This window comes from Lissotriton vulgaris, chromosome 2_1 (assembly GCF_964263255.1).
Source record: "Lissotriton vulgaris chromosome 2_1, aLisVul1.2, whole genome shotgun sequence".
Taxonomy (NCBI): domain Eukaryota; kingdom Metazoa; phylum Chordata; class Amphibia; order Caudata; family Salamandridae; genus Lissotriton; species Lissotriton vulgaris.
Window position 1 is genome coordinate 325,219,637 of NC_141687.1, and position 72,089 is coordinate 325,291,725.

The following is a 72,089-nucleotide window of genomic DNA, read 5'->3' on the forward strand; positions in this document are numbered from 1 at the left end:
CTTCATGGACAGCTGAATGTCTGTCTTTACTCCAAGATTAAGCACTATGGGTTTGGGAGGTGGACTGATGCCACCAATCATTCGACCAGAATTTGTATGCCTTGCCAAAGAGGATGACCTCGGTCTTACTGGCATTGAGTGGAAGATGGATTTTAGTAACATATACAATTCTGTATTTCTTATTTTTTATATATTTATTTGCATTTCAACATATATTGTCATCCATTTTTGATATAATTGTCATGTCAATACATTTTTATCAATATGAACATTTTTAAACATATATTTCATTCTTGTTGTTTTAATACTTTTTTAACACATGATGAACATTTTTATTTTTTTGCATACATATATTTTTCACATAATTTTTTCACACATATAATTTTTTTCATACACATAATTTATTCCATACATTGTATATTCAGACATATGTTAATATATTAAAATGTACCATAAGTTATTTTTAATGTTTTTATAGTTCTTTGTATTATATGTTTACATTTTTGGAACATTTACATTTTTTTAGTTTTTTTTAAAGTTGGTATTTGTGCTATTTATTTATTTCAGTGTTTTTTTACAATTCAATCTTATTGATTATTGTTACGCTTATTTGTATTGAAGATTGAATAGTAAAAGTATTAAAATAATATTAATTAAAAATATTTTTTTTTAGGGATGTTGTTTTTTTGTTGGAATTGTTTAGTTTAGAGTAAGGTTCTTGAGATGGAGTTGCTATGGTAGGCCTTGATGTTTGGTAAAGAGCTGTACTTTGCTTTACAACATGTGCATTTCTTTGGTTTGTTTTGCAACTTTAGGTTTTAGTTGGGTTAGTGATTGTATCATTCTTAGTTCTTGGTTGTTATTAATTTTTTTTAATTGCCAAAAATTGGTATGGTGTAAGGTTACTTCATTCTACAGTTCCTTGGAAAGAAGTGTGCAACCTTTCTACTGTACTGTTGTTTTTTGCATGTTGTGCAAGGTACTATTGTAAACATTCCACTATAGCACAATACTTGAGTTGGTGTGTGTCCAGAACAGAACAGTCTGCCAACTAAAGTAGCTTCAAAGTAGTCCATTAAAGGGGTAAATTGTATTCATGCCTTTGGTAGTGAGGTGATCTATTAGTAGATAGTAATATTTTGCTACTGCAGTTACAGGTTTTCATGGGCAAATTTGGGGTTTTTAGCATATTCTACACAAAAAGGCCACCCTGGCGGTTACATCCTGTATATGTAACATTGCGGCGGGTGCTGCTTGAAGCAGCACCCGCCGCAAGGTTCAATATGCATGCTTTCCATTTACATGCACAAAACGGCAGGCACCGCGCGGTGCCTGCCGCCTTGTACATGCAAATGCTGGGTGCACCCCCCACCCCCGACATCCACATGCTTTTCCACGGCGGTTAAGCATGTTTATACACACATTGTAATTTGGCTGGCGGTGTCATGCAGACACCGCCACAAAATTGCGGCCAACACCCCGCGGATCAGCGGCGGACGGATCTGCTTCCGCCGCTGATCCCACTGCCATCCTAATCTGGTGGTGGGTGTTTTGAAGGGCCGCAGCGGTGATTCCGCATCCTCCGGGCCGGCGGTGGCTTCCGCCGGCCCGGAGGATGCGGAATCACCGCAATCCTAATCGGCCCCTTTGTTGGGGGTTATTTAAGATTTATACTCAGGGACCTGGGTTAGGTTAAAATTGGGAGTGGGTCTGCGGTATCCGAAAGAATTTTCACAATTCAAGGTCTACTCAGCCCCTTTACTTTGCAAATCAAAGTGCATCTCTGTCCAAAGGTAAGATCACATTCGCTCCACAGGTGGGTTCAGCGTATATTTAGTTAATTTATTATGACATGATGATTACAGATCATACCAGTATCATATTTCAAAGAACACTGATAGAAATAAAAAGTTATACCTCTGCAAATAAGCTATTTGTAAAAGTGAGCAAAACTAAAATGTTGATCTTTGGAAGAGGTTGCAAGATTATTGACGTGATATGTCGAATAAAAAAGTGACTTGTGCATAAACCTATATTCTTTTAGGAATTTGGCTGAGTGACACATGCAGCCCAAAGTAACACCTAGCCACTTGGAAAAGTAAGGCTGTCTTTTTAATAATTGCATTGGGGTGATTGGTAGACTGGGGAGCCCTGCTGCACTCTCTATAGTAAAAGTGTCAAAATCAAAGCTAATACTGCCCCTGCCATGTGGATGTTTAATTAGCTGAATTTGGATCGGTGTGCAATATATATATATATATGTGAACAAGGCGGCAACGCCGAAACGCGTCTAAGCAGACACTGATCTAAGGAATAAAGTTTGGATTCAGATTCACGGAGTCAGCGCCCTCTTCAATCGTATGAGCATGGTATGAAAGAATATATATATATGTGATCAAGGGATCAAGGTCCCGAAACGCGTCATGGCGGCGTGTGTGTCTGCACAAGGATAAGAGAATAAAGATTTGCAAATTTCCTAATGGGTCCGGTTTCGATGTTTTTCTAAGCGTTGCCTTGGAATTCAGCGGAGTTCTTTACATATATATATATATATATACATATTTTGTCTGCCCAAAGCATGTAGTCTGGTGCCGCTCAGTTTGGAATTTGGCCTGCAGTTACCTGATATTGCCATACCTGCACTCACAGTGAACTGGCCCTCAGGATTACTATAGGCAAAGCAGGTTTGCTCAAGAGTTTTTCTGTGATACGATCAAAAGTGATGGACATCCTATCCAGAACCCCTCGGCCAAATGCTACATAAAGCATTTTCAGCTATTGACCAGTGGAGGTATGCGAAATTCCCCCTCAAACACCCACTTTAAAGAAATAGTATGCATGCATTTAACTGCTAAATCCTTTAAAAACACAGGAAAACACCTCCATTTGAATTAGTGTCATACCATCTAGGGAGTACCGGAAGCTGTCTGTCAGCCTTGCTGAAGCATCTCAATAAACATAGTACCTCATTACGAGTGGCCTTCTGATAAGTGCGGAATTATGAGTTCTGTGTCAATTTATACTTAGATGTTTTAGTGATGTCTGGAAGCCTGAGTTTTCTCCACAGCTGTTTCTTTTGAATTGTTGGGAGAAAATAGTAGTATTCGTTTTCTTTGGTAAATAATTAATTTTATTTTGTTTTTTAATTACTGTTTATTTTTCGGTTAGAAGAGAATGTTGTTAGTTAATTATGTGTTATATTTTAACATTTTACTTACTTTCTGTCATGGTATTGTTTGATTTTCCAATATGTCTTTTTTTTCAGTGATTTTTTCTTTTTGATTTGAATGTGTTTTGTCTCTATTTAGGAAAAATTAAAAATGAAATATGTATTACTTTAAAATAAGCACATTTCGTTTTTATTTATTTAATTTAGCTTACGTTTATTTTAGTCAGCTTTCCTGCTGATTTTTGTTTTCATAGGAAAAACAAAAAACAATAACATTGACTAAAAGAATATTGCCATCAAAAATATCTAAAATACTCAAATATTATACATTTAGCAACACTAAATAGCTGCCAAGCAATAAAACATGCTGAACATTACTAACATATCAATAACTAAAATATTGACAAAAAAAGAATTGTTATTGTAACAATAAAAATGAAAACTAAGCAACTGTAAATATATAAAATTATCACAAATTCCAATACATATACATACACATGCATACACACACACATATATATATAATATAACAAAAGAATATGCATAGTAATATACATTTTTATTTTAATAAATTACTCTCAAAAGAAATCAGACCAACCATCAAAAATGTAATAAAACAATAATTAAATATAACTATAAAACAATATGTAATAAATATTTATAAAGTAAAATATATACCATTGATACATGTATAACCTTGTAATAAAACGCTGATAGAACATGACCAAACACTAATTAGTGGTCACAAAATAAGGTGAAAAAATTAAATGTCCAAGAATCCAGCTAATTTCATTAAACTTTAAAACAGTTAACCATTTACAATGCTTTAGTGATTAAAACCCAAATTAAAAACACCACGCAAATGTTCAAGAACTTGGGTCACTAACCACTGTGCTTCAAGAAGCCGAAATGCTGCCGGATTGTTGAAATACACTAAAAGAAAAAGACAACTCCGAAGTAATTAATGACTTGCAGATCGCTGCATATCTCGGAGGCCGCTTTTTACTCAGTGAGTGATCCTGCTGGTTCCGGCAACTATGACAGTAGCTGCATAGGGAAGTAAGAAGGCGCAGTAGCAAATTATAAGGACCTCATTCTAAGAGCCTCTGAGCTTGGCCCGTAACTTCTGCCACCCTCCCTCCCTTAGTAATGGATACAGGTGGCATCAGCAACTCCAATGTGCAGCGAAGTTACCCGGTATTATGCACTAGACTCTGACAATCCCATTAGAGGTAAAAAAAATACCAATGGTTATGGTAATTCCAGACAACATTCCCCTGGTAGTTTCTCATTTCTCTGGTATTTCATCAAGACACCTCATCTGCCTTTAGCAGGTCGAGTCTCTTGGTGATAGACAACAAATATGCTGAGTTATGCTAAATCTCATATTTCAGAAGAGGCTTGTAACTCCCACTTCCGTCCCAATCAGAATTAGGAGGATACTCATAAAGAGGGCCTAACTTTGGCACACATGCCATGGCTCGGGAGCAGAGGTGGTGCCTCCACTGCCCCCACCTAACTAAAAATGAGGCCTATCATGTTTTAGGTTGGAAACTGTGATTGACAGACAGGTGGCAAGAACTGTTTGACTTTTTAAAAAAATCAAAAAAATTTGGAGAATGTTATAGGATTTACTAATGAAATTAAACTAAAGAAATATGACATTCATGTAAAACACAAAGGGCAAGATTCACAGAACTAATTTAAGACAAAATCCTAAACTTACTAACATTTTGGTATTCACATAAGGGAATTGCTCATTTTGGTATTCACCGAAGGCACTTACTCATTTTGGTATTCACAGAAGGCACTTACTCCTCAATGAGTAAGTGCCTTCTGTGAATACCAAAATGTGTAAGTTACTCAAAATGAGTAAGCTGTTCATTTTGGTATTCACAGAAGGCATTTACTCATCAATAAGTAAGTGCCTTCTGTCAATACCAAAATGAGTAAGTGCCTTCTGTGAATACTAAAATAAGTAAGTGCCTTCCGTGAATACCAAAATGGTAGTAAGTTTAGGATTTTGTCTTAAGTTAGTTCTGTGAATCGGGTCCAAAGTGAGGAATGTACGACTGACCATAAGATAGGTTCTTTCATGTCTCCTAAAACAATTGTGTGGGGATAAATAGCTGAAACAATAAATAAATCGTATTTTGTTTCTCCATTTATTAAATTGAGCGATTTAAGATCATGCACAGAATGTTACTCTCTTGACAAGAAGATTTTAGTAGATTGTGACTGGTTACTGAAGATTCAAGATTTATTTGCAGCGCCTGGAGATGAAACATGCTTCGCTGTCCCATTGCGCTGTCTTTCTATAGCTCTACTTTGAGCCTTAGAAAGGCACTGCTGCAGCACACACCGCCCGCCAGACATAAGCTCGTAATCCTGCTGGTAGTCTGACTTCAAGTTTAGCGGTTTTCCTGCGTGGTGCTCGTGTGGCGGCCCGCAGGAAGACCGCCAACTCAAAATCAGGCCCTAAGTCCGAAGGCAAAATGTTTGCCCTGGACGAACCTGGTTGGTGTATCCTCCACTGCTGTCAGCCTCAAATCACGACTAGGTCCCAGACTACCACAAACATAGACTATCATTCGCGCCTCGCGCTTTGTGGTGCTAGTTCTACCTAAAACTTTAAAAATGTATATCCAGAGTACCACTTATTGGATTTTTGTCATGTTGGTGCCATTTTGTCTATTAAATTATACCCTAGTTTTTCGAATTTGTTTTGGGATTTTTATTGTTTTTATTGTTTTGCATTTTGACTTTATTATTGTTTTGGTACTGCATAAATACTTTTTTCTTGTTTGAATCTGTTTTATTGAGTTTTTAGTTAACAAAACAGACATACACAATATATATCATTTTTTTGTATCAGTCATTTGGTTGGTTCAGTAAATGATAGTGAATAGTAGTACAGTTGCAATCAGGAAGTGGCCATGTCTCTAGCGGTAACACGTATGTACTTCTGCCAAGTGTATGTGTGCAGCACACATCGATCATTAATATCATTGGTACTGCATAAATACTTTACACATTGCCCTAAGTGAAGCATCTTTGCTCTGTGCCATAGCTACCACGAAGCTGAGCGCAGGTTAACTTAGTGACTTTAAGCGATCATCCAGACTAAAGTTGTAATTATTATTTAAACTGGCCCGTCACCCACCCCAAATAATAATCTAGTTTCTTACAATGACATTCTTATTTTTTGCATGGACATTGGAAAAAAATAATGTGATTTTGAAGTAGGTTTTAGCTGATTTATATTTGGTTTGCCTTAGGATTTTCTATGTTAACAGAACCATTTAGGGTGATGCTCAAGAAGGGAGTCACGTTTGAGTGGAAGAAGCATCAGGAGGTATTTAATGGTATCAAAAGGCTATTATTAAATTCCCTGCACTCGAACCTTTCTCTGGTGAAGCAAAATGTGTTCTATTGGTACAGAGCTGTTCTTTCCTAGTGTGTGAAAGAAATAGAAAACCCTATTTCTTAAGCCTATCTAGTCTTTCAAACGATATTACCTACTGAAGACGGAAGCCCTAACTTGCTCGTGGGCAGTAATTTTTTTTTACGACATCTCCTTGAACAAGACCGTTTGAGATTTGAACCAGAATATAAACCATTCGTTTTTTTGTTGCAAAGTAGTCACACAGGTAAAACATCAGCCTGCTTACTGAGAATGCTGACAAGTTGTGTATAGATAATTTTGGGGTAAAATATGTTCTGAGGTAAGAATGGCTGAACTGTTTATCAAGGTTACCCCATCTGGTGTAACTTCTGCAAGATGATAAGAATAAGTCTGCTGCAGCTTTGGTCACTGATACCTTGGAGACGGTGCGCCATGCCTGGATTATGGCTATGCTTAATAATGTGATAGGGTATTCTACAATTTGTTGTGAATGGCTGGCATAGGAAGAAAATTCTAGAACACACAAGTCATTTGAATATGACTGGGAGTTATACACTTTTTTGTGAGTGGGCGGCATAAAAGGAAACGTCTATAACATGCATTACAAATCATTTGGAAGCTTTTATGAGAATGTTTGTAGGAAGAGGACTAGCTCTTGGCGGCCATAAATGTGTTCCACTTGTGAGTTTATGAGTAAAAATATAGTGATGAGGTACACTCCTTTATGTCGGATTTATAAATACGTCATATCAACCTGGCTAATCCTAGACTCCAAACTGCTGTACAAAAGACTTCTTTATTCCAAACTTGAAAGATGTCCACATAGGGAAATCAAGGCTTCAGCTTTTCGTTCTTCATGACTGAAATTAAACAAATAAAAAAATGTAAGAGATGTTTCATACACTTTAAAGACTAAACTATGAAAATCTTGTATTACAAGACCATGAAATACACAATGTTCAAATCCACAAAAAACGATACTGTCCAACCGTGTGTCACATATAAACAAGGATGTGATCCAAAAATATAGTGAAGGTATAATGACAAATAATCATTACTTTGGGGAAAAATATGTACTCAGGTAAGAATGGCTGAACTGTTACATTGATCAACATGATAGACACATATAATTGACTTTAATCATATGTGTTTTAATTTACATTTTCCTCAACTCTAATATCTATTATGGACTTATTATAAATTCTGAGAAATATGCCATTTCTTGCTCTTCGCTTAGTCAAATGATTTGCCATTTGTTCTGTATATAAAATTAAATGCATTGGCTGAATCATTGATTTTATCAATGTCAACAAAGAACGTTTTTTAAGTTTGGAATAAAGAGGTCTTTTATTCAACAGCTTGGAGTTAACCACAACTCTGATGTGAAGTACTAATGAATAAAATTGAACAGAGTGCACTCCAATCCTAAATTTATGACTGAAAATGTTATTGGGTTGAGTAATAAGGGAAGTTGTTGCTGAGGTTCAGTGTGTTTTTGCTCTGTGGCAAATTTATAGACTTAGGAAAAGATGTCAAGTGTGTGATGACCTATGTCATGTTTCGTGATTAAAGATCATGTAAGAAGTACACCATTGTTATGTAGGTACCAATGCTGCTAAATCCATCATTGCAATCTGCTAATGCTGGCAGAAACATGAGTTTTCACCTGCTTCGGACTTTAAAATTCTTGTTTAAAGTGTAATGTTTTTCTTCCCAAGCACACTGTTGCTAGGAAAACCAAGAAACAAGTTAAAACGAGAAGAATAGGAGCTAGTATGCCGGCAATCTGAGGGAACCAGTGTGCAAGCTCCGATTCGTAATGGCATTCACCATTTATGAGTCCAAAATCGGTAATGGTCAGGTAATCCTACATCCTGGAAATGGCTATCCCTGCATTCTTGTTACTGCTATGTGTAGGATTAGTGTTGCACTTCCTCTGCACCTTTCTTACAAAGAGAGTTCAAAGAGGAGGTAAAAACAATATTTTGGTGGCTAAGCAAGGATGACAAAACTAAAGAATTTCTGAGGCCTTGCTGAGAATGAGTTCTGTCAGATAAACAGTGTTGATGCAAGACGGTTCTAATGATGCTGTTTACTTTATATGTTAGATGTTGGGAACCTCTGACCATGGACTTTTCAGACCCATTTAATATTTTGAGAGAGGGCAAACAATATGATATGTTCTGTTACACTGCTTTTCGAATTGTGTGGAATACAAATATTCTTCTTCAAAAACTACTGAATGTGTATTGGATTTTTCAGCAAAATGTGTTTTTAACGAAAGGGTTGCCTACCTTAACAAATAATGGTTAATTTCATTCCTATAACATGAATATGATGCAGTTTCTTGAATGGAGAAAACAGCAGATAAAAAAAGACCTTTATACTGTCCTCGAACCAGTAGTATGATTAAAAGAATTAACCAATTTGTGAAGGAGTGGAAATTACAATGTCCTGTGGTTTTGTGGATGAAGAATATTTGAGAGAAAATAATATGGGTGTTGCATATTACCCTGCCTTGCACCTTTTGGTTTGCACATTTGGAGATGATCAGGAAAAAATTGGTGTATCTGGATTCGGTGCAGAATGGTCTAGTCTAAAAGAGATAGGTTCTCAAATATGTTCTTCAGTACTTAGGGGCCTATTACGATTGCGTTTTTTCCGCATCCTCCGGGCCGGCGGAAGCCACCGCCGGCCCGGAGGATGCAGAAAAACCGCAGCGGACCCACCAAAGACCCACCGCCACATTAGGATGGCTGGTGGGTCCTGGTTTCCGTCCGCAGCTTTTCCGCCGCGGTTGGCTTACAACCGCGGCGGAAAAGCTCTGATATGGTGACGGTGTCTCTCAGACACCGTCAGCCATATTAGGATGGGCTGTTTCAAATGCTTTTCCGCGGCGGGTTTTCTGCCGTGGAAAAGCATGTGTAACTTCACTGCGGGGGCCCGTTGCGGGCCCCCTGTGTGAAGGGAGGGTGGGGGGTGCACGTGGGGGGTACCTATGGTACCCCCCTGCATTTGTATGCAGAAATCGGCAGGCACCACACGATGCCTGCCGCTTTCTGCATACAAATGCAATGTATGCATTTTTACCATTGCGGCAGATGCAGCTTGAAGCCGCATCCGCCGCAATGGTAAAAATAGAGGATGTGACCGCCAGGGTGGCGGTCACATCCTAATTGCACAGGAGGGAACTCCGCAGGCCATGCGGAGGTTCCCTCCTACTCTATGGTGGCGGACGGACTCAGGTACGTCCTCCATCATAATCGGCCCCTTAATATGTTAAAAAGGTCTATCAATGTTGGCTCTTTAAAGAATTTGTTTTCACTTTTACCACATGTGCTATTCTTTAGAATTATCCCATCCTTCTCATTGCGGGTCCCCTTCCATAGAGTGGAGAAACTGATCAACAGATGTGAAAAGTACTTGTATTGCTTGATAAGTAAAGAAGATCAGCAGCGAACAGCTCCTCACACCTGCTAACCCACAGCTCTCGAATGAGGGGAAGGACATACGTTTAAGAGGAAGATCTCGTTAAAGTAAATAGAGAACAGTGTTGCGAACTTGCAGGGGGGGGGGTGTATACTGAAAAGAGGGTGACACATGCCAAATGGCTGAGTTTACAGCGTTGCTGCCCGTTCCACCATCTAACCATTTAACGAACGAACACCCAGGCATCATATAACCCCCAATCACCCCATGTTCTCGCCACATTGTGTCCCGCATTGTTATAATCTATACAAGATTCCACAAAGTAAATATTGGACGATAAGTTGCAACAAACGCTTTTTTTTCAGAAGTGGGAGATGTCTTGTGGATCTGGGAGTGAATCGGAATAAACGGGTTTTCTGGAACAAACGTCTAATGACAGGTGAAAGCCTTCTCTCTTCTTTCGTGTGGGACAAAGGGCTCAGGCAGGATGCATTAGTGGGGAGAGCGTCGGTGATCGTCTGAACCCTGTGCTTATGACACCGCTACATTAAGTACCCGCCCCTGCGCAGCCCATTTTACTCCGTAGAGTCATAGGGTCGTTTTCTACCAGGATCCTCTCGACATTTTCAATTGAGAAGAAATGGTGGAGTGGAGTTAATGCAAGAACATACACCCTACCGCCCACAAATCACACGCACATTGCCCCTTTGCCCTCAATTGACGCGTTAGGGCATAATGCAGTCTCGCACATAAGTAAACAAACGTGCCATATATGTAGTACCGTGTGCTGGTACCAGTCTTTAAACAAAGCTTTTGTGACATCGACCTAAAAAAACACAAGATGGATGCTGCGGTCCCGCACTGGGAGATGGCGGAACCTTGAGCAGTGTACCGCGGAAGGGATGCAACTGGGGAAAAACTCGTCGGGAGTGACCCTGTTCTAGTTTCCACGCAGTTTGATGTGGTGCACAAACAGGGAGTGTTTGTAATCGTTTGAAAAAATGGGCGTTAAATATTGTTTGTAGTTGTAATGCGTCCTCTTTATAGGGATAGGCGGGAAGCGACTCGAGGGCGCCCCCTGGTGCAGCCGCGGCCGCGGAGGGGAGGCAGGAGGGAGGGAGGGGTATAACATATCACACTTCGGGCAGGTGATGGAGAGGCAGTAACTGCTGGTGGTCGGGAGGGGGTCGCCATTTTCAACTGCGAGGGAAGAAAGAAAAGCTAGAGACAAAGCGCCGACTAGCGAGCAGAGCGGGACCCAGGCGCGCTGACATCCCCAGGCAGAGCGAGGAGGCGGCGGCGGGCACAGCATGGCGAAGGCGAAGAAGGTGGCGCGGAGCGGAAAGAGCGGGGGCGCGGTCCCAGGCATTGCCGCGCAGAGGGGTCGGCGCGGGGTTGTGGCGGTGGCGCCCAAGAGCCCCCTGGTCAGCCCAGGCAAGGGCTTCAAGACGACCCCGCTCAAGACCCCGACCCCGTCCCGTAAGGTGGCAGCGTCTCCTGCAGCCAAGAGCCGTCCTCCCCCCAAAGTGCGGACACTGCCAGCCTCCAAAGCCCAGAAGTCCCCGGCTAAGCCCCAGGCGACCCCTGCCAAGATCAAGTCCCCTCCGCCGAAGTCAGAGGCGACTCCGGCGAAGGTGAAACCCCCTCCGGTGAAGCCCCAGAGCACCCCAGTGAAGCCCCAGAGCACCCCAGTGAAGCCCCAGAGCACCCCAGTGAAGCCCCAAAGCACCCCTGTGAAGCCCAAGAGCACTCCGGTGAAGCCCAAGTCGCCTGCAGCGGCCAAGTCCCGACTGCCGTTGGCGAAGTCTCGGCCACCCCCCAAGGTCCGCACACCGCCTCCTACCAAGACCCCCTCGCCGGCGACGTCCCGGTCACCACCGCCCGCGAAGCCCCAGTCCCCACCTCCTGCCAAGTCCAAGCCTCCTGCCCCCGTGAAACCTCAGTCCCCCACCCCGAGCAAAAATCGCCCTCCACCTCGGGTCAGGTCGCCCTCACCTACAAAGCCTCAGTCTCCGGCACCCCCGCCACAGAAAAAGTCGCAGCCCCCGCCACAGAAAAAGTCCCAGCCTCCGGCACCCCCACAAAAAAAGTCCCAGCCTCCGGCACCCCCACAGAAAAAGTCCCAAACACCCCCACCGCCCCGGACACCTCCTCCCCGATCTCCGCTGCAGGCACGCACCCCTCCTCAACCCCGGGCCCCGGCAGCCCGCTCCCGGTCCCCGTTGAAGACCCCCGCGGCCCGGTCCCGCTCTCCCCCGCAGCCCCGCAAACCCCCCGCGGCTCGCTCCCGGAGCCCGCCGAAGGCTCGGGCCCGCTCCCCGGTGAAGAATCGGAAGTCTGTGAGCGCTCGGTCCCGGTCCCCTCTGAAGCCGGCAGCCGCTCGCTCGCAGTCCCCGCCGAAGGCTCCTGCTGCAGCAGCACCCAAGTCCCCGCAGCCGGCCCGCAAGGCCCCCGCCCAGAACCCCGCAGCCGCTTCTCCCGCCCAGCCACGCAGAGCACCGGCCGCCCGCTCTCTGTCCCCACCGCAGGCCCGGAAGGCGCCTGCCGCCCGCTCGCAGTCTCCCCCGGCGCGGAAGGCTCCCGCCGCCCGCTCCCAGTCTCCCCCTCAGGCCCGGAAGCCCCCTGCCGCCCGCTCCCCGTCTCCCCCGCCGCCGAAGAAGGCCCCCGCCACCCCTCAGCCTGCCAAGAGCGCTTCACTTCTGGACCTGGGCACGCAACGGGAGCGCTGGCACAACTTCCAGAAGCTGCAGAAACTGAGTCCCGAAGCAGCCGCCAAACTCCTGTTGGACTCCTAGTGAGTATGGGATGGGATGGGGGCAGAATTGCGCACCTGCGGACAGCCCACGCTTAACAAGTGCACGAGATGACATGTGCCAGATCCACGCCACGCAATTGGGCCGTGCACATCTACCTCAATATGACTTACGCCAATCCCGCGCTCTGCAATGTGACCAGTGGCACCCATTTACCCCTAGGTGACCTATGCTAACCTCACGCTATCTGCGATCAGTATCCATCTACCTCCACCCCCCCCCCCCCCCCCCCCCCCCTATGGCCACTGCCCACCTACATTTAGGTCCCTAGAGCTAACCTTATTCCATGCGATCATTATCCGTCTACCTCATTATGACTTGTGCTAAACCCACGCTATGCAATGTGACCAGTGCCCCTTTATCTCTAGCCGACTTGTGACTGTTAACCCCACTATGTTCTGCTTTGCTGAACATAGTAATCTGAGTGAACTGGGCCCGGCTACGGTGCCCTGCTGCACCCTGTAGACCGACCTGCTTGCCCTTACTCTGCCGACAAGGTGCCATGCCACATGCTCTTCCTTGTAGACCCATGCCCATTCTACCGCACGCTGACCCTTGACACCTGCTAACATGCTCTGCTAAATTCACATAAGTTACCCTGTGCTCTCACCTCCTGATGAACTCTGCAACTGACACCTGCTGACCTATGGCCCTCATAGCCCCGACAAGAGGTGACGTGTGCTCTCATGGTCTGGCTTATTGTACTCTTTCTCTTGCTGAGCACACTCACCTGCCTTGCCTTCTCCCGCACCCACACGCCACCCTCTGCTAGGCATGAAGTGACCCACCTCCGAACGGGCAGAGTTTGACCTGATTGTCAACATCAATCTTAGCATTTCCACCTGCCCTGCTGGTCTCGCAGTGCGCCCATCACCTGACTGCTTCCATTAAATTCCCTACATCTCACGGATCTTCTTCCTTTTCCTTCCATCATTCCGTTACAATTCTCATCTTTGAGTCCACTGAATGTGGGGGGGGGGGGGGGGGGGGGGGGAGGAAATGCCACGTGCTCACATTGATGTACCCCTGTACTGTTTGCTCGCTGCTTTTGTGTGCCATCAAGTCTGCCTGCTCGGTGGCATTGTTCGCCTCCTGTGCTTGATTGCGCTGTTTATTTATGAAATGCAATAGTCTTAACAACAGTCCCAGAGGCATCGTGGCGCTTTGATTAAACTGTCCAGGCCTGGTACTATGTGAGGGGGGTGCTGCCTGGGTGGCGTACAGTATCTGCATGGTCCACCAGATTTAGGGCTGTCACCTTCCAACCTCTCTCGCCTTCCACCATTCCCGTATTTCCCGCTGACCTATTGCGCCGTTCTCCGATCTGTTTCTTGGCATTAGTATCCCGCCTGATCCGAGTTCCTGTCTCTCCTACTCCTTGCCACAGTTTCTCTGTCATGTCTATCGATTTTTCTTCAGTTGGTGCAAAAATTGGCATTTTATGGTGCGGGACGGGGGGAGGGGTGGCAGCGTATGTCAGTCAAGTGGCCCTGTTTCCTGGAAGCTCGACGCCTGATATGGTTTAAAATATGCGTTAATCATTTGCCGAAAGTGGCTCGTTGCACCTGCCGAGTTCACGGCATTAGCCTAAAGGAAGGCTGCAGCGTGCAGACCGGGAGGGCCTTTTGTTAGATGTTGTCTCTTGAATAGGGGGGTCTTCGCAACTTTCACACTATCGTGTATTGATGCGGGTTTATATAGCGCGGACCGAGGTGAACAAAGGTTAGGCCCTGGTGTTGCCTAAGAAGGCTCTGAATTTTCCACTCATTAGAACCCCTCCATAGGTAACGCAGTGTCGATCTGCTGCCTACCCAAGTCCATATAGCTGCTTCTGGTTTTTACAGTGATTTTAAAACTTATTTGTCGCTGCAAAGCAGGACGGTGTCTTACTCCTTTTTGTGTTTTATTAATATTTTTTGCATTTCCTAATGGTTAGGCTGTCCTAGCATGAACCCACCTGCTGCCTCTTGGCTCAGTCACGGTTGTCTTTTCCGAGGGAAATTCGATACGTGTGTCTTTCTGCTGACACGGTAGTAGTACTCGCGCCTGTCCAGTAACTTTTATTTAATGGATGCGCGCCCTTGTGGAATTGTGTTTTGAATTTCAGTGGGCGTTGTTAGAGTGCCTTTGTTGGGCATGTCGTGCTTTTGTTGCCGCCTGAGCGTTTGTATATGGCGGGCTCTTTAACGCCTGTAGAGGAAGGGATGTGCTTCAAAATGGCTCACCCACTCCCAAGCCTTTGAAAAAGGCCCAGTGATGCCAAGAAGGGAATTTGTATAGCAACGGCGGGACTTGAACGCCGAGAGCCAATGGAATTGCGTGTCTTCGTCCCGTGTAATTACCATATGTGGCTTCACTATGGTTACCGAGCACAATGAACCCTCTCGTTGCCTGACTCGCGTAGATGCTAATTATCAAGTCCTTGTAGGCGTCATCCCCAAAATGTATATATTAAAATGCGCCTGGACGCGCACATAAAGAAACGGGCGCAGAGGCAAACTGTCGCTCTTTGTCTGCCTTCCAAGTCTGTTTGGCAGCAGAAACAGGATACGTGGAAGCGGAATATTTGAAATATGATCTTTCTGCCTACAGAGAAGCCTCCGAACCATTCCACCCTCCATTGTCAACACTGAGGGCCTCCGTCGGCCGGGTAGAGAAGGGGATGGGGCCACTGACAGCGGGGCGCTCATTTGAAAACAAAAAAAAATCTGGTTGTTTTCATTTAAGAGTGTAGGCGGAAAGGTGTGTTTTTGTTGTTGTTGTCTGCATTCAAACCAGAGGAGGGAAACGCGCCATTACATGAGGGACACAGCTGCAAGGAATGATTTCGCGCCATTGTGACCCAACGTCTGAAGGACCCCTGTCCGTGCTTGTCGAAGGATGGGCACACAGGACGTGTTGGGGTTTGAGGAATGGGCGCGTACAGAGTAGATCTCAGTAGATGTACAGTTAAATAAACAATGTTACAAACACAACAAAAGAGAGCGAGTTTCCATGAAATATATCTTGTATCCACTAATTACCTAGACGTGTCTGAAGGCTACATTTTTCGTGTCTTCCTTTGAGCAGACCTTACAACGGTGCACCGTTGTCCTACAGAAAGAGCACGGTACAGGAGCGCCGTACCTAGCGCCTTCGATGCAAGCATCAGCAATTTGAAGGCTCAGCAGCTGTTGGGGTGCGACATAAAGATGGCGGACCCCCGCCCGGGCGCCCTTCTTTCCTTACCGAACAAAGGGAAACAAAAAAACCTCTTCACCCCAACAGAGCCTTCCTCCGTTTTAGCGTGAAACAGGGGAACTCGAGCATTACGGACTAAAAAAATGCGAAAAAACAAAAGTGCCCTATTTATAAGCTTAGGTGCATACCTCGAGCCTGGGCTGTTGATCTGAAGCAAAAATCTCCTTTTATTTTCTTATATTTATTATGTAGCGCTGCACAAAGCGCTCGTGTTGTCGTTGCGCCGTACAGCGTTTTACAGACGCACACCCAGATGGACGCATGCCTGCAGCGCCATCATTCACCCGGATAACTGCGCAGCCCAGTGCATCTTTCAAACATTGTTTACATTTCAACATCGAACATTTTCTAGGCTGAACGGTATCCAGAGTCAAACTGCCGGACTCCTGGACAATCCAGACACATTCGTTCAAACATACATTCATATTTATTATTTTCAAGAAGATATAGCGTCGAATAAAAGCTTGAGATTCGTACTGTGCTTAAATGGCTGTAGCATCCGCCAGACTGTGTTTTTCGCAGCTAACTGTAAGTAGTAGGGGCATTCTTGATGAAGATTACGTACTGATTAGGAAACAATCAACCTATTCGGCTAATCAGTTTTAAACCAATTAAATGCACACATGGCCGTTTGAAATGGAGCCCCAGTGTGTTTGACAGCCCAAGTGGAAAATCCGCCTGCTTCAGTGTCAGACTGGTGGCAGTGTGTAAACACGGGCATGCGAAGCCGCTGTGCCACTCGGGCAGAATAACTCTCACGAAATCAGTGGTGGCAGCTGAACATGTGCTCACACACGCACAATTATTTGCAAACGACTGGGAAAGATAGCGTGAACAGTTTGGAGAAAATACGGTCTAAGATTAGGGAAAAAGAAACAGGGCTAAAGGGCACAGGATAAAAAGGAAGTCTGTAAAACGGTGCTATGGGTTAGTAGGTAATCTAGGATTATGGTTATTTGAAGGGTTTGGAAAGGGGTAACACTTTGGGTTAGATCTTAGGTTTTGCGATTTATAGAAAAAATACTATGAGTATTAACACCTGTAGCGAAAAAGAACACTAAAAGGTTTTCTTACTTTTCCATTTCCCATTTAAATAAATGTATTCTCATTAAACGTTTCTCGATTTGGACTTACTACTTAAAATCTTCCCCATTTTTTCACTTCGAACCTGGAGTACTTGCAGCGAGGCTTGCATTGTGGTGCTCTGAACAGCACTCTTTTATAAATGGGCTTGGCAGGTGAGGCCTATGATTTCTTCACTTATTTTACTTCTGTTAGTGCACGAGCGTCAGTAAATGTCCACCTGAGATGACAACAGAAGAGAAAAGTAGGCGAAGTCTGTTAGCTGAGGCCAGTCCCTTGCCAGGCAGTAGTTCCCTTTGGTTGCCCACTTAAGCAGCACAGGGAAGGTGGGATAGCAAGCAGGCTGCCCCTTCAAGCAACCCTCATCCTTGGTGAGAGGTAAGCTGCAGCAATCCTCTGGTATGCTCTGTGACAGAACAAACAATGCAGGAGTAAGCACACTTATACATTTGAAATGGAACCAACCTCTGTGGCTGGAATCAGTCCACAGTTAGAAACACAGCAACATGTAGCACGGGGGCCATACATCCTTGGACCTACGTTCCTGTATATTAACTTGGCTAAAGAGCGGCAAGTGATGCAAAATGATCACAGTAAGGAGTATTAGTGAATATATCCTAGGCATTTCCATGGCAAAAGTAGGTTCTCCACTCTACCAATACTGATAGGCAGAGGGGCTCTGCATTGCGTGAAAATCAAATTTAAAGTTTCCTCTGACTTAAAAGATGTAAAAGAGATGTTAAGGATATACCTTCTTATGAATAACAAAGAAGAGGTTAAATACATTTTCGTGGGGACGGGAGGGAGCCAGTATAATAATCTGAATGTTTTCCCTGATAATGAAGAAATTATTGTTGAAATGGTAACTCATATCATTCTTCAGATATTGAGAAACAATTTACTATAGCATGCAGTTGACTATGACCTTGTGGTTAGCATCAGAAATTCTCACAATATTATAAAAAAAAACCATTTGATCCACTGGCTTTCCCTCATTCCATGGCTATCCTCTATGCACTTCACTCAATCTATTATTTTTTTAATCATAATCCCAATGAGGTTTGGAATTTTCTTTATACTCTCGTTTTTCTGTCAGTTGTGTTAGTAATTCTGCAGGGAGTTGCCAGATGTGTTTTGAAGAGTTGCATATTAATCTGTGTATCATTTTAAGTCTGGAAGGAATGGGCGTCTCCAGGTGCCAGCTGACTTGGATCAGGGCTTTGGAAGAAAGGAATGAAGTCCACATTGACCATCAACTACACCTCATGGTGAACACTGACAAACATGTCACCATTATCTGAGCATGAAGACAAATGAAACTCCCCTTGCACCTAATGTCCTCTGTGACAGAGTGGCCCAATGAAGACTAGACACTTACTTGTTGAAGTTGCCTGAGGTTACAAGACAGAAAAGCCACATTGAAATCATTCATTCAGTGCTCTAAAAGTTTTTTTTTGGGGGGGGGGGGGGGAGGGGGTGCATTCTAGGAACAAGACTATATACAAAGTTAAAGAAGAGTTTAAGATGGGGACGGAAAGTATGGTTTCCCAGAGGCAGGTTTAACCCAGCCTTATAGTCTATAAGGCTGGGTTAAACAGGGCTCTGGGAAACCTTATTTATTTATTGGGCTTTTAAAGCGCGACGGCTACCCAAAAAGGGTTTTCCGGCGCTAGGAGATACTAAACCTCATGGGCAGATCGAATAACTCAGGGGAGAGGCAGGAGCAGGTTACTGGTTAAAAAGCCAGGTCTTAATGGCTTTACGGAAGTGGGTGTAGTGAGTTTCCAAGCGTAGGTGCTGAGGGAGTGAGTTCCAGAGCTTGGGGCCCAGAAGGGAGAAGGATCTTCCCCCCAACCATAGACATTCTGTCCCCATCTTAGGTTCTTCTTTAACTTTGTATTGGTACCTGGGGTTGTCTTACACTAGCACGTTTTGACCTTTTTTCCAATCTCCCTTGTATCGACGCTGTCTAGTGGTCCTTACAGGTTGTATCAGCTTACAAGAACAACCTTTATTATTGAAAAATGCATCTGAGGGCAGATTACCATTCTCCTAAGACTTCGCCGGTAGTAAATAATGCTGATGGTAAGCAGTGTCGGTTCTAAACCGACAACCCGCAGCTGCAATCACGCCTGTCATCTAAAACAAACAGTGCCAGAATCAGACTGTCTGAAGTTGAAAAAATGGCACCAGCCATAAATGTGTAAATTGCCGGTTCAGTGACTGAGACCATGCAACAAAAAAGGGTAAGGTGACCCCCAATAACTCGACCCTTAAGGGAACAGTCACTGGCGGTGGGTTTCATAACATTGGTAACAGGCCTAATTTACAAATCTCCTATTTTTTTTATGTTGAAGGTTTTATATAGCGCGAAACAGACTCTTGCGAGTATCAGAGCGCTTTACATGACAAGTAATTTTCATGTGCAGAAAAAACACGCGTGACGCCTGGTTCTCTAAAGCCCTCGGGCCTGGTTCACGCTATAAAACAAATGCAAAAAAAGAAACGTTCCTGTAATGGGAATTGCCCACAGTAATGCGTTTACAGCCAGGTTTAAAGTTATTGCTGTTAGGGTACTCGAGAGTTACTTTTACGACGGGGCAAAATATTTTTCCCTAAAAAAAACTTTAAAAAAAACTCGCGAACGCCATTATTGTGATTCCTAGCGCTCTTTGCATACGGGGGCTTTATTCTGTTAGTGCGCTAGGGTATGTGGCCCTCTGTTTTCCAGGTTGGCCACTATCTCCATTCTAACTCGTCCATCAAATGTGGCGATCCAACCTTCACTTTCTTTGTTTACTTTCACTTAAGTGCATGTACCACATGCGCTGCTTTTAACCATATGTCAGACAGCAGGCGGCAGCTTGTCAGGCACCCCTCTCCCCCGCACAGCGCCCCCCTCCAGTAACCCGCCGAGCTATTGAAGGTCAGTGGAGTGACGCTGACCGCCCCTCGTTACCACATTGTAAAGTTGTATCCGGCCTCGTTGAAGCCGGGGCTTCAGTATAGTGTGAAAACCAATCTACTGACCGACACGAGACAAAGGATGTTAGGTGAGACGTCGGGATCACCGCAGATGGGGGTTTCTCCTCCAACCCACAGGGTCAGCGGACAGAAGGGAACAAAGGACATTGGCACTGCACCGGGCTAAATATGGTGCAGATAAAACAAAGAGGGAAAGCGTGACGGGTTGAGATGCTTAAGTTATTAACCTGATCAGGGTACGTAGCTTGGTCAGTAAGATTGAGGGGGTGTGAGCTTCAGGTTCTCCAACAATGGCACAGGCATATCATTTTAAAATACATTCTAGGCCAAGTAGGACACATGAGAGGGGCTTAAGGGGTAGTGAAAAGGGAGAAGAATACAGATTGGTAGGGGTACTGAGTAAGGGGAAACACCGTGCCTTATTTATGAGGCCTTGCGACAGTTTTGCGCTTCCGTTGCGTCACTTTTTGTGATGTATCGGCGGCGTAAAACATGCCTCCTGGTGGGCCCTATTTACAAAGTGACGCATCTAAGCAGATGTGTCACTTTGTAATTCCCTGTGCTACATTATACCTGAGGTATAATGTATGCAGGGTGGGCGTTCCCACGTAAGTGAGCCTCGTAGAAGTGACGCAGTGAAATCTACGAGATTTCACTGCGCCACTTCTAGGGTGCAAATGCGTCAAAAACTTAAGCCTGCGTCACAGTACGCAGCTGACGCAGGCCCTTTCACATGGTGAAAGGACACAGTGCTGGAGTTGCGTCAATTTTGTGACACACTCCAGCAATGCGTCACTTTTGCGCCTGCAGATACGTCAGAAATACTGACGAATCTGTAACTCCTTGGTACATGATGCATCATACAGTAAATATGACGCATCCATCATGTCGCAAGGAGGGCTCACTGAGAAGTGACGCATCACTCTTTTCATGCAGCGATGCGTCACTTCTCATAAATGAGGCCCACAGTATTTTGTAAACTAGCCAAAATTGTTTAAGACTCTCGAAACAGGGAGAGTGTGTGTGTGTTTTGTCTGTGTGCATGTGAAATCCGAGAGACACATCACCGTACCTGACCGAAAGCACCGGTACCCAACTATGTACTTGAAAATACATTTATTAGGGGTGTGAAACACTCCCAACACCCCCCTGAAGCTACGCCCCTGAACCTGATTACATAAGACTCACTTGAGTACTCCATCGTTTATTTGAATCTCTCTGTTACTATTAGGGTCAAGGGCCAACCGTATGTAAGTCAATATTGGCCCTTTACACACACAACACCCCCCACCCCCAACACCTCTGACTGGACCATATTAGTTAGGTTGGCAGCCAGCCGGGGGCTCCCATGGCACTCCCACGTAGGGAGGCTGACTCAGACAGCAAACGTGATTGAAATGCTTTAATTAAGCTGGACCATGGTCATCCCCCGGGCAGGTTCCATTGCAAAGAACTCGAGGCTCGGCCCGCGTCTGGTATTGCTGGCTCACGCTCCCATCCTCCTTCCGCAGTCTGGCATTGGTTAAAGCTCGAGTAACAGAGCTGCTAGAGTATTACAGACGTTTGGTGAGGGTCACTGGTGACATCATCTTAGGATGGCCAAGACCTGTTATACATGTATAGTCCAGTATGTTTATAAACCACAAGTGCAAAGCATGTGTTTTTTAGGGTGGTGAAGAATCAATGCGATTCATGCTAATCCGTATCCTATCCATTTCTTATTCTTCCCATTTTTCCCACATCCAGTGAGTATAAAGGTCTTATCAAGCACAATGGAGGCTGCCACTGTGGAGCAGTGCGTTTCGAGGTCTGGGCACCATCTGATCTTCATGTCTTTGATTGCAAGTGAGTACCGTTTGCATTATATAGGTGTTTCTTTTTTTGTTCTTTTGCTCAGGTAAGTAGCTGCTCCATTTCTGCCTGACTGTGCTTACTTAAACAATTGTTAAGATGCACAACACACTATTTATCTTAGGCCATTTTGTAGTCTCAAACTCTTTTCAGAAGATAAGCCTGATCAAGTCAACTCGAATCACCCATAATCTGCCATATTTCTAATGTTTCGTAAGGAAAATCTGAATATTTTGTTGCATTTGTTTCTACACACAGTTGGCATCTGCTAAACTGGAACCATCTTTCTTACGGAAGCTCCAATTTAAGTCCTAAATATAAATTCTTGTATTTGTAACTAATAATACCCTTATACATAGGCTTGAGTTGTGAACAGCATAGGAAGGTAGTGGGATGTGCCTGTGATTCTTGCATCTTTGCTGAGCTGTGGTCTTGTGTCAGCATTTGCCTTTGTGACATCAATGAAATAAATGAGTGTGCTTGATACAAGTCCATTTCACTCCTATGTAGATTCTACTCTAGTGAATGCCTTACACTCTGTTCATCATTCCCCCATCACGAGACTTGGTGTACAGCAGACTTTTACTTCCTGTTTTTGCTTCTTGCAGCTGCAGCATTTGTGTTAAGAAACAAAACCGCCACTTCATTGTTCCTGCTTCACGCTTCAAGATGCTCAAGGTAGGTCTGCTGATGCTTTGCCGTGTTTCAAGGTTGATCCTACCTACATGGTAAATAAACCCTGGTTGCTTTTGCATTGTCTGCTATTATCCAACCAATTCAGACCCTAATTTTCATTTTGATCGGTTCATATTCAAATTAGGTTGTTGCTTTCTTTGTACTTGCAAATATATTTCTTGCTTTCAAACGTCGAACAGTGAATGTTCCCCTAGTGGACACCGCTTCTAGCAGCTTATTTATGCAAGCATCCCAGGTACCAAGAATAGATCCAGAAAAAACCATCACGTATACCTACAAGCCTGGTAGAGACAGTTGGCCTCAATGCAAATCCTCAGGGCTCCACCGCTGATGATATAATACATAGTGCAGATACACCACAAGTGCCATGGGCAAGAAGAGGAGTCAAGGGTATCCGGGAATGAAGTCCTGAGCAACCATCCGTGATTGAGGGAACCCTGTGCTTCCTTTATGGACTTCATCCTTAGTGGCCATTTAGCCTGGGGAGGTGAAAGTCTTCCTTTACATAAGCATATTTTACCCACTACCTGACTACTGGGTTCAGCCAGAATAGTTATCTTAATTCAAGGACAGAGCATCAGAGAGCAGAGGGTCCATGAGTGGCCAAACCCTCTTCTGCTGAAGACATTTCGCACAGTGGGATTGACCAAGTCCCTCCTTCTGTACACAGTGCCTTTGATCCGCGGCATTGAGAAGTTGGGCATGTGTCAGTCAGCGCCATTTACAGCACAACATTGTGCCGAAGAGTAGAGCTAACTCCTTGTGGACTCCCAGTGTTACAGCTCAGTCTCAAAAAGCCTGACTAAACTTCGAACTCCTCCCAGGTTGTCAAGTCTTCCTGCTTGGCAAATAAATTCCTCACCCTAAAAAGTTGAAAAGGCCAACATTTCCCAATGTTGGGGTGCAGTCGCTCTCTTTCCTGAAACACAAGAAAGGCAAGAGTAATGAGAGGCTAGCGCTTTGGCTGGTGGTACCTTTATAGTTGGCCAGCTGGAGCAGCCTTGATAGTAGGCAGTCCTTGCACAGGAGCAACCCTTGGCAAAAATGTGTGTGGTTTTGCCCTCCACAAGCCCTCACCTGAATTTGGATGGACAAGTAATTCTACTTGTGTTACAACGTAATTTTTGACTCATGACTTCACCGATGCCCAGCTCCATCTCTTCGGAGGTCCCTGTTGGAAGTCCCTCAATGGGATGTTTTCATAAATGTCCTATCTCTTCTTTCTCAGTTACTGGATTAGCGAGCATGCTGTCATCCCCTGGCCCCGAGTTTCAGACGTCTTTTTTATACGTGGAGTGCCTAGATGAAGGATATGGAAGTGTCCGTGGCTCCTTAGGGACCACCTATTAACCACTCCACAATCGTCCTTGTACAGGTCCTATTGCTGAAACCCCTTGACCGTTGAGTCAGTTCCTGTCCTGTCAGCATGATCCCCATTTTTCTGGCTTCTCAGGTCTCACACCAAATGTATTTTTGTGCTCAGTCCTGGACACTAACAGGATCTACAGCAAGTTAATCTCCCAGACCACATCTTTTCAAGAGCTAGATTCAAGTTGACAAGCATTCAGTCTTCTGTACCACTATGAGTGAGCACAAAAATAACAGAATTTTGCCACGTAATGCAAGCCTTAAGCCATCCATGTGTTGAAAAATTGACTCGCTCCTCCTCCTGAAAATAGATAATTATCCTTAAGCTTGTGGGTGTCAAAGTGTTTCAGCATATCTGACAGTAGCCACACTGGAATCTTACCTATTTCAAAGACTGAGCTACACATACTGGGCAAGGAAAGATATTCTAATCTTCGTCTCAGGTAATTCAACCTCCTACTTATTCTGTGGTGGTACTATCAGCTTCCATGAAAGTCAGAGTGTTGCTCTTGCATATGTAAAAGGAAACCAAGTTGAGTCTTCTATCAGTCTAGACTAGAGACTTCTTTCCCAGGCAGGCCAACAACACCATTAATATTATGGCGAGCTGCGGGCAGCCGAAATGGCAAGAGCTAATCAGTGAGCATCCCTGCCCACGAATTGTGTACAATCTGGTACGGGTATATGCTTCACCTTGGCAAGGAGAGAGCTGAGAAGAAGGTTGAATGGCCGGTGTTGGCCAGAAGCTCTGGTGGCCGATATCCCAGAATCTCATTGATAACTTTGCCAAGCGGATTAACAACCAGTGCTATCCCATTTCAATAAAGTCTTTAGACCTACAACCACAGGCCAGAAAAATAAATGGTCGTCTGTCTGCCCTTTGATAGTTTGAATGTCTTCAGTCCCACCTTTGATGCGACTCTCGAGCAGTATTGAACAGGCACGGTTCATTCCAAATCACTCTTACTTAGAGGAAGCTGTTAAGTGTGCGTCCCTCAAAATTGGCAATACCTAGTCCGCCTGCCTCTCAATTCCTCAATCTCATTTAGTGGCTCATACCATGCCTGGGTCGCAAACTGTAAATGAGACACCTTATTGTCATTCAGGTAATATTGGCCAACTCTCATTATTGCCAGTGAAGACTTTTCAGTCTTCCAAGGACAGGGAATTTATCGTTCCAAGCCTCTGGCAGCTGCCTCCTCTGCCTCCCTGCTCATGGAGAAGCATATTAAAGGAGAATACAAAGCCTGCAAAAAGACCTTAACGGAGTCCAAGAAGTCTCAATTACTCTTAAGCCCAGGCCTTTCCTATTCCCGTTTCATTTATTTAGTTATCATTATTTGCAGTTTTTCCCTCTCCATCATCATCCTTCATCTTGGATTACTTATGCCCCAACGCTTTGTCTTTAAGCCATTCGCATTGCACAATGCGCCCTCGACCGTCCGCAGCAATAGTCCTGTATAACTTCTACATTTCCTACTTGGTTTGCAAGCAGACTAAGTAGTGGACGATCTCTAAAGAAAAATTGGATTTTATCATTAGCCAGAAAGGTCAGGAGGTAAGATGAGGTCTCGGTCACCTCTGTGATGACGTCTCCATTGGGAAACTACCTCGTGCCAGACAGATCACTCTCAAATTGGTACCAGACAACTTGTTCAGGCCATACCCTGTTGTCACAGTTTACAGATGAAGAGGGATGCACCTGTGAACTGTGAGCCTTTTAGTGATTTAACCCCATCAACCTCTTACTTAAGACGATTGCATTGTGCATTGGACATCAGCTATTTGTGTGAGAATGAAGGTCCTAAGGCATCAATGCACCAAAGAGTCAGGCAAGTATCCCTCCCTGCCATCGAATCAGGGGCCAAAGTTGCTGACTCCGGAAACTTGCCCTGGGGTTTGAACCGAGATTCATCATCCTATGGGCAGTTTCTGTTACAGTCCCATCTCTACAGCTCCTGCACCCGTACAGTTGTGATTCGGTCTCCTGAGGGGGCAGGTGGACAGGAGAAGGCCACGTCTCACCAAGGAGTAAATCTAAGTTCAGCAAAAAGGCATAGAAAGCAGGCCTCCTCCGGTATCTGCGGCTACACCAAGCGTACCTCCCGCCTCCCACAATAGTTTGAAACACAAGAGGCTACAAGAAAAAGCTGAAGCACAGAGACTCGCCCACAATATGCGAGCCGCTCGGGATACCCAGCTTACAGTCTTATTGGGAGAGCACCATAACACCAGGAGTGCACCACATCAAGCTTATGCAAGCCCACGCTCCCTCTCGGAGGAGCAGAAGGTGGTGCTGGTTTCCCTGTTGCTACCACAAAGCTTTCTGCGGCCCAGTCCAGTATCAGAGATCATCTCCTCTTAACGCAGTTCCTTTTGGACTGTTGTCCAACACCAGAGAGTAGTGTCCCACATGGCACACAGGTTGGGCTCATCCAATCCACAGAATGACGAGTGGCTTGACCAGCAATTTCAAGCCCACTCGCAGCTTCCTTCCAGTGTGGCTATTGGTTTTGCCTTCAATCTATTCCCGATTCTTGCCCCAAACATCCTGGATACTTTGTTTTTCTACCAAGGTACCACAGAGCAGGCCTCCAGCACAGTCTCTGGCAGCCATATTGCATATTGCCTGCTGTGAAGTGGCCCTGTGACTGATATAAAAAAAAGACTGGCTGTTCAGCAGAACTGAAATACAAAGTACAGCCTGGGTAAAACTGCTCAGCAGGGCCTAATGTTTTGGGGATTTGTCATGAGCGTACGGCACCATAAGAATACTATACGTGAATATTCAGTACTCACTCCTAGCAAGACGTGCTTGCTGAGCTCCACGTCCATGCTGCAGTCCACCATCAACATAACATCCTTCCAGCAAGATGTCTGGCAAGTGCAACAGAGTCGCTGCTTGGCCATTGTTCCCTAACGCTACAGGAACACCACCCAGTATGACCTCAGCTCACAGTCTGCCCAGTGGGCACTGTGGATAGTCAGAGGCCATGTGCAGTGGGTTGGAGCACCACTGCAGGGCATTTTATCACGCTTTGCACCTGCAGGGCCATAGGCCAATCACGGTGGTTTCAATGAAATAAGGTCTGGACACGTCAGAAGTCGCATGCTATGCCTACTGGATGTTGTAGACTCCCAAATTATATACACATTGGGATGTGGGGTATGGTCAATGAGAGCAGAGTATGGTCGGAGGCCATCTCCTGCATCCTCTGGCGTCTGTGCACGGCTAAAAGCTATGTGAAGTAGGTTTGGGTCATGATGATTGGATTCTGGGCATGGCTAGAGTCCATGCTATCGTCCCAGTGGACACTTCATTTTACCAACGGTGGAGCACAGTGTGCTTGGAGGCACGAGGACCAGACAAACAGTGTGGCCAAAGGGCATAGAAATTAAAACCCATTGGAAATGGCCATTTATGGTCATCATTACCACCTCCGCTCTATCACATCATTAATCCACGCTGTTCCAGTTTTACTGTGGAAACGCTATGGCTCAATGGGTGACAATAACCCTCACTTGCCATTTTTAGTGTCTTTTGTTTAAATGTCTCAAAGATAGCACCCTTTAATGTTAAATTAATGGCAATTTATAAAGCGCAAAAACTCCAATGGTATCTTTTGTATTCAAAGAACCTTTTAAACATACTTATTACACCTCGCGGAATTTTAAAATCCTGCACAGGAAAAGGAAAATGTTTACTTTAGAACATGAGGGAGCGTGAGATGGTTGTCCATGACAGCCCATTACTTATTGTAGCTGTTTGTACTGATAAGGTGCGGCCATTTTATCTGGTTTTCTGAACTCTTAACTCACAGTGCACAGGTGTCTTAAAAACAGCCATTTCATTTACACAGTAATGGTGACCAACACAGATGATCTCGAAATTACTGTGTTTTTGTGAATTGTGAATGCCGGTTTGCAGACATCATTCCATGTTCACCAATTTTATTTGATATTTAGTTTGAAAATCTAATCTGTAGACTTGTTTGTAGGTTAGAATGTAAATGTAAATCTTTCTTTAATAACTCCCACTAAACCGATTTAAACGAAACCATAAAAAGATACATTTTCTTCCAAGCTACATATTAATGCAATTTTTTATGTTATTCTGCTCAGCCACTTTTACTGTTATCAGAGAACAACAAGCATTTACAATGCAATGGTTTTGCCTTTGTTAAAGTTAGAGCTATTGGCATTGCTCTTGACATTATTTTTATTTGTTTTTTTTTAACATAAATAAATGGCATTGTCATTTACAATAGCAAATTCAACCACTCATCTAACCCATCTGAACACCCAGCCACTGATCCACCCGCTCATCTATCTACGCATGCACTTGCCAATCTCTTCATTCACCCACCCAGCTGCCCACTTGTCCATTCTGGTACCCACTCATCTATCAAAGCAGGCGCCCGCCGACCTCATCATACATCCACTCCCTCGTCCCTCCCTCCAGCTGCCCACCTACTCATCCATCCACTCATCCTTCCACCTATTCATCCATCCGCTCACACATCCATCCGCCCACTCATCAATCTGCTCATCCTTCCACCCGCTCATCCATCCTCTCACTCATCCGCCTGCTCATCCTTCCACCTACTCATCCATCCACTCATCCTTCCACCTACTCATCCATCCACTCATCCTTCCACCTACTCATCCATCCGCCCACTCATCAATCTGCTCATCCTTCCACCCGCTCATCCATCCTCTTACTCATCCATCCGCTCATCCTTCCACCCACGCATCCATCCGCTCATCCTTCCACCTACTCATCCATCCGCTCATTCTTCCACCTACTCATCCATCCGCTCATCCTTCCACCTACTCATCCATCCACCCACTGATCCATCCACCCACTCATCCTTCCACCCACTCATCCTTCCACCCACTCATCCTTCCACCCACTCATCCTTTCACCCACTCATCCTTTCACCCACTCATCCATCCGTTCATCCTTCCACCTACTCATCCTTCCACCCACTCATCCTTCCACCCACTCATCCATCCGTTCATCCTTCCACCCACTTATTCATCCGCTTATCCTCCCACCCACTCACCCATCCGCCCATTCTTCCCGCCACTCATCTATCAAAGCATGCGCCGTTCATCCATCCATTCATCAGCTCACGTGTCCATCCCTCCATCCTTCCGCTGCCTGCCTGTGGGAAGAGTCCAAGCCCGCACGCATGTCCCCCTCCCCGTTCCATTGAGTGGGGGATTCAAATTTTCTGACACTCTTGCCGTTATAAAACTTTTAAATAAATTATATGACAAAAAGTGAGAGGCGTCCAAGGGGTAAGGGAGAGGAATGCGATTTGGTAGGAGTACTAGGAAAGAGAACACAATATTTTGAAAATAAAAAAAAACATTTTTGAAGACTTTCAAAACTGGAGTACCTATGCGTTTTTGTCTGTGGGTATGTAGAAATTCCTGCTGAAATCCAACTGGCATCTCATTCTCAACCTACCCGACTGAAAGCACCCCTACCTTTCTATTAGGAGATACATATATTAGGGAGGGTGTAACCCCCCGCTTGCACATGCCTAAGGCCGCCCCTGAGCACACACACACACAGGCGTCCCACTAATGTCCTCGACGCGCAATGCCTGACCCTACTCCATATCATGCATTGTCTGGACAGGAGCCCATGGGATGCCACACATGAGCGCTCCCACAATCACAAATGAAAGATGTCAGGTTGGCGACCGCCCTCTCCCTCCTGCAGGCCTCACTCCGGCCAGCAGCACAGTGATGTGTCACCTGACTCTACAGCACACTGCACGGTGTCTTATGCCCTCAGTTCAGTGCCAAGAATGGTGAACACAGGCGCACATTAAAGGTGTCATGTCTACCGCCCACCACAGCACCCGTGCCAGGCCTCCAACCACAGTGCACATCACACACAGCGTCTGCTAATGCAGAGGATAATAAACACACGGGCTGTCAGTGTCCTGCCTAGCACCCTCGTGACGCCACTGCACACCTATGCGCACACGTCTCCGTACCACGCTGCACAGTGTCTGCAGCCGGCATCAGTGCCAATAAAGACCCTCGGCCGGATCCCCACAAAGTATGCAGGACAGTCAGCAGCCATCAAAGAAGCACAGATGCAGCTGCACACAGATGCACAGGCACACAACCTAAAACAGACACGCGCCTCATGGATGGCATGTGAGACCCTCTTCCAATGCGAACTAACACCTGCTGTTGCAGTGCACATGTTCTTGGGCACAGATAGGTGCACACAAGAGCAGCGCGTGCCGAAGATGCAGTGTCAGCCCACCTCCCTGGCCTCCAGTGCAGCAGGTGGGGGGGATCTGTTGATGCACGCCGGTCAGAGATGCATCATTAAAGCAGGAGGGGGGCAGTGGTGCTGAAGGTTGCATGGGCTCATGCTGCTCTGCCCGCCTGGTGGAAGACACTTGTTGCTGTGTATGACTGACGCCTCCTGCAGCTTGCGCGAGCCCCCGCGCCCCCCTCCTGCTTTAATGATGCATCTCTGACCGGCGTGCATCAACAGATCCCCCATACATACACACACACATTCCACTGCTTACTTTGTCATAGATGAACGATGACATAATGAGAGAGGTGAGGGTATTAGTGGGGTAAACTAAAAAATGTAACTCGCCGACTGGTATACGAAGGCATGTGCTCGTCTATAGCTAGAAAATGTTTAAGGCATATGTCCCTAGGTGAATTTAACTAATTGTAACTTCCTGGAGCCACAGTGCACTATTGCTTCCTTAGACATACAGGAGAAAAAGCTTGCTGGAAGACGGGTGGGATGCACTAACGAGAGCCTTCCAGAAGTCCTTCACGTGAAGTGAAATATATACTTGCCCTAATGGTGCAACAGACAAAAAAATAATGAGCATAAGGAAATGAAAACTGCAACAGACAATACAGCAACTGTTAGAAGAACAAAGTTAGCATTCTCCATCTAGCATTCTCCGAAAGATTTGAATTAGTGCATGTTCCAGAACACTTCTGTATGCAAAGTTAATCCCTTTAGCAGAACATGGGTGACAAACAGGTCTCCCCCCTCAGCGGCTTCGGTCCCGGATATCTTTACCCGAGTCCCAGCTTCTTGCCAGACGGCTGAGACCCACGGAGAAGGAGACCCAACACGAGGGAAGGAGGAGGCGCACGGGGATGCACGGGACAGAGGCGCAGGGGGACATGGTGACTTCTACTACGGGGGGAGGGGCGGACACCGACAATGTGTCCCGACGCCCCTCTCCCCTTGCAGGCACTCACCGGGTCCGGCGGCTGATGGACGAGAGCTCCCGCTCCTCGGGACTCTCCGGGGCCGCGGAGGGAGGTTCTCTTTCCCCGGGGCTCCTCCTGTGCAAGCAGATCGACTCACCTGCACCTTGCGACGGCGGCACTTCTCCGGTCTCCCTTTTCGGCATGGGAGACCGGCAACATCGACGGCGGTAATCTCGCTGGCACTTCTCCGGTCTCCCTCTTTGGCATGGGAGACCGGCAACGTCCTCCGCATCTCCCGGGGCTCCCTCCAGGCCACGGGAGCCCCGCGGGCGCCGCCATACTTCTTGCCGTCTTCCTTCTTCCCCCGGGCTGTGGGGGGCGGGCACTTCCGGCCGGCCGCGCTAGGATTGGCCGGCTGGCCGGTCACTTCCGGGTCGCCGCGGGCAGCGCAGCGGCCCGTCTCTAGCTCAGGCAGGCGGGCGGCAAAGTTTCCAGAGGAGTGGGCTCCCTCGCGGACCAGCAGTGACGTCCACGCAGCTTCACCAATCAGGAGCAGGATAGTCACTGGTGCCGGCAATGCCGGACCAGATTTGGGGGCGTTCCTGGCTTTTGGCTGACGTCGCGTGACGTCGGCAAAAGCCAAAGAATTTCGGGAACGCCCCCGAATCTGGTCCGGCATTGACGGACAGGCCCCTCGTCCAATGGCTAGGCTCCATTTATGGAGCCAGCCAATAAATGACGAGGGCCGATCCCAAACCACACTACAGTTCTCATTAGGTTTTCGCCTGCGCGAAAAAGCTGCGCAGAGCGCAGCTTTCGCCAGGCAAAACCTAAAAACGAAATTGGAAAATTTGTACCCACCCATCAAGTTTTATCCCCCCCCCTATAACTTCTGACCCCCATGATCAATGTGCACCTGAAAGAAAGCAAGAAACGGGTGGGACCAGTCGCTGTTAAATATGGTACACATTCTTTAAAAAAGTGAAGATTTATTTACAGGAATTGGTTTTTCATATAAACTAAGGGTCACAACTATGCCTGTGGAGAAGCCAGTGCTACTATGACTCGCTACAGTCAAAACATATCGTTTTTTGTTTTTATTTGTTAAATGCATCTTTTAAATTGACTGATCGCTACCTGGAGTGCCACCTTCTCCTTTCTACGAAGGAGCAGATATATAATTATTCTAGGGCAAAGTAAATCATTGTAACTCAATAACACACGTTGTTAGAATTAAGTGTACTAATAAACCTAGATACCCCCCTTTATAACTAAATGGCTTATGTCACATTACCGTAGAAGAACGTAACTGGCCTCTTGAGTCATGACCCATCTTCATTCACACTCAACAATGACAATGGTAAATTACGCACTGCATATCTGTATAAGCATACATATATTACCTATTGGCAGTGGCCAGTAGGAGTTATAGTTAGAAACTATATGAAATTTATGAAATTTTCCCAGAAAAAGTGGACCATTTTGTCTAGTTCTGCATGGGAACTTTCAAAGTGGTCCGTCAAGCGTGGGGGGAAGAGGGAGGGGAATGTGCATTTCCCATAGAGATTACTACCATGACTGCGGCCCAAACTACTGGATGGAATTACACCAAATTTGGCAGAGAGGTAGCTCTTGGTCCAGAAAGAGCCCTTTTTGTAATGTGGTGTAAATCCGTTCAGAAGTTACAGAGTTATTAAAGGAAAAACAAAATTGTATATCTAGGGACACGGATCCTCCGCTGTGGATCCGTAAAATAACACGCCACCCTGCAGAGCCGTGATTGGCTGACCATAACCTGACTGGGAGGTTGTGGCCGCCATTTTAAGAATCAGTAAACGGTCCTAGGGTGTTAACATTTTTCTGCAATATTATTAAAGTGGCCAGTGTAGAGGTACCCTGATCCATGGGTGTGTTATAGGAGTGTCGGAGGGACCTATGTTGAGTATGAAATTGAGTTATATCAGTTGTTTTTTTACCACTTCGGGAATCCGCAGATTCCTTGCTAGGCTCAGTGCGCCTCTCTGTGTCAATCCACAATGATTTGTGAATCTAGACGCACTTAAATAAAAAACCACTCAGACATCCACACAGGTATTCTCACATCCATTTACAGACCCGCACAGGCAGTCATGCACCGACTAACAGGGGGAACATCACTTACAACACATTTTTTACAACGCACTACCATTACATCGCAACCATTACAACGCATACCATTACAACGCATTGCGCTTGGGGGCGCTCTAGGATAGGGAATATATTTAATTTACTATCCAACACCTTCCCTGCTATCCACGGGGACTGGAGTTGGAATAGTAAATTAAATAATTCACTATCCAGCGCCTAAAAGCATTATGCGTTGTAATGGACTGCGTGGTAAAAACCGCGTTGTAAAGGCATGCGATGTAAAAGCATGCGTTGTAGTGACACCAATCCACTAACAGACATACGCAGGTATTCACACACCCAGTCCCTCTCAGACACTCTCACAGATCCACACAGGTACCCACCGACTCACAGACCTACACACGCATTGACAGCCCCACTCACAGACCATTGCAGGTGCTCACAGACCCACTCGCATATCTACATAGGCCCATCAACTCCAGCATCTTGCTGACTTCAGCTTTGATGCTTTCCTTGACTAGGTCAGACTGGCGATACATTTTTATTTTTGGCAGGCAAGCTGTCACCAGTGTCTACATCATGGGTACACCTGGATGTCTGACTAGGGATAAAGGAAAAGATCTGTGCATACTGTTGAAGAACGAGTCGGCAGTCAGGCTGCTGTTTGTTAGATGGTGTCTGAGTAGACAACTCCATCTACTGACCCATCTTGGGGGCTGTAGGAGAGGAGGTCAGGGAGCAGTTTACTCTCTGTCGCCTGATCCTCGTCAGTGAGCATGGTTACATCAGACCTGTCGCAATAGAGCTTGAGGCGGTTCACATGTATCACCCTTTACGGTAAAATCACATTAAAAACTCCTCCTGACTATTCGTTGTTTCCTTTTGCAAAGTCGCTGTAACCTGAAATCTCTGAGGCAGTAAAGAGTGTTTTCTTATGCCAGTATCCCTGTATTTTGGTAACAACGTAATTTGACCGTTGCACTATAGTGATACATGCATGAATATGTTTGTTATTACAGTTGCTTTAAATAACGTGTTTTCTTGAGTCATGTTTATTTTCACTTCTGTAATTTTATGGAACAAGTAAAAAAACATCCTTTACATTGACATTGTTTGTTTATAGTGGAAGAGAGATACCGTGCCCTGTTGACAAGTGTTCTGAGAGCCAAATAAAGAAATATTCTGAAGGTCATAACATTTTATGCCCATTATGAAAAACTGGTTTAACGAAACTGGTCAATTATTTTCAACTTCCTGTTCCAGTTGAATTACTATGCCATTAGATCTTTCTGGCATCCTCCTGGTAACCTGGTTCACCTGCTGACATAGCAGTTTGTTCACCGCCCATCTCTCCTTTCCCCATTCTCTTCGGGGTACTCTGAAGGTGTAGTCGCCACAATTCTATCCGGAATGGTAATATAGCCCCATGATGCGAAATCTTCTTTATTTCTGAGGACTTTGAATTGTAGTTAATTTCATATCCATCTTAGAACTAAGTGAACTTACGCCTCTAACCCCCCCCCCACCCACCACCCGCTACATCACATGTTTTGGAAATAGGTTTGTTTCATAGCAATGAGTGAGGTTCTTTTTTGTAACACTGAGTTTTTCCTTCAGAGGGATACTGTTAACCTTCTTTGTTAGCTTAGTCTCGACACATTTCTTGCCATTGTATTGTATTGTATTGTAGCAGTTTTTATTGAGCGCGATTGCTGCCCGCAGGCGTCCAAGCGCTGGGTAGAGGGAAAGTGACTGAGGGAGCTTAAGGTATATAGGATTGGGCAAATAACAGTGTTTTTAAGTTTTTCCGGAATGCAAGTAGGTCAGGGTTGGAGCGGAGTGTGATGGGCAGAGCATTCCATAGCCTAGCGGTGTTCAAGGAAAACATCCTGCCTCCAGATCTTTATAGTCATATAGTTTCTCACAACAGTCTTGTCATTTGATCCTACATAAGACATTGTATACAGCTAGAATTATGTATCCCATCCAGGCAAATCCACAATGATTTTTTTTACTGTCATTTGTACGTTTTGTAGAGAATTCCATTGCATAGGATATTTGGTGTATAATACTGCAAATTTTGGCATTGACTCATATTTTTGATTTTCACAGGGTGCTGACAACTTAACAACATACACATTCAACACTCATCGAGCCCGACACACATTTTGTAAGACTTGTGGAGTCCAGAGTTTCTACACACCTCGCTCCAATCCAGATGGATATGGTATGTACAGATCAAGGAATAAGACCGATGTTGTAAGTTATAATGAAACAACACTACCCGAGATGAAATTTATTTGTAAACGTAGCACAATCCGTACAGTGTTCTTAATTTCAGATTTGCAAGAGTGCAGTGGTGAATGAAAGCGCTTTAATTAATATCTAAGCATTGTTAGCAGGGTGGATATTTGTGTAGTGTTTGAAGGAACCATTCAACAAGTAGGTAGAAGTACACTGACATCCTCCATCTGTGTGGAGTATAATAAAACCTACAAGAGTGTATTATACTTTAAAAAGATATCGTATTAGAAATTAACACAGTGAAAGGAAAAATGGCAGGTATATTACAGAAGAATGCATTAATAGAAAAGCCAGTCACTGAGCACAAGCTGCACACCAAATTACCAACACAAGCTATCCAAGTGCCATACTTTCTACATTCATCAAAGGGCCCATATCATGTGTAACACGTGAGGCCAGCGCAAGCCAGTCAAATCACTTTGTGTGATGTAACTACTAAACCTCTATTTACAGTGAGAAACACAAAACAAGAAATCTTATTATAGAACAGTTTGGTACCTAAAACGGCAGGCAGGCTAAAAGGTGATAAGGAGAGAAGAAAATTAATGCCTCAGAAAAATTAACAAAAAACACAGTTGATGGACAGAATGTAGAACAATGTCATACATTCAACCCAGTACAAGGATCTGGGCCTAAATCCTTGTACTGGGGTGAATGTATGACATTGTTCTACATTCTGTCCATCAACTGTGTTTTTTGCAATTTTCACCCAGAGTGTGCTGGGTATACTCAGACGTGAGTCCCAGGCTCTCCACACCACTGGAGTCAAGCTATCCAGGCTGATGAAGGCTGATAGCCAGAAACCGGTCCTTGGATGCTTGATTCCGATCTGGAAAGTCTGCCTGGGAGCTAGGCTCTGGAACCCCCTCCAGGTGACCATCCGGGGCATTGACAACATGCTTGCCTTCCGGAAGGCTGTGAAGACTTTTCTGTTCCCTTCTTGTTAAGGCTCTCTGTTCAGTCTCGCCGTCCCCTGTATATTATCTTATGGATCATTAGCGCCGGGACGCCCCTTTGCTGGGGCAGCTGTTGCGCTTGACAAAATAGTAACATAACATAACATAACATGGCTTGGTAGTTCGGACTGGACTGTTCCCATAAGGCACAGGGTCAGAGCTGATTTGCATATAGCCAGTGTCTAACCCAGGGTGGTGTGGAGTGCAAAAAAACGATGGATTTAGGCCCAGATCCTTGTACTGGGGTGAATGTATGACATTGTTTTACATTCTGTCCATCAACTGTGTTTTTTGCAATTTTCAGAAAAATTAACAGCTGTGGGGGCTGTAATGCAGTAGGGAATGGCAAACGTGTTGGCCTGCTCTCCAGATATGAGAGACATGATTGAGGAACTTGTGAGGCACCTTCCTTTGGAAAAAATGGTCAGGGAGGGCAAGATAATTCATAAGCCAAATATCAGGTATGCCCGCAACACCATTGATACTGCTAAACAAGAGACTAACACCAGCATCCCACTCTGTGCCTCACCTGGCACACATCATCTAGCTATGGAGGAAAGAAAAGACTGCAAAGATTATGCAAGCTCTCCAACTATCAATGTCATGGTGCTGTCACCAAATGGGCTGCAAAAAACACAAAAGCCCCATCCCAGGCCATCTACCAGAGGAGGCTTCTGGGACAACAGCCGCAGTAAGGCTAAGGGCACCGAAACCAAGGGCACATCTGCTTCCAAATAATTATCTTCTGAAAATTTTCTGACCACTCAACATGTTGGGAGGATGACTCCAGTTGAACCTTCCCAAATATAAGGATGTAAGCTCAGACCAGTGAGTGCTGTTGATCGTTAACTAAAGCTACTGCATGGAATTTTACTGCACACCACATATTATGACAGGACAGCATCAGCCCACATCACCTACGACTGCTGCTATGATTGGCCCAAACAATGGATTTAGTCCCAGATCTCTGTACTGGGGTGAGTGTTTGACATTGTTTAGCATTCCGTCCATCATTTGTTCTTTTTGCATTTGTCACTCTAAGTGGGATGAGTATGCCCAGACGTGGGTCGCATGCTCACCATGACACCAAAGTCAAGCTATCCTGGCTGGTGAGTGGTGATACCCCAGCAATAGCCCTGGGATGTTTGTTTCCAGTCTGGGGATGACCTAGCTTGGCAGTTTTGCCTGGATTGTTCCCGTGGGGAGCAGGGCCAAGACTAATTTGCATGTAGCTGGGTCCAAACTGGAATGGCTTGGTGAGCAAAAAAAGATGGATTTAAGCCCATATCTCTGTACTGGGAGTGAGTGTTTTACATTATTCAGCATTCCATCCATCATTTGCTCTTTTGCTAAAGGAAGCACAGGCATTACTTCAAAAATGAGCTATAGAAACCCAGCTATCTACTCCTTGTACTTTCTAATTCCCAAGAATGATAGGATGTTGCAGTCAATACTCAAACTGACTGCTCATTCAGAATATCACGTCAGAGCACCTCAAGATGACAACTTCAAGGTGTCACTGCTCTACGTCTGGAACTACAGGGTGACCCTCAATCTCAAGGATAAAACCTACTTCCACATCCCATTCACAAGCATGTACACACACCGTCTTCAGGAGTTCCTGGTGAGACAATTGTATTTGGATCAACTAGATATTTACTCACACTTTTCCAACAGTACCACTTGGTGAGAAAGATGTAACAAACATTAGTGAGGCTAATCTTCATAGGTCCCACTTGGTGCGATAACAGAGGTACTCTGCTTCTGAAAATGTCAATCCATCCTCACAAGAGGGAACCATTGCTCCCAGTTCTTATGCAGCACCAAGGGCAGCTGGTCTACTCCAACCTCAGGGCACAGAATCTTGCAATTAGGCGCCTGAAGTCCTAGAATTTGGCTACTTGTAGCATTACCGAGAATGTAAGTACATTCTTAACTGCATCGCTGCAACGGCTTTTCCCGCTGTGTGCGGCAAATTTGAAAAAGCCTTGTTACATGGCGAGCTCAGCTCGTCATCAGCAAACGACCACCGTGGCTGATGACGAGCTGAGCTCGTCATCAGCAGCGAAGAGGTTAAAGAAGCCAGCAAACCTAACTACGTGTACTATGTGGGCAATTCAAGTAAATGGAAACAATGTGTCCATTACTGCAACACTCTTCATAAACAGATCATACAGGCCACAGTGCAAGATATTATTTCTTACTTGCACCGACTACAAAAAGCAGGTATTGCCTGCTTTTTCCATAAGAGTATAACTGTGTTACCTGTGAAACTGGAAAGGCTAGACCAACTTCAAAATACCTGTTTTTAAGGCCTTTATGGAAGGCTTTTACAGTTACTCCGCCAAGATCATGACCAGTCCCTCCATGGGACTGTAACATTGTTATTACATGACTAATGAGCCTCTGTTTCACCGTAGCACTTTTGTCTACTGCATTGGTTTTCCTGAAAAGTGGCTTTTTCCATTGTATCCATTCCCCTTCGCAGGGTGAATGAACTGAAAGTTTTAATTGTGGAAAAGCCATTGATATAAGTGTACAACGATTGGGTTGTCCTGAGAACACACCATTGTTTTCTGCCATTTGTCATATCCCCTTCCACTTGAATCAAACTGTTGATTTTCCCTCTTCCACCTCCATAGAACACATTCAGTTGCAGAATGCGTTCTACATACGTTAGCTGTGAAGAGAGTCGTTGCTTACATTTACTGTACGTAATCCTTTAGAAAGGCCAACAAGCTCTTTTTCCTTTTGGACAACTCGGGGAGGAATTCCAGAAGTGGACATTGCTAAATGGATCTAAAAATGCACCCAGATTTGTTGTGCCAAAGCCAGTATTGCACCACCTTCTGTGCCAAGGCTACATTTCACATGTAAACGAGCACTGGAAAGCCAATAGGTCTGGGGTTGGTGAGTAACCTTTTGCTTTGCCAATGCTTGTTTTATTTTCCCGTTTTGGAGGGGTAAAATGTTATTGTTTGGGGATCTTTGGGCCCCCATCAATATTGTAAAAATCTAGTAAGATTTCCCATGCTCCCTTTCTTCTTTATATGAAATAGTGACACTCTTTTGTTGTTTATACATACCCGCCATCAATATGAAACATCATTGGCTAAATGCATACATTTTTTTTATTTTTCTCAAAACTGACACACATTCATGGTAGTTCAGTGCACTTAAGGGAACTACTTTGTATGCAGATGTGTCCCTTGTGAAAGAATAGAATGGCATCATCCACAGTGAAGTTATGCAATGGCTGAAGTAGGCTGACCCACAGTCCCATGCAGTGTGCTGTAGTGGGTGGGAGGAATATATGAATGCCACAACAGACCAGTGAATGAAGAGGGCTGGTTAAAAGCCCCTGTGTGTAAATTTAAGAGTGACATTATAGTTAGGTGAAAATATCAGATATAACATAATATTTTAAACTTATAAAAATGAAATTCTCCAGTTATAGTTTACTTATCTAGCTAGAACTTGTGTCCCTTCCATGTTGTGATCAGTGATGTCATTTGAGATGTCATCTGGCCGCCATAAGTGTTGCAGGGTATGCTCAGGCGTAAGTCCCTTGCTCACTTTGCCACTGGATTCAAGCAAGCCGGGCTGAAGACGGCTGGAATGCCAGAAACCGGTCCTCGGAAGCTTGTTTCCGGCCCAGGGAAGGGAAGGCATGGCTTGGCAGTTCGGGCTGGACTGTTCCCATGAGGCACAGGGTCAGACTGATTTACATATAGCCATGTCTGAACTGGGGTGGCAGAGTGGGCTAAAGAACGGTGATGGATTAAACCCAGATCTTTTGACTGGGTGTGAGTGTTTGATTGATTCAGATGCTCCGTCCATTACCACCCCCTTTTGTACCGCTGCAGGAGGAGACAGGCAGGAAATAAAATAGTTTTTCCAGACATCAAGGAGACATACCATGTAACAACAGAAGTAAAAGGGCCAGTCCTCGTAGTAGATTGCAAATTAAGATAAGGCGGTACTAAGTAGGGACTAACAAGCCTATTTACGAATCAGAAGGCAGCATTTACGAAGGACAGTGACACAAGCCAATGACAAATAGGGGCGGGGAGTAGGCAGGACTTCCAGTGCATATACCAATACAGCATGCCGCTAGGCTTGACCTAAAAACGCTGCTTCTATGGAAAGTCTAATCTAACTATAAATACACAGTGGCAACCCTGTGTATATATTTATTTATATATTCACTGACAAAGGCTTCCTGAAAGCCGAAACGCGTATCTTTTGCCTCTGGGATTGAGCGCAATCTTGATCAATAAATTTATGCTGAATTTTAACACCTTAGAGTCCGTGCCTTCTGCCATTACGTTTTGTGGGAGCTAGATGTGTGTGATATATATATATATAGTGGTTTTGTTTGAAATCACACTAACACCACTTAATACATTACGTCAAAACGTTAATTGAATCCCATTTTTACAATTTAGAAGGCTGTGCCAACTTTTTCTCATGATGTTTGTTGACTGATTTTAAGTGTCACATATTTTGAAGGCTGAGCTCATGCTCTGGCTCTTATTGCCAAGCCAAACATTTGCTTGATTACTTGATTTTGCCTCTTAATTTGTCCCTGCAATGAATCCACCTCATATTCAAAACTTTGGGAATAATTTGCAATTGTCTGGCTTGATCTTGAGAACCAAAGCAAATGTTCCTGTTTCTTTTTTTTCTGCTTTTACTCAAAATGTTTTTCTTTGTCCAAAGTTTTTAATCATTTTTCGCAAATGGGGAATCGAATAAAAACCGCATTACTGTGAATCCTGGAAAAAACATGACAAACTCTTTAAATTTTAGTTTTTAATGTGAGTAAAGTTTATTTCAGTTCAGACACCTCGGCTCATTAGGTCATGTTATCCTGGAAACTGTAGCTGCAGGCTGTGGACTCCAATCCGTGCAAATTCATCCTGAGATCGCTATCCATCTGTGGCTTCTCCACATCGCATCTTGTTGAAGCAAGAAGTGCAGTCCATGCTGTCACATTGTGGAGTAGAGGAAGTTCCCATGCAAGACTAAGGGAAGGATTGCACTTAAGTGCTTTTGTGTCGACGAAAACGAAAAGAAAAGGCTAATCCTAGACACAAGCAGTCCCAGCAAGTACATTGTGAAAGACATGTTGAAAATGCTGACTTAACAGATGATTAACCCTTTAGTAACCGGGGGGATCTCTTGGGGTTATTAGACCTGGATCTCTTCTCATTTTCACATTTCACTATGGTTTAGTCACAAAAGGAATCTTTGTTTTGTAGTGGGATCCTTATTTTATCAATTCAAAGTACTGATTTTCAATTATAGCCGGTACCAAGCGTACTCATCAAGAAAGTAGTGGAGGCCATCTATGGTGTTAGGACCTTCCCATCCATCCATTTTCTACAACCGGTGGCTGAAGGCCTCTTGGGAGGAGGCATTGTAATGGAGGCTTAGGATGGCCAAGGAGCTACTTCATCACCTACGTTTTTTCCTAAATTGGAAGAAGTCTTTGACTCCTCAGCAATGAGTTCCTGTGAGGAATTCTGGACCATGTAAATGAAACGGATTGCTTAATCAGAAAGGTAGTAGTCCTGTCAGAGCCTTCCGACAGCCAGGTAGCTTTTCTTCTGGCCTTGATTTTATCTTGCATGTCTTGATGCCTCATGCTGGCCTCCACATAAAACCACTGCAAGAGTGTCTTTATCAGTTGGGGCGACAGAGATTTGATATCCCCCTAAGCCACAAATCTCTATGAACTATGGCAACTCTGATATAAGACTTTTCCCTAGGATGTGAGTCTTACCAGGAGGTAGTAGAGATGGATTCTTCCCTGAACACTTGAACCATCACACTACACAAGATTTTCTAGTTCTCTTAAAGTCACAGAATTTGTCAGCTGCAGCTGAGCTTGTTTTGAATAGGTGAGACTTAAAGAGAGTTCAGGTATTATTTGGAAAGCACAAATTTGAAAGTAACAGGACATCTGCCAAACACGGTGGATGTCACCTCCGCCCTCCTTCACCTGACGATGGGAGCCAGAACACCATTTAGTGTTAGCGTGGCAGAATTAGGTGTTTGCAATAGCAGATATTCCACTGGAGCTCCCATTTGAAACTCGCTTTCAGCAGGACCAATGATTCTAGAACTGCTGTCGAAGTGGTAGATCAAGCTACGGCAGTCTCTCTGTAGGCATTTCTTCTGTCATTCTTTCTGTCTGGGGCCACCTTTATAACCGTGGTGGTGCTAGACAACATAATTGCCAGTGCACAGCCAACATTAATTTGGTAATTTTCCTCAAGATAAACCCTGCTTTGGGGGTCTATTTTCAGAAATCACAGAAGTGACCCCAGCTCCGTCCATCGTGCTGACACGGCATGGCACATTGATTATTTCCCTTAAAATGTCTGCCAAAACGGTAAGCAACTTTAAGTTAGGTGGCAATGGATGGATAGATCAACGAATGAAAGTTATAGTGCACCGAACTGAGTATGTGATAATAGGTGTAGAGGAAGTGCACAGCTACAGATTTGTTTTCAGTGCCTCTAGAAAGGATGTTTGTGGTTAGAAGGGCTGCAAAGAGAAATGGACAGGCAGTTCCATAGTTTGGGCGCTAGCACTGCAAAGGCTCTGCCTCCTAGTCATGAGCATTTAAAAACGGGGACCCTTGCTGTAAAATTCAGTTGACCATTTGGTTGTGAGGCAAGTCCAGTGAAATGTTTGCCTGCATAGATGAGGCCTGATGAACCAGGTACAGACTTACATTTTATGATGCCAGTGTGGGTTGCCGCAGCCTTCAATTCCTTGTTCAAACCTCTGCAGCCCACTGACTAGTCTCACCTCCAGGTTCTGCGTGAATTGGAATATGGCTGCGGTATTAGCAGGGAGTCCAAAATAACAGTGGTTGGCATAGCCAAGTCTTGACAGGACCGTGTTGTGCCTACCACAATTACTTTCTTTTTTATACAGGATCATGGGCAGAAACATTTCAAGAGTTTTATTTGGGCAAAAAACGTGTAGCCACAGCTGCATCTACCATCGAAAATCTTCATCAAATTAGAAGCCTGAATTCTTTTTTTCAACAAGTTTCCTTCTTTTGAGATGTCCATATCAATTTAACTTTCTTGCATTTAAGAAACTCGCAGGCATTTCAAAAGCAATTCTGAACGTACCGTGAATATGGTTTCTAATCCCTTCCCAGGATTGTTGTATTTTGAGACATTCCAACCAAGTATGTACACACTCCTCGACACACCCTCAAGCGGTCAGTTTTCAAAATCGATCCACATTTTAATGGTAGTACTCTGGTGTAATATGCCCAGTGTAAAAACTTCAGTTGTACCATTCTGAACTCTACACCGATGGCTACTATATACAGGTTAAATCCCTATCTTCCAGTGGCGCTAAATCATCTCCCTCTGAGTTTTGTGAGTGGTTTTCGCATTTTATTAAGCAGAGTTTTTTTTAATATGTTAGGGCAATTTCATGTTTGTGCAGTGGGGTTGAGGTCATCTGATATTCCAGCAGGGATTTGTTTTTAGATTATCTAGGGAGTGTTTTTGTAGTCCATGTTTTATCTTGTGGTACTTGTAGAATTGGGAGTTTGATAATTCATACTTTTCTTCCAGTTCCCTAAAGAACTTACTGCTTCTGAGTACCAGATATACCTTAACTTGGACACAGCTATCAAGTCCTAGTTTCCTCCAGTGGGCTACGTTGGAGAGGAGTCCATCTAGGATAACTCTTAATTTATTATATATCTTTATATTTTGCCACATACATTCCCAAGTATCGGAATCCCTCCCTGGTTATGTGCAACAGACAGTCTGTCTCACTGTGTGAAGACCAGTCCGTTAATGAATATATGATTGATGTATGCCAATGTACACTGCAGCCCAAAGGGTTGCCAAATGTTCTGATAATTTTAAGGGCTCGAGGGACAGACTGGGCAAGGTCCGCCAGGTACAAGTGTATATCATCTGCGTAGACCAACACTGTATTTTCTCATCCAGCGTCCCACCCCAGGCCTCTAATCTGGGCATCTCTCCTTAGCCAGGAGCCCAGTGGGTCATTGGCCAGGGTCAACAATGGGGGGGTGAGTGGGACAACGGACTACCCTGCCTCGTGCCTCAACTTAATGGGAATTGTGAAAAAATAGAGTACGGAGTTCCTCAGTGGGTCATGGAATGCAATGGAAGGGGATGTGCGATGAAAGGTTGGTCGGAAGTCCTCTATGGAGGGGAATTTCTCCTTTTGGAACTAGGACCCTCACACACCCAGCCAGCTAGGTGTCATGCTTCCTCATATAGGTCTGCTCCTCGTCGGGTCGGCGCTGCAATACCCGACGGGCACCCATAAAGGGGCTCTTTAGTGGAGATCTTTTGTTCCTTGCCGCATAGGTGCAGTGGGTGTAAAGGGCCTAGTATGTGTAGATGTAATAGTGGAATGTGCAGAGTAAAAGAGGGGTGGGATTCCGCTAAATAACTTTACTCAGGGAGGATCCTAGCCTGGTTAAAAAGAATACAGGAGAGGCGACAATCTGACTACAATGTGTCGGAAATGCGCTCTACTCCTAGGTGGTCGACATTTTTCTCGCCTCATAGTCACAAATGATCTGTGGCGATTCCTCAGGACTGTATGTGAAAAACTATCTACAACTAGTGGTAATATGTGCAACTACATAGCATACAGTGGTTCTACGGGAACTGTACCCGCAGGTAAGAAGCCAACCGCAACTATGTAAGCTCATACCTCATCAGTTGCAGCAGGAAAAGGACACACGTAAGGTTGAGTCTGCTCCAAAAAGAAGCCCAGTGGTTGACCTACACCGCACCGCTGTAATCGGAAGCCTTCAGAGGTTGCAACATTTACATGCACACTGACAATTGAGCTTATTTATATCAATTTTATGAATTGTATATATTTCTGACCAAATCCTGCCTTCTCCAGTATTAACATTAGACAGGGTCATTCAACAGAGTGGAATGCCTTTCCAACATCCAGTGACCTAATCACTGGGGCTTACCTTAAAGTCAGTGTTTTAGACAAGCAGTCGTACAATCAGTATAAATTATGTCTTGTGGCTGTATGGGCATAAACGCTGATTGATCAGGATGCATTAATTTATCTAATACAGTATAAAGCCAATCGGCCAATATCATGTCCACTATCTTTAGAAGTGAGATGGGCCTGTATGAGGAACAATCTTCCAAGGACTGACCCTTTTTATAGATGAGGATGACTGTGGCTAACCTTAGACCCAGTGAGAGAATACTTTCATATTCCGCTCCTTCGTACAAATCTAGGATGTGTTCTATTTTGCCTGATAAAATTCTGAGCAGCTCTTTTATAGCCCATTTGGTCCTGGGGCTTTCCTGGATTTATATTGGGATATGGCCTCAGCAATTTTTCTATTGTGATTCCACCTTCAGCCTAACCCAGTCCTCATCCCCTAATGTTTCAATAGGTAAGTCCACACATATGCCTCAGTTCCTGCCTGCATGTAGGTTTGGTTATGTGTGTCTTTATTAAGTAGCACGCGGAAGTGGTAGCCAAATCCTCTGCCTTGTCTTTCATTGTTCCATCTTTTTTTTTACACACTTAATCCACCTGTGACCATCCTCTCTTTTTCCATGCCTTCTTTCCGACCTCGTAAAGCCTATTTTGGGTATTGATAAGTCGAGATCTGGTGCCCTCGACGTAAACCCCGTTTCTTCTCATAGATCTGCCCGTTTATTTTTTCATGCCAGTTTTTTTCCCCAGTATCTCTTTTTTCATTTTCATACAGGGTTGTTTTGGACTTACACAGTATAGAAGAGCGTTCAAGCATATATAAAAGATATTGCATTTATGCACACGAGGGAGTATCTATTTCGCTCATGTGCCGTCAGCAGTTCAAGATGTGTGATGTCTCCCAGTGGGTTGGAGTGTGCCCTTCTGTGAACAGTCCAAATCAGTGTGATCTTCTTCCGTCAGGAGATACAAATTGGCCATGAGGCCAATATGGGGAACAAAACGAAAACGGTGAACTATTACAACTCTCCCTTGTCAGGAAACATAACTATTATGCTGGTTATTAGTCACCGTCCCAAACATTGCCTTCGTCCTAGTGAGCTGGTGCGCAGAACCATGCTAATCCCTGTCCTGCTAGCTACTGGTTTCTCCCCATGTATGTGCCAGTCAGGCGTTCTATCTCTCCAGTGAGTGAGTTGTACTACACATGGTTGTCTTCTATGCATGGCACTACCCATACTCATGGGCACGCAATGCAAGTGGCACATGGCGTGCCCCATATGCGGCCTATTATGGTGATTCAAGCATTTACATGCCCTCATTCAGGGTGGTTTGTCATCAGTTTCAGATTTTAGTGCATTCAGATAGTCGTCCCATGTGTCTGCAGGAGTTCCTCTAAGGCACTGGGCGCGTAGTTTTTCCCACACATCTGTCTCTGCTGTACCCCATTTAATGAGATCCTTTGGCCACCTTTGGTGCTGGGGCACCTCCGGTGACTTCCAGGTCATTTTGATACTTTGTTTAACTAGATCACAAAATACTGTGTGCCATACATCAATGTATTCATGGTGCTACCCCGAGTACCTAAAATGTAAAATCAGGACATATATACCGAACCGCCCATTTCATTTCTCCTCTGCGTCCCTTTTGATGCAACATAGTTTGAAACAATTTAAAGTAGTCGGTAAAGTTTCCAGTGTTCTCACCCAGCAGTTGTGGGATCATCTTCCCTTTCAGCTAAAAAACATGTCCCTCTCCATATTCAGGAAAATACTTTTTTTCATGACACTGATCTAAAGTAGCTGACTGTAACATAACGTATCTTTTATTGGGACTTCTCTGACTCCCAATGTCCTTTCGAAGATATATTGAAAATGGTAGGTTGTGTTCTTGACCAACTCTAACAGTTCTCTCTCTCTCTCATTACCCGCAACACTCTGCTGACTCTCAGCCAGCAGTCAGACAAATTCTATCAGGCAGAACCCTTGAGGGCTTGCACGTGCACGGGAATATAGCCGATGCATCCGTGGAGCATACATTTGAGGGTCGTATCCAAACCTCTGTATCACAACTGCTATAGAAACTGTGCACGCCACTAGGTGGCGTGGTTGCTCACAGGTTGATAATGGAATACGGTATGGACTTAGAGTCCCAGTTTGACCATGACGTACTATTGTGCTTCGCCAGTGTAACATTGTCTCCTGGTTCATAACTGTCCCCATCCTCCAGCACAGAACCGAGTCCTGAAAAAAGACGTAATTCACTGGCTTCACTGACTCAAGACAGTTGCCTGGTCCTCTATCCCATCCATCTAATTCTGAGCTTGGCTGCCTCGTTCTTGAAGAATTTACTCAGTCCACAGTGCCCTGTCTCAAACTAGTCATTGTCAAGGTAGAAAATCTTATATTGGCCAGTACAAAAGCAAGGAGCTTTGTTTGCATTTGCCACCGAGCCTTTGAAGAGGAGTTCAGTTCTCTCAAGGATTCTTATAACTGGTCTGTTGTCTTTATTTTTAGTTTTTCTTCATCTGGAATCGAGGTTGAGTTGTATACTTTCTATTGTGCTATTATTGGTAGCTAATTCTAAATGGGAATGTGTCCTTCCTGTAAAACCTTGAAGGTAGATATTTAGACTAAATCATCCAGTTGTTTCCTCCAGTTTGGAATTTTTTAAAATAATTATTTATTTGTGTTGCATTTACCAGCCTCAGGAACTTGGGACGATCAGATGTTGAAAGTGGTGACATGAAAGTATTTTTGTAGTAGTAATCGCCGTTTGGAGGCTAAACAGGCTTCCACCTATCCCTTGTTCCTTCGGGCTGATATACTCAAAACTCGCCTTTCTTCTCTGCTGAACAATTTATCAAAGGCTGATCAGAGTGCATGCTTCAATATCAGACTCTTCAGCTAGTTCTCATTCGAGTTCCAAATTCTGAATATGGATTTAGTTTACAGGGCCTTCTAATGAACCGAAATCCAAGGTGAATCCTTAATTGAGGGGCGATCTCAGGAAATCTAAAAGTAAAGCAAATTACTTTTATAAAGAAGTGTACAGTACATTATTACGCTTATCACAAATCACTACAGCGTCATGTGTCAAAGCTAGTAAAATTTGCCCGTGATAATAGCAACATCTCAGTAGATGTTGAAGGTAAGAGGTAAGATGGGGTAAATCTTGTTCACGGCAAAGGAAAGTGCACTAGTTTTAGACCAGCTAGTTTCACAGTTAATGTTCTCCCATCTGTTCGATCCAAGCCCCAAAATCCAAATTAGTTGCTCTTTTTTCCATCACCCTAGTGCCAGCTAAGTTGTTGAATCCTCTAGGGAAGCTCTGACTGTTCCATGGGACGTCAGGCCCCGCCGTGCGTTCCCATCAGTGCCACTGACTCAGAGCAGCACAGAAGATTTGAGAGGACTGGGGTTGTGATCATGATTGCACCGGATCGGTTGTGACATGCAATGAATGTAGACTGGACCTGTTGAAGCTGTAGTGTCTGCCGATGAGGGAGGATCTTTTCTCCCAACAGGAGCAACAGTTTCTGCATCTGAAAGTACCACCATCATGTTTGGTTCTTGAGAGATTAGCTCTCTAGTACTGCTGTTCCTGATGAGATGATTTACATATTGTTGGCGGCAAGGATGCAGTCCATTAGAGCAGTGTATTCAGGCCGTTGGTGCATCTGCTCAGTAGGTGTTTGTGAAACAGTTACAACGCCTTAAAATCTGAAGTCATGTATTTTCAACAATTTACTGTCACTGGCTGAAAAATACCTCAGCTTTAGTTACTGTTCTACGTTATGTGACGACAAAGAACACCTCTCCAAGTCACGGACAAACACGCATATCTCCCCCAATCCCACCAACCATGACCTCTCAGCCGCATACTTTTCAATCAGGGACACACCTACCACCCCTGAACTCCCATCCCCTACCCACAACCTCACTATCCCAACTCAGCACCCCATCACAGACATAGATCGCTCCCCCTCATACGCCGCCCGTTCCCCCGCCCCCTCCACCAACGTGCGGACCTCCACACATACCCTCAACACACCTATCACACCTACAGCGGGCATTAACACCCCGCTCGGCGCTGACAGCACAATCCCCACACTTAACACTCCCAACTTAGTCCAGCACCAGAACAACACGCATTCTGACATTTCCACCCTGTTATCCCCCCCCATTCTCAGTCCTCACTACCCACCAATCAACTGCGCAGAACGTACTCCCTCTCCTAATTTAACGCCCCCTCCCCTTAACAGGACCATCTCCACTCCCACTCCCCCTCCTACTCTCAGCCCCTACTATCCTCCTTCCAACACAGCTACCAGTCTCCCAGCCTACACGTTGTCCCCCACGCCTACCGCCAATGCCCCCACCCATAACATCAATTTCCTCCCTACCCCATCCACTCCCCATCAGTCCAGAACCTCTCACCTCCCTAACCCCATCCCACGCTCCAACACAACGCAGACCTGCCCGAACACCAGCCCTCCCCCCCGCCTGCACACAAATTCCCTGGCCAGCCAATCACCCCTGACTGCCACCCCCACCACCTACCCTACGATGGAACTCATCATGGCCACCCTCACTCAGATCAAAGAAGACATTCAGGTCATCAAAGAACGACTCTCCACACGCCCTATACACCACCCAGCCACCTCCACCCCCCTTCCCAACCTGCCTCCTACCCCGCCGGCGGTCCCCCACCCTCACCACGCCCCACACCAGGCTTCAAACCCTGCTCATAGGCGCAGCAATTCCCGTAGTCCCCAGCATCGCCCCTGCAACGCCTCACACAGCCACACCTCCCCGCCAAATGTGTCCCCCACCTCTCAGACTAACTCTCGCACTCAGCTATGCCCCAAGCTGACATCAATCCCAGCTCTTAATCGCAACAACCGCCCTCGCCGCACCCACAACTCTTCTTCTGACCTCGACACACTCACCCTTCTCCGCTCCTATGATCCAGCCCCCCAAACTCACACAAGCACCCCACACCGCAACATTCCCACGATACACCCAAATCCCCTTAGACCACCCACATTAAACAGCAGAGCCTCCATCCCCAATAACCTTAGAAAAGTCCCTCTCTCGCTAGAACATTCTAACACCCTCTACACACCCCGTCTCAAATGCGCGCTTCTCAATTGCAGATCGGCGACGAAACACTCAGCAGCCATTGCTGAACTCCTCTTATCGCAGGACCTTGACCTAATCATCTTGACTGAAACGTGGCTAACTGAATCCTCGACACCCATAATGGACATTCTGGTTCCTCCCAACTTCCACATCATCAGGCTCGACAGAACAGGCCAAATAGGTGGCGGAATCGCATGCATATACAAGAACAACCTCTCTGTACAGAAGGTCAATTCCACATCCCTGCCATCCCCAACATCCTGTGAATACATCTGCCTTGACATTATTAGTGAGGGCAAACCGATATGCACTCTGCACAGCATATACCACCCGCCCAGGGACAACCTCACCTTCTCCCAACAAATCATGGATATGATCTCAACCAATTCCGGTCGCCAGCTCACCCAAATATACCTTGGTGACTTCAACCTCCGCTGGAATGATAGCAACGACGCAGTGGTAAACAGTCTTAAAAACTTCCTCGATGCCCTGAACCTCACCCAAATATGCAACAGTCCGACCCATGAGAAAGGCTCTACCATCGACCTGATCATCTCCAAGGAGCATTCTATCCAACTCGAATCCATCCAACCTTGTGACTGGTCAGATCATCACATTATCACATTCTTTATCAACGAAAAAGTCAAAGTCAACCCTGTGCAACTCTCCAAGCCCAAGGTCTGGAAAAGAAACTCGAAAAAGCTCAACCCTGGCTCTCTGCCCCCTAACAGCTGCAATCTCCTACTCCCTCCTGCAGGCGCCTCGGACGTCCAAACTCTGACTGACCACTATCTCAACACTATGACCTCGATAATCAATGAGGCTGCACCTATGCAACTAAAAAGAGTCGCCACTAAAATCTCCAAACCATGGTACGATGGGAGTCTCAACGAAGACAGAAGAGACATGCGAATGGCAGAACGGACCTGGAGATCAGCCCCCTCTGCAATGCACCTAAAAGAGTTGAAGAAGAAGAGAAACGCCTACTTCAGGAAAATAAAACGCTCAAAATCGGACTTCTTCCGCCTCCAACTCAACCAAGCAAAGAACCGCCCGAGAAAACTGTTTGAGCTAATCAAATCTCAATCCAAAGAGCTACCACAACCACTCAACACTGGGCGTGTGGTACCCTCATGTGAAGACTTCGCTGCTTTCTTTATCCAAAAAACCGACAAAATAAAAAGCGATCTCCTCACTGACGCAAGCCTCTATTCCAAACCCAAATGCCCAGCACCCGTTGAACCAAAAAACAATGCGACATGGTCAACCTTTGACACATATTCGGAAGAAGAAATTGGCAAATTACTCAGCACCCTGAAACCATCCAATCACCTCACGGACCCCCTCCCTGCCTTCGCAGTAAAAGACTTTACCCCACTGATTCTCCCTCTCTGGACTAAAATCATCAACAGCTCTCTCCAACAAGGAAGCATACCTGACTCCCTCAAAGTTGGTCAGGTCACACCTCTACTAAAGAAACCAACAGCCGACCCCGCGGATCTCAACAACTACCGTCCCATCACCAATATCCCCACTCTCGCCAAACTGCTGGAAAAATGCGCACAACTACAATTGACTAAACACATTGAGCTATTCGATCTCCTCAACCCTCACCAGTCAGGTTTCCGAGCAGGACACAGCACAGAAACGGCTATGACTCACATAATTGACGACGCACTTCAAATGCTAGACCAAAATGACACCTGCCTCCTCATCCTTCTTGATCTCTCATCCGCATTCGACACCGTTAAACATGAGAATCTACTAGAACTACTAAACAAAAGAATGGGCTTATCTGGAACTGTCCTCAAATGGTTCACTTCCTTTCTCCGCAACAGGACGCAGAAATTCAAGAGCAACAACCTGATGTCCACGCCAGTACCTGTAACGCTAGGCGTCCCACAAGGATCTTCTCTATCCCCAACTTTGTTCAACCTAGTCATGGAACCTCTCACCACTTTGCTACAAGAATCCAATGTACGCTTTCACATGTATGCCGATGACACCCAACTTTACCTCAAACTGCAATCACCCAATGACATCCTGCTCCTGAACTCAACGATCAGATGCACCCAATCCTGGCTTGCAGACAATCACCTCAAACTCAATGCCCTGAAAACAGAGTTCCTTCTGATCGCACCTCCAGCGAAGATATCCACCACTCAACATTGGCTTAAACTCCTAACCGCACTCAATGTCCAACCCACCATCGTGGAATCAGCAAAATCTTTAGGCATAACACTCGACACCAATCTCAACATGCAGCAACATGTCAGCAAAGCAACAAAGGGAGCGAACTTCCAGATCAATACTCTGAGGAAACTTAAACCCTACCTCCCAGCCAAAGACTTCCAAACAGCGGTGCAAGCACTAATCATCCCACGAATTGAATATGGCATCACCGTCCTCTGTGGACTCCCACTAACTACAACCGCACAACTAAAAGCATCTCTAAATGCTGCAGCGAGACTCATCACAGGGTCAAAAAAACACTCCCACATCACCCCTGACTTGAAATCCCTGAATTGGTTGCCGTTTGAAGCCAGAATACATCTGAAAATAGCCTGCATGACACACAAGGCGGTACACCTAAACTCACCCGGCTACCTTGCTCAGAAATTGACAATCTCTGGGGGAATCAGAAACACGAGAGGCGCAAACAATCTTCTGCTGAAACCTCGAAGATTCCGGAAGGAGAAAACATACAAGCGCTCTTTCTCAGGAATGGCGCCCAGGATTTGGAACTCACTCCCTCCCGAAACCAGGCATATCTCTTCCACTGCAATCTTCAAAAAAGAAGTAAAAGCTATCCTCATGGCTAAATTCACCTGTACTACTATCTCGAACCCTATCAACACCCTGCGATGATCTGCATTACTTGCTTGACCCCTTACCTATTTGTACGAGCTGTCTTAACACCCACTTGATTGCTTTGCAGCCACCCAATTTTATGATCTGTATTGTATGATCTACTGATTTACTTATTTGACTTTGTTCCCTCATGTTCCCTTCTGTACTGTGTGAACTATCGACCTACCTATTTGACTTTGTTCCCTCATGTACCCGTCTATGTAAAGCGCTCTGATATCTGCAAAGATCTTGTTCGCGCTATATAAAACTCTGAAAATAAAAATAAATAAAACAGCAGTCAGTAGTTTTAAGATTTTTAAGGGATTTACAAAATACGCTCCCTTCCAGTATCATTTTGCATTTTCTGAACGGTGTTTAAATTTGGTTCATATTTTCATGATGTGGCAGCTGCTCGAGCCCCTTAATTCTTGTGATTTGACATTTCAAAATTGGATTTCTAGTTGCTATTACTTGAAATAGGAGAATTAGTGAATTTGAGATGCAACGGGCCCGATGTAGGTAAGTTCATTTTACCACTTCTTAAATACCGAATCATACCGATTCGGTATTTAAGAAGTGGTAGGGGAGGGGGGGGGGGGGGGGGATGTAGGTATTTCAGATTCGGCAAATACCGAATCGTTAAGATTCGGTATTTACCGATTCTGTAAATACCGAATCGGTAAAGCCCATTGATTCCTATGGGCATTGAAGCCCATAGGAATCAATGGTCATTACCGAATCGGTATTTACCGATTCGGTAAATACCGATTTGTGCAAGGGTGCAGGGGGTGTCACTTTGACACCCTCTAGCACCCCGAATTCAGGCACGTGTGCCATGTGGCACACAGACATGCCCTAAGGCATGTCTGTCTGTCACATGGCACAGGTGTGCATGCACAGATGTGCATGCACACCTGGATTCGGTATTTTACCACCCAATTGGATTGGGTGGTAAAATACCGATTCTTTAAGCCCTGTGGCACTCTGACATGTGCCAGCTACATCTGCATTTACAGAATCGGTATTTTACCGAGTCTGTATTTACCGATTCGGTAATTTTACCGAATCGGTAAAATACCGATTCTGTAAATGCATTCCCTACATCTGAAAACCGTAATACCGGTCGGAAACGGCCGAATTCGGCCGTTTCCGACCGGTTTTAGGGCACCTACATCGGGCCCGTTGCCTCCTTTTCTTAAAGACAAGGTTACTTTTAAAATTGGATGTTCTTTTTTTGCCCGAAGTGTCTTTTTTTAGAGTTTATTCTCCCTCAGGTAGTGCTTTTGCATTCTTTATATCCTTCTCATTGGCCAAACGAGGCCCTGAGGGCTGTCTATTAGACCAAAAATGTTAGGGTGGATGAAAACCTTTCTGTTGGTTTTCAGGGTGCAAGACCTATATCTGTTGGGAAATAAACTTTATCAAGATGGATTTCCCCTATGGTGAAAATGTTGCAAGTTGATTCGAACAGGACACGGCTAGGGGTTAGAGATCGTTCTTCTAAAGTAAAGGATGCAGTTTGTGTTCCAGTACAGACTATTTGCAGTACCGCTTCCTGGTCATCCTTGTGTTCTTTCACTGAGCATTATTGTTCATATACTCACTTGAAGGAGGATTTCTGGTTTGGCAAGGCTGTGATTCAAAGCTTCCTGGTGTTTCAATCAGCTTTCCTCGTCGATTTACTGCTTTGGCGACAATTACCATACGAGAGCTGTGGGAAGCAGTGTCAATTACAAGGCCATTCCATACATTCGTTAATCTTCGTGTGGTACACACCTATTTTCTTTCAGATTCCCTTAGGGTCATCTGCCTCCGCACTTCTGAGTGAATAGTATTTTATTGAGTTTGAGTTCTGTTTCCTCCCCGGATTGTTAGTATGACATGGAAAAAACAACATCATTCTCACTTTGGCAAATGACGTATCTCTAGTCTTGGCATTGGTGATGTTCACTTAAGGAATATGCAGAAAGATAACGTACACCATCAGAAAGACCATTACAGATTTAAGAAACTTTCTTTCTGCTGAAAACATCCTATCCTCTAATCCCATCTACCTGTATTGTATCGCACAACCCCATTCCCCTTGACAATACTTTATCCATTTTCCTCCAGATGACCTACCCTGTTTGTATCCTTTCGATATAGTAGTGAGAAATGGACTGAGGTGTTGGTTGTTATGTTCATGAGTGAGGTAGACCTTGAACTTGCTTTCAAGAGTTCTGTCTTTCTGTATGAAAGGTATTTCTTGCTGCTTAAAAAAGCTGTTATCTCCCTTCGTGCTGATAGTTCAACACATTTGGAGAAAAAGGGGCAAAGTAAAGGTGTAAAAAAAAGATATTACAGTGTATAAGGCTGTAGTATAACTTGGATGTCATGTAATGCAAAAAAAGGAAATGACGTAATTTCCACTTTCTCCTACTTTATTATAATCCAATCTCCTTGGCCTCCAACCAGCATAGAGGTGCACATGCATTTGCAAGGGTTCGCATGAAGAAACAAACGCACTGTTCAGTAGTAGTTAGTAGTTGACATGGTCTGGCGCAGCAGCCAGAGGGGGAAGGTTCATACTTCTACAAAACACTCAAATTCTGAATAGTTGATAAGACACTTTTGTCTCATATAGATCAGAGTGTAGACCCAGGCTTTATTGTGTATTGATGTATTGTTTAGCGCAAGTAAAGGTGAGTGTTATCTTGAACAACTGAGAGGGCTGTAAAGTTTGTGGAGTTAACCAAAACTGAAGTATGATTAAAAATAGGCTTGTGTTATTCGAAGTTGTAAAATATCTTTAAAACAAAAGCTTACCTTGTTATTTTTTATTTTTTTTAAATCTCAGGTATTGCCCCACACTGCCTGGATGAAGGTTCTGCCCGGAGCATTGAGATGGAGCCAATCAACGGGAAGGAGTGGGAAAAGACTATCAAGGAACACAAAACCATCCGCAGCATGTCACAGTGCTGAAGTCTCATTACTGTCCCCTGTCTGCAACTCTCCATTCCCTGTCCTCTTCCCTTTTCCTTGTAGCGTTTGGCAGCACACATCTTTTTTATAAACCAGCTGTCTTGCAGCCCTCATGCCTTTCTTCTTGCCATTGGTAGACGAGTTGACAAGTCTCTTGTCTTTTTTTGTTGTTGTTGCAGAGCGGTGCAACACACCATTCATTCTGTACAGTAACTGTTCCCATCCATGTAGAGAGTGACATGACTTGTTTATCAGGAATGTAAAACCTTTCAAAGAATGTAATTCCTAAGAATGTAAAATCTGTAGTACATTGTTTCTTAAGAATGTCAAATCCACGGTACAGGGGATCCCTAATACAAAAGTCCACAGTACACTGGATTGAGATTGTAAAGCCTGCAGTACTAAAATCGCAGTTCAGGGAATTCTTAATGAAAGTCCACAGTACAGGCGATTATTAAGAATGTAATTTCTGCAGATCTGCAGTACAAAGTTTCTTAAGAATGTAAATTCCGCAGTATGGGGAATTCCTAGGAATGTAAAAAATTGTCATATAGAGATTCCTCTCGTCTACCTACACCTTTTAGATACATATACAGATGAATTCTGATCATGATTGAAACATATTTTTTTACTCTTTTGTGCAGGAGTCAAGTTCACTTGACACCAGGTTTTTTTTAAGCAAACTTTGTAACTTTTTAAATGCCGTTCGGCACTCAAGGGAGTGTTCTTAACATTTTTTCAAGATTTTGATACATAAAACGTCCTGGGGCTCGTCAATTGAAGGAGAACTGTCTGGTTTGGTTCTCATTATATATATATTTTTTACCCACATTCTTCCACCCATATGGCTGTGAAATCATTATGAAACCTCAAATTTAGTTATTGCAGTGTCAACAACTCTGGATTGCCTCACCTCAAGAATGAGCACATAAATACTTTGACCAATCCAAACAAAAATTAGTGGACTACTAGGCTAATGCCTCTATTCTAAAATGTAAAATCAGTACATATACGCATATTGGAAACATTGAATAAAGTTTCCATTGGATGCTTTTAAAATCGTTTTTCTAAGTAGCATTCCTATATTATTAATTTCAGAAGAAATTTAGTTTTAACCTTGACAGGTTAAGATTTTGTTTAGCCAAAGTTTTGGTTCCGTCCAGCATGCTGTGAGTCAAATGCCTCTTTATGTTTTAGTAAGCTCCATCAATGCGTAATTGTTAATATTTATCTTGTTTGCTTCCTATAAGATTTTAAATAAGCTTTCCAAAGTCAATATTTGTTTGTAACTATTTACTTTAGTACTTGACAGTACTGCAGGGTCACCAAGTTGAGGCCCTATTTTCCCTTCTTACATGACTAAGTTGAGAGTCAAGCCTATTTGCTACTGTTTAAAGACTATGGTCATAATAAACATAATTCTTGACTGACTGACTGACTGAGAGTCAAGCATCATAACGCATAGGTAAAAGGATATTTCCGTAATTGGTGTAGTTTTTATTTCTGATTTGATGACAAGCATTAAAAATAATATACATCTAAATAGAGTAGAAGTCATTACAATATTGATTTTGCACCTGGGCTTACTTAAAAATGACAGACCCAGAATTGAGAACTGAAATGGAATGTCTGGGTGCATGTTTGTCTAAATAAGTTGTGAGCAGAGTTTTTTAATTTGGACATGTTGCATTCTTTGGCCAGCCTCAAAGGTAGATTGTTTTTTTTTGGGGGGGGGGGGAGGGGGTATTGAAAAATAAGAGAGAACTATTACTCAATGGTACTCGTTTTTTGGATTCAGAAATTTAAAAAGCTATCTACACTTCCAGGATTTGAACTGAAAATGCACTGAGATTTCAAAATTGCTCTTATACTGGTCTTTATTTGACCCGTATAACTGTGGATATGAAAAGGAGGCAAAACTCACACGTAGGCTCTTACCTTGGACATTCATTAATGTGGCAGGTGATGAAGCTCAGGGGGACTGCCTGCTGGTATGCTTCTGAAAGAGCTTACCAGTTAGTCAAGCATACAATTATCCATTACATTTTCGCAGTTTTTGTTTGTAACACTCCAAAATATAAGTTCCTAGAATGCCAGCTGAGAATTGATTAGTATTTTGTCATAAAATAGCCTCCAATATTTTTAAAGGATTTTCTAAAAGAAATATGAAGCCCGCAGAAAAGCGGGAGGTATTGCTATACTCTCACTTATTCAGTTGTAATTTACATTTTACACCCCATTTTATAAATACATTCAATAAACCGGGAGTGCTCAACAGCTGATTAAACTTGTATTCATACTAATTTATTATATATACTCACAGTTAGATTTTTTTCTGTTTAAAAAGGTGGTGCATTTATGCATAATAAGCTTTTAGTGACCTACGGATTTGAAAAATGGTCTTTGCAATATAAGAATTTCTTTAGGACTGGCCAGTGTACTTTGTGGATACCTGCACTGTGATTTCCAATTGTAAATGTCAAAATTGAGCATAGAGTTGATTGTAACATATTTGCTTCTAACATTTCAGAAACGAAGTTTATGAATCACAGCAGTTGTTTTGCTGCAGTGTTTGGCTGTATCTTTGTTTTCCCTTGTGCAGTATGCCAAAGCCAGCATTCAAGCCTTTCTACGGGTTATTTATAATGTAATTTCACAACCATAAGGATGGTAAAAGAAATATTTATTATAGGAAAAGTGTATTTCGGGGACTGACTAATATCATGTTATTTTCCCTGCAGCCATGTCCCCTCTCTGACTGAGGTTTTTAACCTTTTTAGATTTCCACTCTGTAACCCCATTTTCTAAAATGTGTGCAGATTTTATTTTGTTGCCGTCCTTTAATTGCCGTCCTACCGTGAAGGGAATCTGTCAACCGCTCAGGATGAACGTTTGCCTGTATTAAGTCTAGTAACCGCATTGCGTCCCCTCATTTTAGAGTTTCCCCTCATTTTAGTAGTCTTGTGAGGCCAATGACGTCATCTCATCTTTCATGCTTAAACATCGTGGAACAATGTACCTAAGCCAGTACACATACATCTCTGGAATAGTCTAGTTCAAATCACCTTTTGAAACTGCCTACTTACTTTCATTCTGCTTCCGATAGCGCTAATTTGATGTTTGTTAATAGATGTTTCTGGAACTCCAGGAATATTGTAGATTTATAGTGTTAGCATTTTAGCACTTGACTTTTCTGTATTTTGTTTGGGTGCTCTGAGTTATCCCCGCTCCATTCTGGACAAATAAACAAATAAAATCAGTCTTTCTAGTGTCACTGTTTCTGATTTGTTTCAAGGTGTGTGTGTGTATGTGAGCGTCCAGTTTTTGACTCTATTTTTCTGATTCACGTTTTCAGTTTATTGTGGTTTTGTTAAGTTCAGGTTCACCACAACACCTGTAGTTTGATTTTATGTAGGTTTATTTGAAAGTATATTAAAGCAGACCACCAACCCGAGCTGGCAAATCCAAGACAGCATTCAACCGAGAACATTCACACCCCTGCAGTTAAATGGTGTACAGGGACTTTTTGTGCTGTCACCTAATACCTAGAGTTCAAGTAACCTACGTAGTCAGTAACATAAGTAAGTACATTTCTTGGTGTGATGTTCTTTGAAGATTCAGATCCTCTTCAGAATCAAGCACACCACCTCTACCAGCATTCAAATTCAACCATGGCAATTAAGCTTATTGTGAGGCCTCCTACCCCTTAATTAGGTATTACAATTTTGTGTATGAGCTCATCATGTATCTTTCAAAAAAAAATTGGGGATTTTCATAAGATTCACTTTTGGGCACAACTCCTCTCTGTCTTGTTCATACTCTGCAAGATCATTGGCTTGTGGTGAGTAAAGGGGTATTTTTAAATGTACAATAGATAATTCTTTAAGAAACTCACACATCTCATGCTAAACATTGTAGTCCATTGTCTGGGATAAGATATTTGGGGACACCTTCACAGGAGAATTCCTCTGTGAGAAATTCAATCACAGTTTTAGTGTTAACTGTAACCACATGTTTTGCAACTATCCACTTAGAGCTGTAATCAACTAATATCAACACATACCGTTCATCATGATTTAAGAGCCCAAAAAGTCCTGCATTGTCGAGCCCCAACTTGGTCAAGAGATCCACTAAGATTTCAACAGCGGATAATGGAACGGTTTGCGTTTACCTGCATTTGTCATTGTTAGCACACTGCCAACAACCCTTCACAACCTTTTACCTAGTGATCCATACCTGGCCACCAATACCACTATAGGAGTCTTGCCTTAGTTATGTTCCTCCATAGGTGCCCGTCATGTGCCAGATGAATCAATTTACCTTTTAAATTGTAGGGATGTATTATCCAATTTCCTCTATTTTTTCCTCCAAGATGCAGAGTTCATCCTTTACATTTAAAAACCCCTTCAGGGAATCAGAAACATCTTTATTATCTGGCCAGCCTTTCACAATATATTCTTTTAGAGATAAAACATCTGTATCCTTAGAGTTTGCTACAGATTATTCCTTGTCATCAACTGCAGATTCGTACACCCAACTAACTAAAGAGTGATCACTGTGACCACCCTCTTGATCAATCGGCAACCTTGACAAACAGTCTGTAACACTGTTATTAGGTACTGGTACATACTCTATATTGAAGTCAGATAGTCTCTCCATCCATCGCCTTATCCTGGGAGATACATTTTCTACACGCATTCAACAATATGCAAATAAATTACAGATATATGACACCACCCAAAACAGAACACACAAAAATACTTGCTTTAATGTTCACTCTCCTTTACACTGCAACTTCTTCATTGTACGTCGAGTATCAATTATTGCCTCATGTAAAGGTATTGATTTTGTTGCTGTTAGACCATCCCACAGCAGCTACTGCAATTTAATACTGTTCACCATGCCCAAAGGTTTCTTGAATGAACACAACAATGCGCATTGGAAATGGCCTCACACATGCACACTAACAACCATGTGCAACCCTTCTGCATACAGAATGCATGCCTCCCACAAGGTTCCTAAATCAACGGTCCACACAGGGCTTCTTTGCCTTTCACCGCAATCAAATATGCTCAATCCTTCCTGATCCAGTATGGCCGCTGAGAACGTAGCACATAAGATGTTACACGTTTGACGAAAGTATTCTTCCAGCTGCGTCTCCTCCTAATCTGCTCTTTCCTTTCTGATGTATTATGGTCTGCGAGAATGTAGCGCGAAAGATGGCACAGCATCTGCTCCTATTCACATGTGCGCATTGAAGACAGCTGCGCAAACACTCTGATCTTATTTCGTCCACGTCTCCTCCAATCCGCATGCGGGCACCGAACACAGCTGCACGAACACTTCACTGCGCTAGAGTGCAGCAGAGAGAGCAACACGAAGGACGCCAGATCGCCATTGCTCCGCGGCGTGCCGAGCCGAGTTGAGCTGTGTTGGTCCGACCGGGCCGAACCAAGCGGCCCCTGCCGGCTCCTTCACCCGCGGCAGATTTGCTTCGCATGAGTGAGGCCGGATTCTCCCACAACCGCGCCTGCCGCCCAGCACCCGGTCCGCGGTCCGCAGCACCCGGCATTGGAGAGAGAGAGGGGATCCGGGAGAGCTGTGGTGCTGCGATAAAACGGCTCAGTCACTGCGGCAGATTTGCATCACACGATTTCCCGCGGCACAGGTGAGGCTTGCTTCCACCACAGCCGCGCCTGTTGCGCCCGCCGCCCAGCACCTGGTCCGAGGGACCAGGCACTGGAGAAAGAAAGAGGGGGATCCAGGAGAGCAGTGGTGCTGCGATACAACGGCGAATAGCCACGGGGGATTAACACGGCCCCCCGGAGTCTGCTTCGGACCCTGCTGCGGTTTGTGGAGGTGCCTGTCTGCAGGACGTACCCGGCGAGAAGGGGGAGACTTTACACCATCGCCGCCAACTCTGAGGAGGGACGCTGGTTGACAGGTGAGAAGCCGAACTGGCCCTTGGCCCCTGTCTTCGTTGTTTGGTGATCAAGTTGCCGGTGGTGCGTTGGGCTGAGGCAGGTACCGCATTGACTGCTTGTAGAGCTTGGAGACTAGGGGTGTCGCCTCAGTGGGTGCAGCTACGGACCGATTGACTGCTGGTCGCCTGACCATCGACCACTGGCTGCCGCTAGGCTTGATCTGTAGCTGAGGCAGCTGATAGGGCCTTCTGCCCTCAGCCGGTCTACCACCTTGCACCGCTCAGAGACTCGGAGAGGGTAGAGCTACAAGGGGGGTGCTATACGACTGGGCGCATAGAGAGTCCGATCGGAGGCGACCATTTCCGAGTGAGTCGGCGCCCGCAGGGTCAGAGGGAAGGGCGATAACTGGCAATTTTTATCTGCGCACGAGACGGAACCTAGCCAGACTGTTCTAGGCCTGTCGCTGTTTCGCAGTTCCTCCCCATAACCCATGGGCTTCCATCACTCTGAGAGGGGACAGTGGGTGTGTAAGCCCCATCCCCGTTAAGCCCGCAAATAATACCTTGCTGGCCCGCCATGGATACCTCTAAGCAACTAAGAAAACTACCACGGAGAAAGGGCACTACCCTCCGTTCTGCCTCCCCCGGAGGGGTCCAACAGGAGGTGTCGCCACCGCAAGATAAAACGCCACACTCTGGTGGCCCTCCATCGCAACCTCGGATCAGTGACTTTTTTGGCAAAACTGTTTTCCAAAATGGCTTTCCCCCCACCCAAACAATAAAGCACGACACGGATCCAAACGCTGATACTTAGACCACCAACCATTGCTTTCCTAGCTATGCCAACACCAAAAATCCATCTTCGGAGAACCCCCCTTCTCCCTCGCCCAAATCCTTTGCGTCACCTGAGCCCCACCAACTGCATACGCCCTCCAAGGAAGTATTCTTCATGTCCAAGGACAGTCTTTTTGCCTCACTAAGTGTCTCCTCTACAGCCCTGGGTAACCTACCTTCACAAGTCTTTGGCTCTGATTCTTTAAACATCACTGCACTAAACACCGCAACCAAGCTCCAAGTCCAAGCACAAGTCCACGGCAGCGTCCTGTCTACATCGCCAGAATACCCTGACAATTGCAACGTGGTTGACATATCACCGAAGCCCCCATTACAACACAGTTCAAGTTTATGTCCAGGGGCTCCCCCAATCAGCCACAATGACCCTCCATCTGTAAATACGAGCCTAAACTGTGAAAGCCCTTTGTCACCTAATAAACTATCCAACCGATTCTTGGCCTCTTTAGAAACCCGAATTGAAGAATCACTCGCTCACTCTCCGAGCTTCGGCCTGCACTCATTTATTAGAACTCAACTAGAAGACCAGGAATCACCCGTGTTCGCCTCTTTGGACCGTTCAAATTCTATCTTGGTCTCATTAACCTCTCTTCATGCAAAGCAAGATGCAATAGCTAGAGCTACGCTATGGCAGTCGCAGAAAATGGAACTGCAGATCGATCTAATGCAAACTTTGGCTTCAGCACTGTCGGATCTGGGTTCCAGGATAAGCTCTCTTGAAGGCTCGGCGGGGCCAATGGATAACTTGACTTCTTGCTCGTGCTCTCCAATAATCAATAAACTTTCGTCTCTCCCCGAAATTTTGGGCGCAATCATGAAAAGCGTGAAGTGTCACAGCAACGGATATGAGTCACCTAAGCCCACGCAAGAGTCTCAAACTCCACTTACCTTTGAAGAGCCTTTATGCTCCACCACACCAGCCGGTCAACCACCAGGGAGAAAAAACACTCCCCCCTTCGCCGACCCAGCCACTAAAAATTCGGCTTGTTTGCTACCGGCAACTAGTTCTGGCCACCCTATTGTGGACTTGGAACTCACCGACACAAGCTGTCTACCAACAACGCAGTTAGTAAATACACGACCGGACTGTGCTGATATCGCTCATATTGATGCGACCCACAGTTCCCCTAATCTTCCAACGAAACCTTCACTGTCAAGGAGGGAGAGAAAGAAACTTAAAAAACAAACTAAAAAGCAACGCTTAGCGAAAAGGAGAGGGGTTTGAAGGGTCAGTGGTGACTAGCATGCCAGCCATTAAACAAAGGAGCACCCCTTACTTTTCCATCTTTAACCTGTCCTCAAAACCTAAAAAGAAAACCAATGAGACATGTACGACCCCCGTGGGTTCAAAGGATACCAGTGAACAGCCCGGGCTATCAACACAGGGTGCACCTGGGCCCACTAGAGCTATTGAACTATATTCTACAAAGACAGCGAATGGATCATTGCCAAATATTACCACTGGAACGATCATCTACGACCAAAGCCTCAGCAGTCAGATCAACACTGCACAGCCCATAGCAGCAATGCCAGAAGCACGAAATAGTCCATTCAAATGCCAGGGAATGGCAAAAATGTCGAACACGGCCCTTCAAAGTGCGACAGAGGGTAAAGAGATTGGCCGCTGTGCGTGCCATCCACCAGAGGATTCAACTAAAGTCGGTCGGGATTCCTCCATGCATACGCAGAGGCACTTTCCGCCCGAACTGGCACAAGGCCCGGGAACGACAACCCAACCAGGGGGGTACAATCACCCACCTGAAGCTCGTCTTCAACATCTGAAGGAGCCAGCACTTCTAACTGAAACAGCTAGGAGTCAGAATGATCGGCACCCGGAAAATGGAGCAGAACTTGTCTTTATTCCCCACTATGATCATAAGGGCCCTTATGACATTCTTAATAGAAGTAACCTTATTCGTTTATTCAACTGTGTTCCAGCACTGTCTGGGGTTACTTCCTCAGACCTTATATCACTCAAGTTCTTCTCAATACCAGGGAAAGGGGGCTCAGAGGCTACTATTACAACATGGTCCCAGGATACCATCAGAAATGCAATTTACAGGGAAGCCAGTGTATTCGAAAATTGGGGCATCGAAATGTGGGTCCCCACCCGACAAAATATCCCCACGTTCTTCTCCTGCAAATATACCAGTGTATTGAAGGGGTCCCGGGGTGCAACCCACGCCTGGCTTCCAAAAGCGTCGAAAGCGGATAATCTTATAAACATCATATGCCATACCAATCAACGTCTGATAAGTTGCAAACTCAACTGCCCTGTCACTGCCCCAGAGCCTCCAACTATCTCTGCCCAACAGCGCCCTTCCTAACAAGGTAGTCTACCGGTCGGACTCTAAACTAACAATTACGTCCTGGAATGTGGCCGGGCTTAAGTCAACTTTTGCCTAAAAATCAGCAGTGGAATTCCTGAACAAAAGCGACATCATCTGCTTCCAGGAGACCTGGTCTTTATCTCCATCACCTCTGCTCGGCTACTACGAACTTTTCCAACCAGCCGTCCAGGCCAACTCACACGGAAGACCCTCTGGGGGCCTCTCTATTTTCATCAAACACAGGTGTAAGATAACGGCCACACTCATTCTTCGGAACATGACGACAGGGCAGACTGTACTTATCACCGGCCTTTTATCCTCAGGCAGGGCATTTTCCGTGCTCCTAATTAACTGTTACCATAATACAATGAAATCCACAAAATCAATTGTAACAGATCAACTAATAAAACACCTGGAAGATCTTCTGGAATTTGCATCCACGGAGGTACTGTTATTAGGGGACTTTAACATCAAAGACCTTGCTACTAACGCCCTATCAGCCATGAAAACTAAAGAGCAAGAAGCGATGACCACCTTTCTAACAATTTACAACCTCCGCTCTGCTCAGCAAATTACCCTGGAATGGCACCCGGATGTTCTTTTTTTTGCCAACGTTTAGGAATATTTCAACTATTGATTATATTTTTCTATCACCGCTTCTGGGAAATAAACTGGCCAGGATGGAAATTCCCTATCGCTCGCAGAGCGACCACAAACCCCTAACGGTAACACTGCACTTGCAAATGCCAGTTGCCGTTGAAACAACAGAAGGGGGGTACTCAACGCGGGTCGAACTCCATACCCTGGCTAGAAGAATCAAATGGAATTCATCGGGTTCTGCTAAGGTAGGAACTTGGCTTAAGGGCGAAACTCCTAATTTCAAGAACAATGCGCCCACTGATTTACATCACCGGTGGGACAATGCCACTGTCAAATTACAAGATCTCCTAGCGGGTCCTGTGGCTCATCATAGATCATCTGGGTCAAACTCGAAGCAAACTTTTGATCCAGTATTTACCTCCCAAAGAATGATTCTTAGGAGGGCTGTGCGCCGGCATAAACTGATTGGAACTGTACATACTGCCAACAATTTAGCCTCACTGCGAAAGGCCTTCAAGAAACTCTTATGGGAGGCCAAGAGACTAAAAGATCAGAATGAATGGCTAAAAATATTTGCCTTGTTAAAGGGCAACAATCAGTCCCAGTTTTGGAGTTACATGAACAAGCTCTGTTCCACGAATAAGATGAGAGGAAACGCAGTTCGCGAAGAAGATTGGGCCCTACACGTGTCTCAGCTATACCGCAATGATGCCTCGGATCCCGTGGTGATTGAATTAAGTGACCGTGCTGATTCCATCCATACAGAAATTCACGAGCTGACCACTACAGCTGAGGTCTCCAAATATCTGCGAGTCACGAAGAACGACGGTGCCCCAGGGCCCAACGGCCTGCCTGCTGGGGTTTTTAAATGTGCCCTGGTAGAGTGGGCGGAATGTCTAACCCCCCTATATAACTACGTGTTTAAGTCATGTCAGCTACCTGACTCCTGGTTCGGCTCGATTCTGTGCCCCATATTTAAGAAAGGAAACCCCACGTCACCGGCCAATTACCGACTTATCGCCCTACTAGATCTAGAGGCAAAGGCATACGCCCGGTGTCTTCTAAGGTCACTTGAAAAATGGGTCGCAGAAAATAACATCATACCCTATTACCAAACAGGGTTTCGGGCATCGGCCTCCACAATAGACAATATCACAACCCTAGCCATTCTGAGTCAACAAGCAGCACAAAAAACCATCTCCCACTTTACTGCTGCTTTATAGCCTACAGTGCGGCCTTTGATAAAGTATCTCGAAACATCTTATGGAGGAAACTGAACAAGTGGGGGATTCCGCAGAGCCTTCTAGGAGCACTCATCTCCCTGCATAAGAACACGTGGGTGCGAATTAAAACTGGCCCAAAGACTATCTCTTCAAAAATTGCTACAGAAGACGGGCTAAAGCAAGGCTGCGTTCTTGCCCCTCTCTTGTTCAATCTTTATACAGCCGACATTGGAATATTCTTGGAGAACAGTAATCTTCTTCCGCCAAAACTGGGCCCTGCAAAAAGGTCTTTGCACATATTACAATACGCTGATGACATTGTAATAATGGACCAAGCAAAATCGGGTCTCCAAAGAGCCTTAAGTATGCTCCACATATACAACACCGTCAAAGCCTTTAAAATCAACCAGGAAAAGACCAAGGTACTGATATTTGGCAGATGCAAGAATAAGAAAAGCTTGAAGTGGAACATTGGGCCTGCCAGGATTAAAACAACCCTAAAATATAACTACCTGGGAGTCTGGTTCAACGAGACATCTAGACCAGCAACTCATCTAGCCGCCTTGAAGAAGAGAGCAGGAACAATTACATACTCCCTGACACGATTGAACCTGTCCCTGAGCAGCCCCTCTGCTGAACCCATTTTGAAGGTGACCAAAGCCACTCTACTTCCTGCCCTAACCTACGGGCATCAGGCCTTCCCCGGTGCATGCTCTGTTAGTCTTGATCTCGCTCAAATTTCCACCTTTAAAAAAATCTTCCATCTCCCAAGTTTCATCCAGCGGGCAAGACTACGTTTGGAGCTGGGCTTACAAAGACAATCAATCTACTGTGCGGCAGACACCCTGAAATATTTTATAAGGTCACTAAAAGCCAGTGATAATACCTTAAAATCCCAGCTAAAAGAAACTCTTTCTAGTCCTGGTAACCCCTGGAACACTCAGATTGAAAAGGCCATAACAGTGCTAGAGATTGACAACATATCTCTCCTTTCAGACACCATTCCATACTCACTCTGGAAAAAACTTATCAATAAGCAGGTCAAACTAATCTCCCATCGTATGGACCTTCAGGCTGTAAAAGCATCTACCATTTTGCTTCCCTTGAACAATTCTTACCTTCCCGGGAAATCGCAACCTTATCTCCAGGAAAACTTAAATGCAGCAGCACGGAAGAACATAATGTTTATGCGACTCTTAGGCCTGCGTTCGACGGCCTTTAACAGATGGGCGACAAGCGAGGGGGGAGCTTGCAGGCTGTGTAATTACCACTCCGAATCATGGCTGCATCTCTTGTGCTGTTGCCCCACCCTGGCTGCCCCCAGAAGGTCTCTCTTAAAACCTTTGTATTTAAAACAGGGCATCAGAACATGCTGGGAGGCATCGGCCCTGTGCTTTACGTCTACAGACATTCAAGTACTTGCAAGGTCTGGAAAATATGTGAGACTTTTGGACAATCTTTTTTTACCTCCTTTGATCCCTGTGTTTCCATCCCCTCCCCCCCAAAAACTCATCACAGACTTTTTCTGTCTCCCGGTTTAGAATCTTATGTCATAATTTATTTTTTATTTTAGGTCTAGCAAAGTAATATGTTTACCTTGGTAAATATAAGACTGTCTCCTTTACAATTGTAATGGTCATTAAGCCTGGAGAGTTGTTTTTTAGCTTTGTTTCTTTTAATATGATAAACGTGTTAATGCTGACTTTTATAGCAATGGTTTTAAGTAACTGTGCTAAAGTAATAAAAACAAACAAACTTCACTCCAGGAGCAAACGGATTGTACTCCTGCAACTGACGTCACCATTCAAGCCACGGTTGCCACTGCACCGATACCTTTCTCTGTCGAACTCGTTGCGGAGTTATCACAATGCCCACGACCAGCAAGCCTCCACCGCAGGTGATAATCACAGTGCAGGTGAGACCAAAAATGCTTTACATGCTCCTCGATGCATCCGCCAACTGTCAGCTGCTCCAAATCACACTCTGTCGCGATTTAAGATTCGCATGGGTCACTGAGGAAGTTGATGGTCATTCTCCTGTCCCCAGCAGGCACTAGTTACCTATGTTAAGTTCAGGTTCACTCCAACACTTGCACTGTGATTTCATGTAGCTTTAGTTGAAAGTACATTACAGCAGACCACCGACCTATACAGGCAGTTCAAAGACAGCTTTCAACTAACAACATTCAAACCTCTGCAGTTAGATGGTGTACAGAGCTTGGTGCAGCCAACAATGACCTAGGTAAAGTACTAGTAACCTGGGTAGTCGGCTACATAAATAATATTCCAGCATTAGAATGATCAAGCAACCTTAGCCATAACAGGTTTTCTCACAAACATGATTACGTTGTACAATAAACCATTGGATAATGGCCTTGTTTCTGTATTGCAGAATGCACAAAGAAATCTGGGCACTCAATTAGACAGTCCAGAAATAAAAATGGTTGTGGCACGATTGCAATTTCCAACCATCAGATGGGTTCACTCAATGTGGTTCAGTGTCATGGGGAGTATTGCAGCCTCACTAAATGCAGCTTTAACACTCTTTGTGTGGTATCCATTGAGTAGTGCTCTACCTGGACAGTAGCAAATAATCCCTCTCACGCTGCTGCTAGGCGGCCCTGACGTCACCCTACCCCGTAACACATCATCATTTGACCCTCGTTTCTGCTTCCGGGTTGAGGACACCAACTGGACCGGAGAACAAGGCCAGCTGCGTGGAGCCCTCGGAAGGGGCCCCTCAGCCCTCCTCCCCTCTAGTTCGGGAGTTCAGGAGCGGTCAAGGACATTGAGGACGCTGCTTGCGGCTAGAGCGAGACAGCCCGTCTAGTGACCGGAGTAGTCTTGTTTGTTCATCATGTGTTCCTCACCCCCTCTCCCCGCCCCCCACGCCCCGGAGTCTGGGAGTAGCTGAGGACGCCACTCCCTGGCATAGCAAGACAGGTGGAATTAGACCTGCTTTTTTATTGTCTGGAGGCTGTGTTTTTGCTCTTGGTGTCCCGCAGTCCTGCACTCTGCGGTAGACAGACACCGCCCTGGACTCCAACCTTTACATGAAGGATGACATGTGGTGATGTCGGAATGAGTTAACGCCGGGAATACTGACAAGTGCGGTATACCATTGGCAACTGATTGTGCCGGAAGGGGTTTTATAATTTATGAAAATATACCCCTAGATGGGAGGCTTGGGGGAGGGGGGGGGCAGCCGCCCACAGGGAGGTGTCCCCCCCCCGCCCCCCCCCCCTGGCGGTTTGGGAGGGGTAGGGGGAGGGGCTATCAGGCTACGGGACGGACATTTTGTTTTGGGCTTGTTTATAGCCCAAAGGGAGCCCAAGCATAAATTATTTGGGCTCCCGGCCACCATTTTGTCTCTAGTGACCTGGTTGGCGGGAGACCATGTTAGTCAGGATTTTTTGTGAGGTTTGTTGTGATTCTAGGTTTTTTATAAGGGGGTGTTAGATAGGGGCTGAGAAGCCATAGGGCTTTTCACTGAGGCTCCGGGTCTCGTGCGGCAAGCCTCGGCTGGAGTTGCTTTTCTGGCAGCTTGTATTTCATACTAGTGCTTCAGGCTGGCAGCGGTAAGTGTAAGGGGTCGCCTCCATTCCTACGGAGCAGCCACGGTGGTTGAGACGGTGTCTGGCGCGGAGGGAGGGCTGGATGATGTGGGCACTTTGATGCAGGAGGGTGGGGGCCAGCCTCGGCGACAAATTTCGGAGCGCTCTGAGCGGCTGAGGCGCTACCCGCTCCGTGGCTGCTTGACGAGTCATCAGCCCCAGCGCTAAGGGGTATGAGCGGGGGGTACGGGGCGGCATGAGGCGCTCTGCCTCAGTGTCCGCGGCTTCAGAGGAACGGCTACTCGGGAGAGCGGGGTGGAGGGGGACCTGGGAGGGGTATGAGTCCTCAAGCTCTGAGCATATTGCCGAGAGCAGTGGAGGGGGAGCGCCAGGTTCTGTTTGTTTCCCTTTCGTGTGTGTGAGAACAGGGTATGGTGTCTGGAGCTGGGGTGGGGCACAGCACTCCGGTGTGGGCTACATTCTTTAGCTATAGGGGCCCCTGCTGGTCGGCTGAACAGATAGGGGGGCCCATTTTTGTGCAGCATGTGTCTGTGGTGGGCAGGGATTCCTTTTATTCCCCCCCCCCCCTTTTTCCCCCTTTTTTCTCACTCATATTTTCCTAGGGGCGAAGTGGTCTCTGTGGTGGGTAGCTCAGTGGGGGAGGGGAAAGGGGCACAGTTGGGGGTGCTGGTGAGCTAGCCGCAGGTTGGAAGTTACTCAGGATGTGGGGGTCATGTCAAAGTTCATATTACAGGGTTGGTGTGGTCGGAGGCTGGAGAAAGGCCAGGTAGTGTTTTCCAGGCGGTCGAGCTTCTGCCATTATACAGGCGATGTTGGATTGGAGTGGGGATGAAGACGGGGGGGAATCGTACCCCCTGGCTGTTCTCCTGTGGTAGGGGCAGTTCAGGTCACGTAGGGCGGGTAGTGGTCAGAAGTTTGGGAATAGCGTTTGGGACAGGCAAGTGAGCATGGGAGTTAGCAAGTTTGTGGGTCCCGGCACATCAGTCCAGA

The 72,089-nt window shown here is 45.2% G+C and overlaps 1 protein-coding gene across 2 annotated transcripts; it reads left to right on the top strand.

Moving 5' to 3' along the window:
* Positions 1–11,105: 11,105 nt before the first annotated feature.
* On the top strand, positions 11,106–59,859 carry CENPV (centromere protein V). Of its 2 annotated transcripts, XR_015308371.1 has the most exons (6): positions 11,106–12,798; positions 21,872–21,970; positions 22,585–22,654; positions 35,501–35,615; positions 56,473–57,967; positions 58,041–59,859. XR_015308371.1 is itself a non-coding variant. In XM_086955039.1 (5 exons), the coding sequence occupies exons 1-5, from the start codon at positions 11,315–11,317 to the stop codon at positions 56,595–56,597; spliced, it is 1,893 nt and encodes a 630-aa protein (XP_086811165.1). In that variant the 5' UTR covers positions 11,113–11,314; the 3' UTR covers positions 56,598–58,028. The 2 variants fall into 2 exon arrangements, 1 of the variants encoding a protein (XP_086811165.1); XM_086955039.1 differs by lacking the exon at positions 58,041–59,859 and having other exon boundaries at positions 11,113–12,798; positions 56,473–58,028.
* Positions 59,860–72,089: the final 12,230 nt, after the last annotated feature.

Bases quoted from the DNA above. Each gene is read 5' to 3' on its own strand.
- CENPV (XM_086955039.1), top strand. From the start codon at position 11,315: ATGGCGAAGGCGAAGAAGGTGGCGCGGAGCGGAAAGAGCGGGGGCGCG. The intron at 21,971-22,584 runs GTGAGTACCGTT...TGCTTCTTGCAG, and splicing joins CTTCATGTCTTTGATTGCAA to CTGCAGCATTTGTGTTAAGA. The intron at 35,616-56,472 runs GTATGTACAGAT...TTTAAATCTCAG, and splicing joins CTCCAATCCAGATGGATATG to GTATTGCCCCACACTGCCTG.